The 70,838-nt window shown below is 49.2% G+C and overlaps 4 protein-coding genes across 4 annotated transcripts; 2 read left to right on the top strand and 2 right to left on the bottom strand.

The window, feature by feature from the left end:
* The first annotated feature begins 37,503 nt into the window (after window positions 1–37,503).
* On the top strand, window positions 37,504–38,946 carry LOC136542443 (LOB domain-containing protein 40-like). Its single transcript, XM_066534872.1, has one exon. It carries the CDS (start codon window positions 37,697–37,699, stop codon window positions 38,702–38,704), a length of 1,008 nt encoding a protein of 335 aa, XP_066390969.1. The 5' UTR covers window positions 37,504–37,696; the 3' UTR covers window positions 38,705–38,946.
* Window positions 38,947–44,865: 5,919 nt separating this feature from the next.
* LOC136542435 (monooxygenase 2-like) lies at window positions 44,866–47,347 on the top strand. The gene is made up of 4 exons (XM_066534866.1): window positions 44,866–45,293; window positions 45,450–45,596; window positions 46,165–46,233; window positions 46,367–47,347. The coding sequence occupies exons 1-4, from the start codon at window positions 45,217–45,219 to the stop codon at window positions 47,298–47,300; spliced, it is 1,227 nt and encodes a 408-aa protein (XP_066390963.1). The 5' UTR covers window positions 44,866–45,216; the 3' UTR covers window positions 47,301–47,347.
* Window positions 47,348–49,975: 2,628 nt separating this feature from the next.
* LOC136495625 (nuclear transcription factor Y subunit B-8-like) lies at window positions 49,976–52,019 on the bottom strand. The gene has a single exon (XM_066491508.1). It carries the CDS (start codon window positions 51,772–51,774, stop codon window positions 51,100–51,102), a length of 675 nt encoding a protein of 224 aa, XP_066347605.1. The 5' UTR covers window positions 51,775–52,019; the 3' UTR covers window positions 49,976–51,099.
* A 400-nt stretch (window positions 52,020–52,419) lies between these two features.
* LOC136495616 (DEK domain-containing chromatin-associated protein 4-like) lies at window positions 52,420–57,710 on the bottom strand. The gene is made up of 10 exons (XM_066491502.1): window positions 57,328–57,710; window positions 57,053–57,112; window positions 56,341–56,400; window positions 56,124–56,231; window positions 55,970–56,041; window positions 55,754–55,816; window positions 55,180–55,552; window positions 54,019–54,131; window positions 53,856–53,886; window positions 52,420–53,706 (listed from the first exon to the last, which is right to left on the bottom strand). The coding sequence occupies exons 2-10, from the start codon at window positions 57,092–57,094 to the stop codon at window positions 52,745–52,747; spliced, it is 1,824 nt and encodes a 607-aa protein (XP_066347599.1). The 5' UTR covers window positions 57,095–57,112; window positions 57,328–57,710; the 3' UTR covers window positions 52,420–52,744.
* Window positions 57,711–70,838: the final 13,128 nt, after the last annotated feature.

Here is a 70,838-nt window from a genome sequence, read left to right as displayed (position 1 = left end):
CACCAACAACTCACCGCCCACCAGGTGCTCGCCGTCAACGCCGACCAGATAACGCCATACGTCGCCGACCAGACTTTTGTCTAAAGCTAAGTCACGCTTTAATATTTTCCTAAATATTCTCCAATCTTCGTATATCGCCATGATGTTTCTCTGAACTATTTTCTCTATGTTTGCTCTCCAAACGATTTTCCGTACCCCCAAACAGTCCTGTTGATGCTCGGGCGCCTCCAGAGACGGCCCTGTCTCCGGCTCCTCCCTACACGTGCACGAGCGTCTACCCTCTGCGTTATGGGTGGTCGGCAGCGGCTCCTTAGCGACGCTTGTTCCTCCTACACGTGCACGGGCTCCGCGCTCCGCGTTATGGTTAACAGGCTAGTTAGGGCTGGAGACTCAGCTACACACTAACTGTTCGGATGGTTTATATTAAATACATCTTTGCTTCACCTGATCGCCAAGCTACATACGCTATTTTTTTCTCCTGAGTTCATATATTTTTACATCATGTACTACCCATTCTACATGTTTGTACTGCAGGATCATCGTCCAGGTGATCGGACCACCTGGTGCTCGGGCTTCTCCACCGATCAACTGGTCGGACCACTTGGTTCATGGACTCTGTCGCCGATCAGTTGATCGGACTGTTCGCCGGTCGCTTCTACTCAATGCTCAATTCGCCGCCGACCAGTTGACCAGACTGTTCGTCACTCGTGCTTCATCGCCAGCTACACCGAGGACTCCTCAGCGCTCGGTTTCTTCATGCTCGAGGACTAAGTGGGCACACTTCACCGCATGGACGTTGCCAGCTATGCCGGTGCTCGGACCTCGCCAGCTTCACCGGGACCTCCTCGGTGCTCGGACATCGCCAGCTACGCCGGGGACTCCTCGGTGCTCGGACATCGCCAGCGACGTTGGGGGCTCCTCGCTCCTCGATGCTCGGTCATCACCAGCGACGCCGGGGATTCCTCGCTCCTCGGTGCTTGGACATTGCTAGCGACGTCGGGAACTCCTCGCTCCTCGGTGCTCGGACATCGCCAGCAACGCCGGGGACTCCTCGCTCCTCGGTGCTCGGACATCACCAGCGACACCGGGGACTCCTCGCTCCTCGATGCTTGGACATCGCCAGCGACGTCGGGGACTCATCGCTCCTTGGTGCTCAGACATCGCCAGCGACGCCGGGGACTCATCGCTCCTCGGTGCTCAGACATCACCAACGACGCCGGGGACTCCACGCTCTTCGATGCTCGGACATCGCCAGCGACGCCGGGGACTCCTTGCTGCTTGGTCATCGCCAGCGATGCCGGGGACTCCTCGCTCCTCGGTGCTCGGTCATCGCTAGTGACGCCGAGGACTTCTCGCTCCTTGGTGCTCGTACATCACCAGCGACGCCGGGGACTCCTCGCTCCTCGGTGCTCGGTCATCGCAAGCAACGCCGAGGACTCCTCGCTCCTCGGTGCTCAGACATCGCCAGCGACGCCCGGGACTCCTTGCTCCTCGGTGCTTGGTCATCGCCAGTGACGCTGGGGACTCCTCGCTCCTCGGTGCTCGAACATCGCCAGCGACGTCGGGGACTCCTTGCTCCTCGGTGCTTGGACATCGCCAGCGACGCCGGGGACTCCTCGCTCCTCGGTGCTCAGATATCGCCAGCGACGCCGGGGACTCCTTGGTGCTCCCTTGGTGGTCGGATCTTGCTACGTCTCGTCGGTGTGCTATCAAGCTGCTCCATACTGTTTGAATCAGGGTGCTGATCTTGGGCAGCACGTCTGGGGTCTTGATATGCGCATGTCAGATGACGTCAGCAAGCTTTTAGACTTCTTTTTCTTTGACCCTGCTACAAGATTCATTCTTCATCTTTCAGCAGACTCGGGGACTAAGTGGGCACACTTGACCTTACGGTGAATGTGCTTGTTCTCATCTCGAGGCTATGCTCGGGGAGTGGCTGCCTACTCGGCTGGTCTTCTACTTTCTGACCCTGGCACCACGTGACTACGTCACCTACTGTCAGGCTCGGGGACTAGCTGTGGGGGTATGGCCCTCGGTATCCACAAGACAAGACATGGGCCGCACCATTAGAGGTGGCCCAGCCCACAAGATCAAGACGTGCACGGCGTGCACCGCAAGCTATTATATAGTACCAAATAGGATACTTTCTTTGTAACCCTGTTCCTCCAGACTAGATAAGGAGAGGCAGGGGTCCCCTAGTGGACACGATCCATACATCTCAATGCAATATATCAGAACACAGGATGTAGGTATTATATCATACTGACGGCCGAACTGTCTAAATCTTGTGTCTTGGTGCTTGTATTACCATCTTGCTTCTGATCTCACTCACCTCTATGACAAATCTACCATCGTGGGATACCCCTCGGTGGACTGCCGAGCATCTTTTGTCGACACTATTGGAGAGGAGCGGCATGGCTGAGTGCAAGCCATGCATGACTCCGATGGAGGAGCGACTGAAGCTGACGAAGGCCAGCACCGTGGCGAAGGTGGATGCGATACTCTACCGGAGCATCGTCAGTGGTCTGCGCTACCTAGTCCACACAAGGTCGGACATTGCGTTCACCGTGGGCTACGTCAGTCGCTTCATGGAGGATCCTAGATAGGATCACTGGGCTACGGTGAAGCGGCTACTGCGCTACGTCAAGGGGACGGTGGATCATGGGATCATCTTCTCAAAGACCGACGAGAGTAGGCTGCAGCTCACTGTGTTCAGCGATGCAGACATGACAGGGACATTGATGGAAGACGGAGCACCTCTGGCGTGCTCATCTTCCTCGGGACAGCCCCAATTTCATGGTTGTCGCTGAAACAGAAGGTGGTGGCGCTATCTACGTGCGAGACAGAGTATGTAGCGGCGGCCACAGCGGCGTGACAAGTTGTGTGGCTACACTGGCTGCTGGGCGAGCTGACCGGCATGAAAGCTCACCCACCAGCACTGATGGTGGACAACTAGCCCGCCATCGCCCTCGCGAAGAATCCGGTTCTGCACGATCGGAGTAAACACATCGACGTGAAGTTCCACTTCCTTAGGGACTGTGTCGATGGAGGGCAGATCATCATCGAGTTCGTCGAAACTGGTCGGCAACTCGCGGACGTCCTCACCAAGCCGCTCGGACGTCTTCGACTCACGGAGCTGAAGGAGATGATCGACATGGAGGGGTTACAAGGCTTAGCAGTAGGATTAGGGGAAGATTGTTAGATAATCTACTGCTGCCTTGTGTGAGCACAGCAAGGGGAAGGCGGCGCCGAAAAGGCCCTCTGCTGTGATACTGTAGCCGCTACAGGTGCAGGCGTCGAGCTGCTCACCTATAACACTGTAGGCACATGCAGTGGCCGGCGCAGAGTCGGCCCTGTATGTTATCTAGTTTACTGTTACAACATGTGCGCTGTACTAGAACTAGATGGATAGAGTTGTATAAATAGACCACCACGGCAACTCAGTAAAGAGAGTTCAGATTTGCCATCTCACAGACAGAGCTTCGGCCAACGCTGGTGTCTTGTATTGTGTGTGATTGCTCTGTTCTCCCTTCTTCTTCTAGCTCCAGCCATAGTGTATGGGGACGGACAACGCTTTTTCGTGGTCGGTACGGCTAGTGGGTGTTCGGCAACACTAGCGGATGCTCAACAAGACTGGTGAGTGGTTTACTCACCTGAGCCGGTGATCCTATGGACCAATATTTTTTGCCTAGAGAAAGACGGCTGACTAAGGAGGACCGCCTCCCGATGAGTCATGGACTGAAAAAGGTCCTGAGTCGTAATGGCTTTGATGATGTCGAACCAAAGATGGTGAGTAAAACTATGGAATGCTTTCTGCAATATAGCTTCCTTTCGTTTAGTGTTACGCTTCATGATCACTTCTGTGTGTTATTTTATTTTATTCATTTCGGTGAGCCAATGTTTTGGATCCAATATTTTGTTTCAAGTTGAAGTAAGCAATGCTATTTGTATCTAGGTCAACGAGCAGATTAGGCATGCGCGTTGTTTTAGTGTGACTACACTGAGAAGAAGTATGGTCTAGGCTTGTTCGTTCTTTCTCGCCGCATTAAAGATGTGTCTGGCATTGACACTGATGATTGGAACTCCTTGAAACTTGGAACTACTCTGAAGGTGATATTTTGCCCTGAAGAAGATGGTGATTATCACGAGGTAGGTACATCATACTTCTGTAAATGAGTTTTCCGCCATGGAGGCTTCTGTCATTGAGACTTTCGTCACTCATGTGCTGAACCGTTTCTTTCAGATGTTTTCAGAAGATGAGCGATCAAAGTTGGTGGATGATGCACATAAATATGCACGTGAGATGGGTAGGAACTCTGCCTTGAAGGCCTTCAAAGAAATGGTCTCTGCCTACGAAGTTAGGAACGAGAAAAAAATATTGTTGAGGAACTTGGTTAAGGAGGCTAAGGAGCGAATGAAGTTAAAGATAAGATAGCTGAAGAGAAGTCGCGGACCCTGGTAGCGTGTGATAATGGCTCAGAAACTTGGTGGCTGAAGAAGATGGATGTGCAGAGATAGCCCAAATTCTGTTGACTAAACTGATCGTTCAGGCGGAAAGTATCATTCGCTGATTTACTGTGGGAGAAAAACACTGTACCATGGCTAATAAGTTTAAGCGAACATGTGATCATTTGCAGACTGTATGTCTGTTTCTTTTATGTTTGTTTGGAACATTGCGGCTTTGTATTCGCAGTTTGTCTTGGAACATTGTGCGCTCAGAACATTGTGACTATCAATGCGCGAACTGATCGCCACTCATATTCATGGGAGAAAAAAAATTGGTCACCTACGCCAACTGCTGCTGCGAGACTATCACGACCAAGTGTTCTGAAGATGGCTTATACAGGATAGGCTAACTGGCTAAGTACATAGCCAGTTGGTTTGAGTAGATAACATGCACAAAAGAATATGTTTTTTTAAAGACAATCACTTTTGCTAAGCCAAAGTGATCGACAAGTAGCGGTCGTCCCTAGCAGAGGTAATGGTTTTAAATAATCTTCCTAACCAAGCACACCAAGCAAGCGAGAAACATTACCAGGTTCAGTTCTAGCCACATGATTAATTGAGCAAATTAAACATGGTGGAAGGAGTAAGGGTGTTATTCTTTATAGCTGAGGAAGCATATAATCAATCTAATCTAAGGCAATATTATAACTAAGATAAGAAAGATCAAATGGGCTTTGGGGTTGTTTGGATTCTTTCGAACCATGGAAGCGCCGGGCAGCAGCCAAGGGGGGATGTAACCGCGTGTCCGGACCCCGGCCCTGCCCATGGATTAAATTGGCCCCGGCAAGTGGCCGACTAGCTCAAAAGATTTCCATGGCTGGACCAGGGTCATCCGCGATCTAGTCATCCACCAACTACAGACAAATGATGAAATCAGGTGGCCAATCGTGGCTGGGTTTGGGTTTCACCGGATAAGTCCATTCCAAGTTGCAGGGAAGAAACCACGGAAATGGGAGCCGTTGGGAATAAAGGGCGCCGCCGGCCACGAGGTGTGCAGATGTGAGTGGCTGGCTGCCTCCTCACGCAAACTGCTGCGCTGCCCAGGTCACGCCCGTTGTTGGCAGCGGAAAGAGAGGACCGATCGACGCCGTCTGTCTCCCTCAGATCTCCTAGTTGGAGAGACACCTGCCGACGGTGCCAGTTACTCAGCTAGAGCAGGTATAATAGCAGGCTGTAAGCCAATTAAATACTGAGATGGAGAAAAGAGGAGAGGAGAGAAAGGAGAACTGGATTGTAAGTTTACAACTTAGGCTGTAAGCCAATTAATCGGTTGCAATACCGGTCCTTAGTATTTTTGGACCTAGAACAAAATTAAAATTTTAGACCTTTTTATATAACATGATAATATTACTCGCACTACTTATTTCTAGCCAAAGGTGAAGAGATATGTGGGGCAAACTGATCATATAAACAATTTGTATACATATTAAATTACCTTAAAAATTTCTTCTAACATTTCTCGATGCGAAGTCATCGACGATGGTATCAATATCAATCTCATCCAACAATCGTCAAAATCTTGATACTGTTAAAATTTAGAGAAACAAATACTAACTACAGCCCATCTGCTCTACTGGAAGTGGAATATGTCGTCGCGTAGCCACGCGGCTCTGCGGATGAGTGTTCGAGCGGATCACCTGAGATCAATGATCAGGGCCCTGTGAGATCTCGGTAGAGAATAGTGTGACTGTATTTGCGATTTGCGAACCTGTAGTCCTGGACGACGTGCAGCACTGCAGCGTTGGTGCGTTTGCGTCAGTCATCGAGCAGACGAGCACGCCGCCACGCCGCACGCGCAGGAAGGCCGCCGAAGACGTTGGCCGCGTTCGCGTGACTCGTCGTGAGGGAGTCGAACAGTCCAAGCCTCGAAGGAAGCGGAGAAGTTGCCTGACTCGTGCCGTCGTGCGGACGCGGATGCGGAATTGCGGCGCGTCACGCACTCACGCGTGATCACGGGGATTCATCTGGCGTATACTGGGCTGAGTAGCAGTGTATGCCAACCTGGGGAGGGGCCCATCGGCTGCCTGGGGACTGGAAACTGGAAACAACCCCCCCCCCCCCCCCCCCCACACACCCCACCCACCCACCCACCACCACCCCACCCCACCTCTGGATAGGCCATGATTGGTTGGTCAGGTTTCTTGTGATAGAATCTATCCACCAGCCTTAGAGTTCTCGACTTAACACGGATACTCGTATTTTTCTGGATTTATTTAAGGATTTAACGATGCTATGTTTTCAGTGGTACGTGACGTTCCCGTCGACAACGAAGCGCTTGTGGTGACTTCATGAATCTCGAGATTTGTCGGTCCAGTCCTTCGGAGGTGCTCATAGGGGGTGGTGTTTGTGTATATGTGTTCATAGGGGTGAGTGTACGTGCATGTTGCGGGTGTTTACGTTGTATTATGTAATTCTCAACAAGAAGAGATATGTGGGGCCTGGACGGCATTGTCGGGTTCATATGAGCTCAGCCAAGACAGGTAAAGGCCAGTCCAATGTGTAGTTTATTGTGTATATTCCCTTGCAGAGCCAGGTTAGATGGTGATTTTGTTTGTTTTGTCTGCACTGCGGTATGTAGGCACCTTGAACTAGCATTTGGTATAATTACGACCTAGCTCTTCCCCTTCTCTTGTTTGAGACATTTTTACAAACTGGTTGAACACACAAGCCATTCTATGGCTGCTCACGCCGCCATCCTCCACGGCAACCTTCATCTCCACTGCTCGGGTGCGGCTGGTTCGGTCTCGCTCCTTCTATCTGCCACCTCAGCCACCGTCGAGGCGAAACCCTAGCTCGCCTTGTTGGACAGCCACGGCCGCAAGTCGAAGCTGCCGGTACCCACCTCTCTTGACAACAACCACAACCACCACCACACCGCACCATCCTCCCCGGACCTCGCCGCCGCCGGCACGGCGTCAAACTCCCCGGACCTTGAGCCAATGTCATCCTCCCCAGCTTCCCGCTGCTGGGGCCACAAGTCCCGCCGCAACAGCAATGGCCCCATTCCGAGGTCAATGTCGCCCCCTCGCCCTCGCCTCTGCCATGACGGGGCAGGCCCAAGGGACACCCAACGATGGGGTGGCAGTTGCGGAGCCTTCTTGGTGGGATCTGGCGGTCAAGATGATGGAGGTGAAGGTGCGGGTGGTGGTGAGCGAGGGAAGAATTGGGAGGTAACAAGATTGAGACCTCGCGCCGCAAGCGAGCCAGGCCCAAATAAAACTAAGTCCATTTTCGTTTTCTGGGACCCTGGCTCCACAGTGCTTTAAGCACTGTGCAGCCAAGTTCGCGCGTGGTCCAGGCAAACAAACAAGCCCATTTGCACGCCATGGGTCTATCCCTGGCCGCGGTCTAAGTAAATAAATATGCTCGTGGTAAATCCTACACAGTGTGACTTGTGGTCCAACTTTTTAAAAAAAGCAAGTGCCCAGCTAGCAAAAAAAATATCAATTAATTAGTGCATGAAATTTAACAATAATTCAAGTGACTGGCTCGCCGTATTGCCCTTATATATCAAATCAATTCAAATTATTTTAGAGGACTCAAGCAAGGATGTACCACCTAAAAAGGAGAATAAGCATGTTTTTTCAACACACCAAACCATTTATGCAAAACCAAAGCGATCAACAAGAAAGCTATCGTCCCTAGTAGAACTAAAGGTTTTAAATCCTCCAAACCCCTCGAAGCCAACTCCTAAACATACGACAAAAGCGACACTTTTGTTACTACTAACTGTGTTTGGCTAAGTTACGTATTATTTTGGCCTGGAAGCCAACCCCTCGACGGCGGGCGGGGGCAGCTCAGAGCCAAAAAAACCATGGAGGACACGCGTGGCCACGTGGGGTCTCGTTTCAATGGTTGATTCTCCGGACTCCGGCAGCTGGACAACGGGCCGGGTGGGAAATGCAGGGGCCACATCCAGAAGCCGCCCATGGTATTGGCTCCCGCCGTCCCGCCCGCAGAGGCAGCGGAAACAGGGGCCGTCGCTGTACGATTTCCACAAAACCGGGCGCCCTCCAATCGCCTGGTCTGGTTCTCCGATACTTTTGGTGGGCGCGGCGGGGCTGCCCACGGGCCACGCCAGGGGCAGGAGGTGGAGGCCACGCGCTCGCCTGTGGGCGCCTCCTTCCCCCGCGCTTTTGGATTCTTGTGCCGCCCGCCATGCCGGACATTTTACATTTGTTCTTAATCTACTCTTTCTTACTTTAACCATAGATATATACTAATAGCGTGTTCCTACGAGATAACTAACAATTTATATTAAAAATACACGGATCACGATAAGATAACAATACTGTTAAATTAAATACCAACGTTAAAGTGATATTTAATTCAAAAGGTAAAGTTTATGAATTTAACACAGTCACGGAGTGTGCGACGTCGCAGGCTCACAAACTCTAGAGCTTCCAGAGATTGGGTCGAATCCAACCTAGAGCCTCGGAACCTTGTATCTTTTTCTGGACGGGCTTCACTTCGGATGCGCCGGTAGCAATATCAACGATCTCTAGTCGATGGACCAAGTCGTATGGATCCCCATATAATGACTTAGACATGTAGATTTTGTTCTCCTTATACTTGGATACACTTGTTCCACTGAAGCTTTTCATTGAAATGTTTAGACACGAACAGTGTCTGATCACCGATGACCCTCACCCTGGACCACTCCAGCGTACGGGCGTGGAGGTTGCACTTGTAGATCACGCTGCTGTAGGTGAAGCTCTGTGTCTCGTAGATAGGGATGAAAACGGTACGGATATTTTCCGACCGTATTCGAAACCGAATCCGTTTAGAGGGGTTGAGATCTGTCCGTATCCGAGTCCGGATATCCAACATCCGATATCGTATCCGTATCCGAATACTCAAATCGCATATTTATGATGTCGATATCCAATCGTATCCTATCCGACATAGTTGACACTATCCGTATTCGAATCCGAATCCGGACAGAAATATGAAAACAAATGTAATATCGGTGATATCCGTCCGTATCCGATCCGTTTTCATCCCTACTCGTAGAACGTGCTCACCATGGCACCCACAATGTGTAGCTCACCGTTTGATGTCAGGTAGCTGCGGTGGTAGAGCCCCGCAGGTGGCGACAGCGATGACAGCCGCGTCGCGGTTGGAATAGCGCCGGCGGCGTTGCTGCTGCAGACGAAGATTTCTCCAGTGCAATCGATCGCCAAGAACTTGTCTTGGTAGTAGACGATGGACCCCACGGAGAACTTCAGTTTGGTGTTGAGTAGCATCCATGCGCTGTCCACTCAAATCCGGCAGAACGCGACCTCCGTGGAGCACCCAAGCATGGCCATGGCCACGCACTCACGGCCGGTGGCGTCAGGCGACTCCGAGAGCATGATCTCATGGAAGAACACGTCACTCATGTCTTCTAGCTTGATGGCTCTGCCTGCGACATCCGCATCTCCATAGTCGTTGGAAGGATGGAGGACCCACCGGCCGTGGACCCTAGACACGCGTTCCGATGAGGACGCCGCCGCGACATGTTCGCCTGCTGGCGGGAGCTCAACGCGGGGGGCACGGGCACCGACAAATGGATTCAGCAGCGTCACGGACGCCGCCTCATCCATGAGCGCCAGCCACCCACACGAGGAGCCGCACGCCACGTTGCCACGCACATCGGGCAGCGTCTTGGACAAGACCTTCTTCTTTGGGACGCAGTAGAAGCCGACGCGGTCCGAGTCGAGGTCAAACGAGAGCAGCAGGAGCGGCCTAAAGGTCGTGAACGGGACGGCGGAGCGCCATGGGGAGCAAGTGGATCGGAAAGGACGCCGCATCGTGGCCTGATGCGAGACGCTGCTCGATGGACTCGAGGAGATCCTCTAACAGGTCGGATCTCCAGTCAGGGAGAGGTAGGGACCTTCTCTTGGGATTGAGAGGCTGAGCCATGGAAGACATATGACATCAACTATGGTTCACACAAGAAACAGCAAGCGAGGGCGATGAAACACGTGAGCGTGAAACCAAATGAAAGGAGGAAAAAGCTGTCCCTTTTGCAAATGCAAAGAGGAGAAGTAATTAAATGTAGGTAGATTTGACAAGTGTCGGTGTTTTGGACTGGCGGACCCTCAACCAACTAGTGAAAATATACTGCGTGCCCCTAATCCCGGATGGTGATGCAAAGAGACACAAGGTTTATACTGGTTCAGGCAATAGGTGCCCTACGTCTAGTCTGAGAGACCGATCTTGTATTCCTTGCACCGAAGTGCTTGTAGTAGGGGGTTACAAGCTGGGCGAGAGAGAGAGCTAGTCCTAGGTCTCTACGTGGAGCGACGTGGGCTGCTCGAGATGTTGATCTCAGGCAGCGAGGAAGCGTGCGTATTATAGAGTGTTGCACGTTGCTTGCGCGCGTGTGTGTTTGAATCTTCGTCTGTCTGTGCGTGCGTCTATGCGTGAGTTCGTGAACCCATGAGCTCATGTCCAGAAACGGCCCCGGTCACTCCCTTTTATAGTTGAAGGGGGACAGGGGCGATACATGCATTCGCTATGCGGCATCTTATGAGCGGAGGTGGCGTGTCTGAGCCCTGTAGCTTGCCACTGTGGCGGCATGGTCGACGGAGCGGTCTTGTCCTTGATGCACTGGAGCGACGCGCCGGTCATGCCCGATCCTATGTGACGTGGGAGCTACAGTGATAGCTTGACGTAGGGCATGGCAGACGACGCGCCGATCGCTGTATGTCGACATCGTATAGAGCCGAGGCTCAGTCGGTGTAGAGGCCGAACCATCGTGGGGGCTCGGTGGGCGTGAATCTCGAGGCTACCGAGACCCCAAAGCGGATGGCCGAGGCTCGGAGGGAGCAGTTGGTCATGTACACTGATTCTGAGGCTACAGGTACCCGGACTTGACTCCCCACGCCGCACTATCCATAGAGTAGTTGGGGGTTAGGCAGCATAGTGCAGCACGGGCGTCGGTTGTGGGCACATCACCGAGCACAGCGACTGGTAACCCCCGCCCTGTCTTGTCCCGGACGGTATGGCATTGATGTGACTCCCATCTCGTCGACCACTCTGCTGTACCGGACCGTCGTTCGGCTGATGTCGCGGGAGTGGCTGGCCGTGTTAGTTAGGCGTGATGTCCCGGTCGAGCGAGGCAGAGAATCGGTACCTTGTCCGAGGCCTTACGTGTGGGGCCTCGAGCGAGACGGAGAATCGGTACCCCGCCCAAGGCCTTACGTGTGGGGCCTCGAGCGAGACGGAGAATCGATACCCCATCCGAGGCCTGGCCGGAGGGGCCTCAGGCGAGTCGGAGAATCGGTACCCTGTCCGAGGCCTTACGTGCGGGGCCTCGAGCGAGATGGAGAATCGGTACCCCGTCTGAGGCCTTACGGTTTCATTTTGGGCCGAGCCCGCTTCGGGTAGGTCCAGATTTGTTCGAGGTGGGTCGGGCGGCCCAGCTGAGCTTCGGATAAGGTGGGGGTTTACCGGTAGTTGTCTCTTGGCTTCGATTTTTATAGGGTCTAAGCGAGTTTTTCGGTTTTTGCTTAGGGGACCCCTTTTTATGGTACCCGACAGTAGCCCCCGAGCCTCGGGGAGAGTGTGAGCGCTCTCCCTGAGGTTTTGATGAGACTTGGCTCGTGGTAGCTCCTGGCGGGATGGTGTTTCGTACTCGAGGCCTCGGTGGGTGCGCGCGAGCGCACCCGCCGGGTGTAGCCCCCGAGGCCCTGGAGGAGTGGATTTATTCCTTCAGGGGGCTTTTCTCATGTTGAGCGAGGGGTTTTATCGCGTTTACCGAGCCCACGAGTGCGAGTTCAGGTCGCTGGGTCTCGGCTTGGTTGCAGGAAGAGCCTCCGAGCCTCTGCGCAGAGCAAGAGGGCGGTCAGGAGTTTCCCTGTCTTTTTTGTGCGGCCCTCACGCATCCTTTTCGTTTGGAAGGAGGGGTGGAGTATGCCAGGCTACCCTCGATGGCGCGCGAGCAGTGACACCTCCGGTGAGCTATTATCGGGTAAGTCCGAGTGGAGGCCCGTGCTCCATTCGATAGGGGTCGGCTAGTGGTCTAGAGACGCACTCCAAAAGTACCAAAGGGCAAGGCTAATGTGGTTGCCGATGCCCTGAGTCGCAAGCGTCATTGTCATTGTCTGATTGTAGAACCAATGCAGCGAACATTGTGTCAAGAGATGAAGCATCGGAATTTACAAATCATAGAACAAGGTTCCCTGTCCAATATTGTAGTTGAGTCCACTATCAAAGATCAGATCATTGCTGCTCAACAGAAAAGTAAGGGCATAGCCCATATTAAGGATAAAGTCAAATCTAGAAAACCAACATGTTTCAAGATTGATGAATCAAATGTCGTATGGTTCAAGGATAGATTAGTAGTACCCAAAATCCGGAGCTACGAAAGCAGATTCTTGATGAAGCTCATTCTACAAGATACTCCATTCATCCGGGTAGCAACAAAATGTATCATGATTTGAGAAAGAGATATTGGTGGACCAAAATGAAAATAGAAATAGCTCAATATGTGGCCAAGTGTGATGTTTGTTAGAGAGTCAAAGTGGTTCATATGAAGACTGCAGGTCCATTACATTCATTGCCAGTTCCATCTTGGAAGTGGGAAGATATCTGTATGGACTTCATAGTAGGGTTGCCTAGGACATCTGTAGGCTACAATTCAATATGGGTTATTGTTGATCGTCTAACCAAGATAGCTCATTTCCTACCAGTCAGAGATAAATATCGAGCGGAGCAGTATGCAAAGATTTATCTTGATAGAATCTTCAGTCTGCATGGGGCACCCAAGACCATTGTCTCTGACAGAGGGTCATTGTTCACATCCAAGTTTTGGAAAAGTCTACATGAGTCTTTAGGAACTAAACTTATCCGTAGTTCTGCTTATCATCCGCAAACAGACAGACTGACTGAAAGGGTAAATCAAATCCTTGAAGATATGTTAAGGGCATATGTCCTTTCCTTTGGTGCTAAATGGGATGAATGCCTTCCCTTAGTTGAATTCTCGTATAACAATAGCCATCAAGAGAGCATTAAAATGGCACCATTCGAAGCACTGTATGGTCGTAGGTGCCAAACCCCTTTAAATTAGTCAGAAGCTGGAGAACGTTGGTTCTTTGGACCGGATGTGGTCAAGGAAGCTGAAGAGAAAGTTAAACTCATACAAGCTAATATGAAGATAGCTCAATCTCGACAGAAAAGCTATGCTGATAAGAGGAGACGACCGCTAGAATTCAAAGTGGGAGATTATGTCTACCTCAAGGTATCACCGATGAAAGGAGTTCATCGTTTTGGGATTCAGGGAAAGTTGGCACCCCGTTATGTAGGTCCTTTTCAAATCCAACAACGATGTGGACCAATCGCCTATCGCGTCAAGCTACCAGATCACATGTCAGCGGTGCATGATATCTTTCATGTATCTCAGTTAAAGAAGTGTCTTCAAGTACCTGACCAGGAGATCGACTTTGGTGATGTAGAACTAGAACCTGATTTGACTTATGCCGAGTACCCCATTAGAGTCTTAGATCAGAAAGATCGAGTCACTCGCAGACGTACAATCAAGTTCTACAAAGTACAATGGAATCAACACACGAAAGATGAAGCTACTTGGGAGTCCGAGGTTTACTTAGAAGAGAACTTTCTTGACTTCTTCGCTTCTATTTAGTTGCAATACCTTGTCTATATTGTAACTTGTCTTGTTGTTAACCGAATGGAAAACCCCCTCACTAGCCTTTTGAATAAAGTTATGATGTGTTAGCTTGACACATTTCCTTTTCCATTACTTAGCCTTAAGTTTTAAATCTCGGGACGAGATTTCTTTAAGGGGAAGGGCTGTAACACCTCTGGTGTTTTGACCTAACACTAAAATTTGACATGTCATCATATGCATTGCAAAGCATTCATAAAGTAGAAAATTTTGAATGCATTCACTAAATAAGGTTTATTTCATAATGTTATTATTTCATGTGATGTGATTCAAAACCCTAAATAAAGATCATGACCACAAGGGTCAAATTTCATGTGATCATGTGATACCATGTGTCATTTGACTCAAATAACCCTAATGGGTCATGTTACTGGTCAAAAATCAAAGTTAAAGCAAAAGGTAAACAAATCAAATTTGAATTCAAATTCAAATCATAAAAGTCATTTTTGCCCCTTTTATCTAACTCAAAATCCATGTGGAATTTGGGGTTGAGGTAAAAAGCAAAGTTGAAGATTATTTTATAAGGATCAACTTTGGTATTCAAAGTTTTTCAAGTTTACATATAAAATTTGGAGTAATTTTGAAATGATTCAAATACTCAAATGCATTCCAAATTCAAATTTCAAAATGGAGGTAGAATTTGAAAATGTTCCTAGAAGCAAAGTTGTAGAGTTTGAAAATTTGAGCAACTTTCATTTTTGGAGATTTTCAACTTCTTTAGAAAATTTGGGAGTAATTTGAAAAATAGACGCAGTGGCAAATCTGTAAATACTTCAAAAATCCAGATAACTACAGGCCGTCACCGCCTCACCGCCGGCGTCCTTCTTCGGCCTTCCAGGCGCGCCTACGACCGCCCTTAGCTTCACGCTGGCGCGGGGAGCACACTGCGTGTCGATTCCGCGCGCTCCTTGCCGCGCTATAAAGCCCAGAAGTCACCGTTCGTTTTTCTCCCTTCTCTCTGTTTTCCCGACGCCGCCGTCTCAACTCCGGCGAGCTTCTCTCGTCTCCTCAGCGCAAGCAAGCCCCGTCTAAGCCATGTTCTAGTTCCGCCTGCTCCTTGCGCATTCGACCGAGCTATTGCTACCACCTAATTGCACCGAGAGCTCGCAGTACACGTTCATCTTCCTCGTGGCCGACGACATCAACGGAAGCTCCGATTCACCGTGGCTAGCCTCGTCCGTCGCTGAAACGCTGTCGTCGACGAGGTCCGCTCCGCCGTGATCCCGGTCACCGTCGAAACGCATCACCGTAGCTTCTCTGGTCTCGCCTATTGCTTCAACACGATCGGGAACCCGAGAGTGAAACGATTCTAGTTGAGCAAGTTCTGGAAGAATCCCCGGTTGTCATGGGATTCGATAATTGTGGTACGGATCCGAAACCTGAGATCATCAACGAAGGCAAGCCCCGGTTTATGCATTAAGCCATTACCTTGTTTACTTTGAAAAGTTTATCACCTATGTTATTTATTGCATTAAGTTGTTTAATTCAAATGTTACCTATTTGATGTATTGCCTACCTTGATAATTGTTTACCATCCTTGAAGATGTTTTCATTTACAAAGGCGTAGAATGCTTAGTATGCTTTATGATAGGCTTTCAAAGTAAAAGTTTCTATACAATCAAAGATGGCATACTGGCCAAAGAAAGAAAGAAGGTAGAATGAACTAAAGACTAGTCGGGTGACTTATCTTGAATGTTGGGTAATGTCGCCGGCTATGTCGCTTAAAGGCCACTCATTGTGGATCTTCTGAACGAGACACTTTGTAGTACTGGTCACATACTCCGGTAAGCCTACTTCGGCTAATCCGATACTAAGACGAATGCCCACGCACTGGGAGTGGAGAGATGGCGGGAGTAGCGTGTACCCTCGTGGCTGGAATGTGGCCGGATTTGAGGTGTGCTGTGCTCTCGGGTGGCGTGGAGATGGCTTAGTATAGGAGGATCCAGTAGCGAGGTTGATGTATGCAAGATTAAGTTCTACATATGTCGTGTGATAAGGAATCCCTAGCTGGGAATTGAATCAATTTGAATTGCCGGTGCTCCACGGATATGGAGACTCGATTCATTATAGAAGCAATGCAGGACTGGTGAATTACTAAAATATGAGAAGAGAATGGAATGAGAAGGAATGGAATATGGGAAATGTACATTTAGTTGAGGTAATGAACTAAAAGAACTTAAGGGTAAAACTTGAAAATAGAATGGAGAATAGTAAGCTTTTGGCAAAGAACTTTTGAATCCTGCTACATCCTTACCTTGCCCCAAACCCCTGCATCTCTAAAGTCTTACATCCCGTTATGTTGGGTTAGTCTTGTTGAGTACCTTTGTACTCAGGGTTTGTTAACCCTTGCTGCAGGTGAGTCGCATACGCAGGCTTGTTTTGGTCCCTGCTGCATGTCTGTGTTTGAAGTCAATGACGATGAGGAGTGATGAATGGCCTTTGGACAAGGCACTAGTTTGTTTGATAAATAAAGTTAATGTAATATTATCCTGCTACTATGGTTGTATGACACTTATGGTATTGTAAGTTTGAAAACAACTGGTTTGTAACTGTTATCTTAAGACTTCCGTTATCTTTTACTCTGGTATATATATTTGAATAAACTGTTGTAATCTGCAATGTCTGTGATTGGGATCCTGTTTGAAAAGAGAATCGTGGATGATTCGGGTTTCCCGAGGACACCCGATAGACCTGTTGAGTTGTTGGGAACTCGTGTTCGCTATCCGAGGTCTGTCAAGACAACGATAGGTACACGTGGGCCCGATTTCTTAGGAGGTTCTGCCACAGCTGGTATCAGAGCAGTTCCCATCTAAGATCATTGTAGGTTACTTTGGAAAACCTTCAAAATGATTTGGATCAAAGAAAGTAAACTTGATATTTTAAAGTTCAAATTTCTTTCTTCTTACCTTTGATCTAGCCTCAATCCTATCTTATTTGAAAGTTTGTGGCGGATAATATGATTAGGTTTGTCCTATGTATTAAAAATCTAGTACTTATGATTATATAAATCTTTTGTACTTAGATTCGTAAGATCGATTCATGCATCATGCTTGAGCACATTGCATAATAATTCCCCTTAATAGTGGTTGGGTAAGTAATGTCAATCCCATTCTTGTTAACCTCCATTATCCTCAAGCTATTCTTATAGTCCTACCTTAAATCCTATAGGCTATGGCAAAGACCAAGAAAACCGCACGCAAGTCCACCAGACCTCATGGAGTCCCTCGTCACCAATTGGCACCAAGAAATCACGAGCTTGGTGAAGGAAGTTCCAAGAACCTAGGAGAGGAAGGATCTTCAAGCAACCCTGCCAACATCGAGAACCTTAATAAGGAGCTCAACACTCTTCATCGAGCTCATGCCAAAGACCAAGAAGAGCTGACGGAAATGCAAAGGGGCATCACCATGACCATGGAGCTACGGAATGAAGCCTGGACATGAGAGGATGCGGCCAATGAACGTGTCAATGAGTTGGAGTTCTACGTAGAGGACCTGGAGATGGACAATGCTATTCTTCATAAGAATGTCCACATGTTGTACGCTCAACTTCATCCACCTCATGGGGATGGTGAAGTTACCGATGAAGAAATGATTGTAGCTCCAGGAGAAGTCGAGAATGAAGAAGAGGAGGAGGATCCTGAGGAGTTGGTGTACTTCTCAGATGAAGATGAGGTTTCGTCTGATATGGGCACGGATGCCGAAGACTGAGAGCTTGGAGTAGAAGTAGTTCCTTTACTGCTTTCCTAGAAAACCAGGGTTGTCTTGTGGGATACAAGACATGTAATATAAATAAGGACCCTTTGTAGCATGAAACCTTTTAAATGCTTTCAATAAAGAATAATGTAAGTAAATGTGTTTCTCTAACAGATGCCTCGTCCTATCACCCGAACTGGTGCTAGTGGCTCGCATGACGATGATGAGTGCCCAAATCCTCCACCAATGCCTTCGACTATGGCAGATGCCATAGTCGCACTTATCAATGCAACGACAGAGAATGCTAGGCTGTTAAGGGAGTTGGCGCAGAACCAGCAGGCACCATACCCTAATCGTGGTCGTCGTAATGGAAATGACGAGTCAACTTATGTGGATTTTACGGACACACGTCCGCCTATGTTCTCTAAGGCAGACGAACCTTTAGAAGCAGATGATTAGCTTAGGACAATAGAGCAAAAGTTCGAGCTGATTTACTGTACCGAGGTTCAGAAACCAAGGTTTGCGGCACAGCAACTTCGAGGAGCTGCTGGTGCCTGGTGGGCAAATTTGGTAGCAGTACAGCCCGCTGGTCACCAAATCAACTGGAGGGAGTTCAAGGATGCCTTTAGGGCACACTATATTCTAGACGGTGTGATGACCATGAAGTTAGAAGAGTTCTTGGCTCTTAAGCAAGGGGAGCACCCAGTGATGCATTATGTTGGGCATTTTAACCACCTATCGTAGTATGCTATTGAGTATGTGAATACTAACAGGAAGAAAAAGAATCATTTTCTTAGAGTCCTGAACACTAAACTTCAGACCATGATGGCAACTTGTGGTAACGCAACTTACCACGAGACAATCAACATTGCTATCGCTTCAGAGGAGAATTACCGCCGACACAAGGAGGCGAAGAAGAAGAAAATATTTGCTTCCGGATCGTCGAGTGGAAAGCGTCAGAAGATCGTATACCATCCTCAGAATCATGGCCGTGCACCATTCCGCCCACAACAAGGCCAAAGCAGGCAGCAGATCTTTATTCGCCCTGCAACTAATACGCCTTATACTCATCAAGCACCGCAGCAGCAAAATAATACAAATAATGCAAACCGCAATGCTACTCCCCAGAATCACAATTTTCCATGCTATAATTGTGGTAAACCCAGACATTTTTCCCGAGAATGTCCATATCCTAGGAAGAACAATCCTGATTCACCCAAAGCCCCTGTTAATCAAGCTCAGAATCAGTACAAGGGCAATGCTCAGAACAATCAGAAGGGTCAGGCTGAGAAGAAAACTGGAAGGGTATTCTATACTCAAGTGGAATCTATTCCAGAAGGAGAACCAGTTATGATGGGCATGTTTCCCATTGCTAAGCATCCTGCAATTACCTTATTTGATTCTGGTGCATCCCATACATTCATCAATTGTACATTTGTTGTGAAGCATGGGATAGCTATTGGGGAAACAAAAGAACCCTATCATATACAGTCGCCTAGGGGACGAATCTGTACAAGGGAGGTAGTTCAGCATGTACCTATTGATTTGGGAGGATATGAGTTCCCTACCAATATGCTGATATTAAAGGATCAAGATATAGATGTGATCCTTGGTATGAATTGGTTAACTCAACATGGGGCTATCATAGATGTCCTGCGTAGAACCATAAGGGTAAATGTACCCGACAGCAAAACCCAACTTCTCATCCAACTTCCTTTTCCTAAGAGTACAGTGGAAACAGTCTGTGCAACTAGTGTTGGAGGAGTCGAGAAAATTTTAGTGGTATGTGAGTTTATGGATGTCTTTCCCGATGATCTGCCTGGTCTGCCACCAGACCGAGACGTAGAGTTCAGAATTGATCTAAAACCAGGGACAGCACCAGTGTCCAGAAGAGCATATAGGATGCCACTGAAAGAACTAGCAGAATTAAAAATGCAACTGCAAGAGTTGTTAGACAAGGGTTTCATTCAACCCAGTTCATCACCTTGGGGATGCCCTGCAATCTTCGTGAAGAAGAAGGACCAAACCTTAAGGTTATGTGTTGACTATCGGCCATTAAATGAAGTCACCATCAAGAACAAATACCCCTTACCCCGAATTGATTTGCTTTTTGATCAACTTGCTGGAGCTAAGGTATTCTCGAAGATAGACTTGAGATCGGGCTATCACCAGATTAAGATCAGACGTGAAGATGTGCCGAAGATAGCATTTACTACCCGATATGGTCTATATGAGTATTTAGTCATGTCTTTTGGGCTGACCAATGCCCCGGCTCATTTCATGTACCTGATGAACTCAGTTTTCATGCCTGAGTTAGATAAGTTTGTCGTGGTGTTCATAGACGACATTCTTATCTATTCTAAGAGCAAAGAGGAACATGCGGAACATCTCCGTATTATTCTACAAAGGTTAAGAGACCACCAATTATATGCCAAATTCAGCAAATGTGCATTTTGGTTAGAGGAAGTACAATTTCTGGGTCATGTACTATCTGCTGAAGGTATAGCTGTTGATCCGAGCAAGGTAGAAGAAGTCCTTAATTGGAAAGCACCTACAACTGTTCATCAAGTTCGTAGTTTCCTAGGGTTGGCAGGGTATTACCGTCGGTTTATCCCTGACTTCTCCAGAATTGCGAAGCCAATTACTGGATTGCTGAAAACTCAAACAAAGTTTGTATGGTCAACAGAATGTGAAGAGGCCTTTCAGACATTGAAGAAGTTGCTGACAACTGCACCAGTGTTAGTACAACCGGATATCGAGAGGCCATTTGATATCTATTGTGATGCATCTGGAATTGGTATTGGCTGTGTTCTTATGCAAGAAGGCAGAGTCATAGCATACGCTTCCAGACAACTCAAGAAGCATGAGGAACATTATCCCACCCATGATCTTGAATTAGCTGCTGTTGTCCATTCACTTAAGATTTGGCGACATTATTTATTGGGCAATATCTGTCATATCTATACGGATCACAAAAGTTTGAAATACATCTTCACTCAGTCAGAGTTGAATATGAGGCAAAGAAGATGGTTAGAACTTATCAAAGATTATGATTTAGAAGTGTATTATCATCCAGGCAAGGCTAATGTGGTTGCTGATGCCCTGAGTCGCAAGCGTCATTGTCATTGTCTGATTGTAGAACCGATGCAGCGAACATTGTGTCAAGAGATGAAGCATCAGAATTTACAAATCATAGAACAAGGTTCCCTGTCCAATATTGTAGTTGAGTCCACTATCAAAGATTAGATCATTGCTGCTCAACAGAAAAGTAAGGGCATAGCCCATATTAAGGATAAAGTCAAATCTGGAAAACCAACATGTTTCAAGATTGATGAATCAGATGTCGTATGGTTCAAGGATAGATTGGTAGTACCCAAAAATCCAGAGCTACGAAAGCAGATTCTTGATGAAGCTCATTCTACAAGATACTCCATTCATCCATGTAGCAACAAAATGTATCATGATTTGAGAAAGAGATATTGGTGGACCAAAATGAAAATAGAAATAGCTCAATATGTGGCCAAGTGTGATGTTTGTCAGAGAGTCAAAGCGGTTCATATGAAGACTGCAGGTCCATTACATTCATTGCCAGTTCCATCTTGGAAGTGGGAAGATATCTGTATGGACTTCATAGTAGGGTTGCCTAGGACATCTGTAGGCTACAATTCAATATGGGTTATTGTTGATCGTCTAACCAAGATAGCTCATTTCCTACTAGTCAGAGATAAATATCGAGCGGAGCAGTATGCAAAGATTTATCTTGATAGAATCTTCGGTCAGCATGGGGCACCCAAGACCATTGTCTCTGACAGAGGGTCATTGTTCATATCCAAGTTTTGGAAAAGTCTACATGAGTCTTTAGGAACTAAACTTATCCGTAGTTCTGCTTATCATCCGCAAATAGATGGACAGACTGAAAGGGTAAATCAAATTCTTGAAGATATGTTAAGGGCATGTGTCCTTTCCTTTGGTGCTAAATGGGATGAATGCCTTCCCTTAGCTGAATTCTCGTATAACAATAGCCATCAAGAGAGCATTAAAATGGCACCATTCGAAGCACTGTATGGCCGTAGGTGCCAAACCCCTTTAATTTGGTCAGAAGCTGGAGAACATTGGTTCTTTGGACCGGATGTAGTCAAGGAAGCTGAAGAGAAAGTTAAACTCATACAAGCTAATATGAAGATAGCTCAATCTCGACAGAAAAGCTATGCTGATAAGAGGAGACGACCGCTAGAATTCAAAGTGGGAGATTATGTCTACCTCAAGGTATCACCGATGAAAGGAGTTCATCGTTTTGGGATTCAAGGAAAGTTGGCACCCCGTTATGTAGGTCCTTTTCAAATCCAACAACGATGTGGACCAGTCGCCTATCGTGTCAAGCTACCAGATCACATGTCAGCGGTGCATGATATCTTTCATGTATCTCAGTTAAAGAAGTGTCTTCAAGTACCTGACCAGGAGATCGACTTTGGTGATGTAGAACTAGAACCTGATTTGACTTATGCCAAGTACCCCATTAGAGTCTTAGATCAGAAAGATCGAGTCACTCGCAGACGTACAATCAAGTTCTACAAAGTACAATGGAATCAACACACGGAAGATGAAGCTACTTGGGAGTCCGATGTTTACTTAGAAGAGAACTTTCCTGACATCTTTGCTTCCATTTAGTTGCAATACCTTGTCTATATTGTAACTTGTCTTGTTGTTAACCGAATGGAAAACCCCCTCACTAGCCTTTTGAATAAAGTTATGATGTGTTAGCTTGACACATTTCCTTTTCCATTACTTAGCCTTAAGTTTTAAATCTTGGGACGAGATTTCTTTAAGGGGGAAGGGTTGTAACACCTCTGGTGTTTTGACCTAACACTAAAATTTGACATGTCATCATATGCATTGCAAATCATTCATAAAGTAGAAAATTTTGAATGCATTCACTAAATAAGGTTTATTTCATAATGTTATTATTTCATGTGATGTGATTCAAAACCCTAAATAAAGATCATGACCACAAGGGTCAAATTTCATGTGATCATGTGAGACCATGTGTCATTTGACTCAAATAACCCTAATGGGTCATGTTACTGGTCAAAAATCAAAGTTAAAGCAAAAGGTAAACAAATCAAATTTGAATTCAAATTCAAATCATAAAAGTCATTTTTGCCCCTTTTGTCTAACTCAAAATCCATGTGGAATTTGGGGTTGAGGTAAAAAGCAAAGTTGAAGATTATTTTATAAGGATCAACTTTGGTATTCAAAGTTTTTCAAGTTTACATATAAAATTTGGAGTAATTTTGAAATGATTCAAATACTCAAATGCATTCCAAATTCAAATTTCAAAATGGAGGCAGAATTTGAAAATGTTCCTAGAAGCAAAGTTGTAGAGTTTGAAAATTTGAGCAACTTTCATTTTTGGAGATTTTCAACTTCTTTAGAAAATTTTGGAGTAATTTGAAAAATAGACGTAGTGGCAAATCTATAAATACTTCAAAAATCCAGATAACTACAGGCCGTCACCGCCTCACCGCCAGCGTCCTTCTCCAGCCTTCTAGGCGCGCCTGCGACTGCCCTTAGCTTCATGCTGGCACGGGGAGCACGCTGTGTGTCGATTCCGCGCGCTCCTTGCCGCGCTATAAAGCCCAGAAGTCGCCGTTCGTTTTTCTCCCTTCTCTCTGTTTTCCCGACGCCGCCGTCTCAACTCCGGTGAGCTTCTCTCGTCTCCTCAGCGCAAGCAAGCCCCGTCTAAGGCATGTTCTAGTTCCGTCTACTCCTTGCGCATTCGACCGAGCTATTGCTACCACCTAATTTCGCCGAGAGCTCGCAGTACACGTCCATCTTCCTCGTGGCCGGCGACATCGACGGAAGCTCCGATTCACCGTGGCTAGCCTCGTCCATCGCCGGAACGCTGTCATCGACGAGGTCCGCTTCGCCGTGATCCCGGTCACCATCGAAATGCGTCACCGTAGCTTCTCCGGTCTCGCCTGTTGCTTCAATACGATCGGGAACCCGAGAGTGAAACGATTCTAGTTGAGCAAGTTCTGGAAGAATCCCCGGTTGTCACGGGATTCGATAATTGTGGTACGGATCCGGAACCTAAGATCATCAACGAAGGCAAGCCCCGGTTTATGCATTAAGCCATTACCTTGTTTACTTTGAAAAGTTTATCACCTATGTTATTTATTGCATTAAGTTGTTTAATTCAAATGTTACCTATTTGATGCATTGCCTACCTTGTAATTGTTTACCATCCTTGAAGATGTTTTCATTTACAAAGGCATAGAATGCTTAGTATGCTTTATGATAGGCTTTCAAAGTAAAAGTTTCGTTACAATCAAAGATGGCATACTGGCCAAAGAAAGAAAGAAGGTAGAATGAACTAAAGACTAGTCGGGTGACTTATCTTGAATGTTGGGTAATGTTGCCGGCTATGTCGCTTAAAGGCCACTCATTGTGGATCTTCTAAACGAGACACTTTGTAGTACTGGTCACATACTCCGGTAAGCCTACTTCGGCTAATCCGATACTAAGACGAATGCCCACGCACTGGGAGTGGAGAGATGGCGGGAGTAGCGTGTACCCTCGTGGCTGGAATGTGGCCGGATTTGAGGTGTGCTGTGCTCTCGGGTGGCGTGGAGACGGCTTAGTATAGGAGGATCCGGTAGCGAGGTTGATGTATGCAAGATTAAGTTCTACATATGTCGTGTGATAAGGAATCCCCAGCTGGGAATTGAATCAATTCGAATTGCCGGTGCTCCACGGATATGGAGACTCGATTCATTACAGAAGCAATGCAGGACTGGTGAATTACTAAAATATGAGAAGAGAATGGAATGAGAAGGAATGGAATATGGGAAATGTACATTTAGTTGAGGTAATGAACTAAAAGAACTTAAGGGTAAAACTTGAAAATAGAATAGAGAATAGTAAGCTTTTGGCAAAGAACTTTTGAATCCTGCTACATCCTTACCTTGCCCCAAACCCCTGCATCTCTAAAGTCTTACATCCTGTTATGTCAGGTTAGTCTTGTTGAGTACCTTTGTACTCAGGGTTTGTTAACCCTTGTTGCAGGTGAGTCGCATGCGCAGGCTTGTTTTGGTCCCTGCTGCATGTCTATGTTTGAAGTCAATGACGATGAGGAGTGATGAATGGCCTTTGGACAAGGCACTAGTTTGTTTGATAAATAAAGTTAATGTAATATTATCCCGCTACTATGGTTGTATGACACTTATGGTATTGTAAGTTTGAAAACAACTGGTTTGTAACTATGTTATCTTAAGACTTCCGCTATCTTTTACTCTGGTATATATATTTGAATAAACTGTTGTAATCTGCAATGTCTGTGATTGGGATCCTGTTTGAAAAGAGAATCGTGGATGATTCGGGTTTCCCGAGGACACCCGACAGACCTATTGAGTTGTTGGGAACTCGTGTTCGCTATCCGAGGTCTGTCAAGACAACGATAGGTACACGTGGGCCCGATTTCTTAGAAGGTTCTGCCACAGGTTGCTGGTCTTTGACTTGGTTGCAGGAAGAGCCCCCGAGCCTCTGCATAGAGCGAGAGGGCGGTCAGGAGCTTCCCTGGCTTTTTTGTGCGACCCTCGCGCATCCTTTTTGTTTAGAAGGAGGGGTTGTTTGCCGAGCCCTCGAGTGCGAGTTTGGGTCGCTAGGTCTCAGCTCGGTTGTAGGAAGAGCCCCCGAGCCTCTACACGGAGTGAGAGGGCGATCAAGAGTTTCCCTGTCTTTTTTGTGCGACCCTCGTGCATCCTTTTTGTTCGGAAGGAGGGGTTGTTTGCCGAGCCCTCGAGTGCGATTTTGGGTCGCTGGGTCTTGGCTTGGTTGCAGGAAGAGCCCCCGAGCCTCTGCACGGAGCGAGAGGGCGATCAGAGGTTTCCCTGTCTTTTTTGTGTGACCCTCGCGCATCCTTTTTGTTCAGAAGGAGGGTGGAGTATGCCAGGCTACCCTCGGTGGGCGCGAGCAGTGACACCTCCGGTGAGCTATTATCAGGAAAGTCCAAGTGGAGGCCCATGCCCCATTTGATAAGGGTCGGCTGGTGGTACAGAGACGCACTCCAAAAGTACCATAGGGCTTCTCTAGTGGGTCCCAGGGCCATTCGATGGGCCCCGGGGGCTCGGTGCCTCCCTGCGGTGGGATCCCATTCAGAGACCTCCCTGCTGGTCTCGGACACGACTTAGGGCATCCCGAGCGATCGCTTGCTCAGGCCTCGGCCATGTACGGGCTCACCCATAGTCATCCCTGACTCTGTTGTCCTGGGGCGGCTGTCGAGACCCTCGGGGGCCCAGCCTTCGAACCCCTAGACCGTAACGGGCTCGGTGCCCAGTTCCTTCATCTGAAAGGAATCGGATGGGGGATATTCCTCTCCCATCGGCTGACAATGGCAGGTGTGCCTTTTGAGGTGGTTTCTCAGGGAGATGGAACAGCGCCTGCCATAGCTGCGGTCAGATGCGACGCGATGTCAGTGGATGGGACGTTACTATGCGTGCGTGATTAATAAGGGAAAGGTGGGCACATGGGCAGTTTAATCGGATCCGGATTAACTGCGCCAGATCTGAGGGAAACTTCCCCGGTTTCGTCACCTATCCATTTTGCCCCCTTCCTGCATAAATACATGATGAGCCTCACCCCTCTCCTTCTTACCTTGCCTGCATTCGCCTTTTCTACCCTCGAGCAGTTGCTAAGAACAGAGGAAGAGAGCGCCGGGGAGAAGAAGGGAGAAGGGAGAAGAAAGGCGCGAGAAAGAGAGAGGGATAGAGAGAGCTCGCCTTACCACCATAGCCGCATTCTCCACCGCATCCATGGCTGGTGGTGCTGTTGTCATTCAGGCGAACCCTTGGGGTCCATCCGATGTGTCCGCAGCGGAGCTGCAGTCGCTTGTCGACGGCGGCCTCCTCCGCCTAGTTACTGATCCCACCAGACTGGAGTGGATTGCTCTAGGGGCCGAGCCAGAGCCGAGGCCACGCAACGGGTACATCGTGAGCTTCATGGCTTTCCACGAGCGTGGTCTCGGCCTACCGGCGGACCGGTTCATGCGGGCGCTCCCGCACTACTACGGCGTGGAGCTCCACAACTTCAACCCCAACTCCATAGCATAGGTGGCCATCTTCGTCGCCGTCTGCGAGGGGTACCTAGGCATTGCCCCCCACTGGGAGCTGTGGCTCCACCTCTTTCGGGCGGGGCTCACCACCAAGCCGACGGGCACGACGGGCATGCGGAAGGCGATGAGGGCTGGCGGCTGCACTCTCTAAGTGCGCCAAGACCGGCAGCTCCTCTACATCTTGGCCCAGCTCGCATCGTCCAACCATAGCTGGTACAACAGATGGTTCTACCTCCGCAACGACGACGGTGGACTTTCCCCCTACACCCGGCAGGTCGTGGAGAGCCAACCAGAGAAGTGGAGGTACGGCGTCCTGGTGGTTGATCAGCCCAAGCTGTGGCTGCTCCTGGAGGGGCTGGAGAGGCTGCGCAGCCGCGGCCTTACGGCGGCAGTGGTAGTGGCGGCCTTCCACCGTCGGAGGGTGCTGCCGCTGATGGCTTGGCGACAGCGCCTGTTCGACATGACACCGGATGAGCCGATCAAGGGCATCTGGATGTCCACCATCGCCCTCTCTGACGAGGAGATTCTACGTCGGGTGAGAGAGACGCTGGAGGGGCGGCTGAGGAGCGGTGGTCTGACCCCGTTCGCGATGCGCCCGTCGTGGGGGTACCTCTCTCTAGTAAGTCACGCGCCGCTACGGCCCCTGAGGCCTCCTTGCTCCTCACATTTTCCTGTTCCCTTATTTGTGTTCGTCGTTCCTGTAGGGGATGAGGGATGTGTGAGCCTCCCCGTAGCCTGTTCCCGAGGACGTAGAGCGGCGGGCGGTGAACTGGGCGCACGCCGAGGCATAGAAGAAGCGGAAGAACACCGAGGAGGCTAGGCACAAGAGGAAGAACCTTGAGCGCGAAGAGCTGGAGAAACATCATCGACATCAGAGGCATAAGGGTCTCCCGATGGAGCCGTCTCCGTCACCATCGTTGTCGGATTCCTCGAGCGATGACGACGAGAGCGAGGTGGGGCGGGGTATCCTGGACCATCTCCCTAACATCAGGGGGGCGGCATTCGGGGCATTGGCGAGCAACCCAGCGTTTCCAGGGGGGAGGAGAGGATGTCTCGGGGCCAGCGATCGCCCGCCCCGGGGCCGAGGCCGATGCGCCCGAGGCACGGGCGTTAGGGAAGCGCGCCATCAGCCTGATGGGCTCGACAGCGGAGGTGGAGCAGGCGACGGCGGGGGCGACATAACCACCTCTGTAGAGGGTCGAGGGGGCATCGGAGTCCGACGAAGGCCGGCCAGCACCAGTGGACATGGAGGCCGTGCCACCGCCGCCGCCACCGCCATTGCAGAGGAGGAGGGACGCAGTGCCAAAGCGGTTGTGTCCCCGTTCGAGGTGAATGTTTTTTCGGCGGAGTTGGCAGCATATCCCATTCGTTCCTTGGGCATATGCTGACCTTGTGAGTGCTTTGCCTTCAGCCGGAAGCGTCAGGCGGAAGCGCCCGCCCTGGTGCCATGTAAGGCGCTCAAGGTGAGCACCGGCTCCACCGCTCAATGGGTGGTGGAGGCGCAGGCTGCCATACAGCGTGGCGCGGCGTCGACGAGGGCCGACCCGAAGGAGCCGGTCGCCCAGGGAGAGGCTACCGAGGCAGCCATGAAGCAAGCGGAGGAGGAGGAGCCTACGCCCCACGAGGCCGAGGCCCACGAGTTAGATGAAGCTGAGGCGCCCTCAGTCGTTGAGGCCACCGAGGCCAAAGCCGAGGCCCTTAGGACTTCCGAGGCCGAGGCGACGGAGGCCGAGGCCCTTAGGGCTTCGGAGGCCAAAGTGGCGGGCGTCGGGGCTCCCCGGGCTATCGAGGTCGAGGCGGCGGAGGCCAGTTTGGGCATGGTGGAGCCGGTGGGCCAGGATGCGGAGATGGGGGTGGGGTAAGCTTCATTACCACCCCCGGTCCAAGACCTACTGCCATCATAGGAGAGCACCCAGGAAGCGGAGGTCAATTCGATCTCCTCCCGATGATACTTCCTGGGGGAAGGAGGTGGCAGATGTCGAGGTGGCCAGCACCGCAGAGCAGCTAGCTCCGACTTCTGGCGAGGGAAGCTCGGCCCTCGTGTGGGTACAACCCGAGCCCCACGGGTGGGATCACCCGCGTGTATTGTGGTAGAGCCGGGATGACCCTAAGGGGGAGCCTCTGTTCACCCTCAAGGACACGGCCAAGGGGGGGCACTAGGGCTCCTTCGAGCAATTCTGCCAGCTGGCGGAGCGGTCGCTGTGAACAGCGCTGTCCGTCATGGCCGACGATCTACCCGGCATTGCCCAGGTATGCGCCTTCTTTTCTCGTGCGGTGTCGTCTTTTTCCTGAGTTTTCTCGTAGCGCTTGACGTCCATTCTGCCTATCCAGGAGCTCGAGGCCCGGTCCCTTCGGAAGTCGTTGTTCCTCCAGTGGGAGAGGGACATCTGGGACCAGCTCTGGTAGCAGAAGGACTTGCTCACCAATGCAAACGAGCTTCTGTCGGCGCGGAGCGTGGAGGTGGAGGACCTCCACCTTCGCTGTGCTGATATGAAGGCCGAGGCGGCCATGGCTCGGGAGCAGGCCGCCCCTTTGGCGGCGCGGATCAAGGAGCTGGAGGAAGAGCTGACCCGGGTGGCCGGTGAGCGGGACACCTTCAGGTCCCAGGCTGAAGAAGTGATGGCTTCTGCCAAGGCCATCGCTGGGCAGCTAGGGGCGGAGCAGGGCGCGCACCTACTGACGAAAGGCGCCCTGGCGGAGGCCCTCAAGGTGGCCGAGGCCTCCCGGGCCGAGGCTTTAGTTTGGAAGGGAAAGGCCGAGGGTGAGTCCTGTTCCCCTTGTTTTATTTGTTTTTCTTGCGTTCGACCCCTAACTCCCCGATGTGATGCAGAGCTAGAGAAGAAAGCTTCTAGGGCGGCCGAGGCCTCTCGGGTCGAGGTCCAGCGCTAGAAAGAGAAAGCTGAGGGTGAGTCCCATAGGCCTTTGCTCCTGTTTGGCTTATTTTCTTTTGCGCCTAACCCTGTCCTGCTTGCCTTGGCGTAGGGTTGGAGAAGGAGGTCTCCCAGGCAGTTGAGGCCTCTGTTGAAGTGCAGGCGATGCTCGAGGCCGAGATTGGGGAGCACAACGTGCTGCAGAGCACCACCCATACCGCCTGCGAGGCCCTAGAGGTTGAGGGGGTCAAGTCGGGCAGCTCCCTTGGGAGCCGCCTGATCGCGTTGAGCGGCCAAGTGCGTGAGCGACTCCCGGGGGCGTTGTACATGGGCGTCAAGCGCGCCCTGGCCGTCGTCTCCTCGCACTATGCCGGCATCGACCTCGAGGCCGTCTACGATGGTTACGTCTTGGCCAAGGATGATGAGGAGGCCGATGAGGAGGTCACGAAGCAGGTGGAGGTGGCTGAGGGCCCCGGCACGGTGCTAGCCAAGCTGTTTGAAGAGGAGGTGGTCCATCCCACGCCGTCCGCCGACGCTGGCGACCCTGAGCCTTGACCTAGGCCAAAGGGGCCATGTAAACAGATTAGGATTATTATCGTACCGTAACGCTTGTGGCTGTCGAGGCCTTTTTTAAAGTACTTATGCGTGTACACTTTTTAATCATTTTTTATTGTATTTCCGAGCCTCTGCCATCTATCTCGTTCCTGAACATATCATTTGCAAAAAACATCCTCGGAACCTAAGCTGACCCTCGGGGAAAAGGTGGTGAGGGAGTGCCATATCCCGGAGGCGTAGGCCGTCTCGTGGCTCGGCCAGCCTTTTGTCCCTGAGACAGACTTTTGGTCCTTAGTTTTTTTACAATCGATTTGTCAGAGCACGCTAGAGAGTTTGGTGTAGAAATTTATTTGAAGGACGATTAAAAAATGATGCCTGGGACTTAGGGGGGTTCCCCCCTTCTAGCCCCCGAGGGAGGCTCGGTTCTACAGAGGCAGAGCTAAGTCTTGTTCGAGCCTGCGGTGGGCACCTCTGCAGAGGCAGAGCCAAGTCTCCCTTGTAGCATTATCATAACGCTGATCCCCCATCGATAGGTTCAGGGGGGTTTCTCAAAAAAATAGAATAACTAAAGAACGCTTCTTTATTGTATTTCGAGAAAACAATGTATACAATGCTTGGAAATTTAAGGGTAGAAGCGACATAGCTGTTCTATGTTCCAAGTGTTGGTGAGGATTTTGCCCTTCTCGTTGGCTAGCTTGTAGGTCTTGGGCTTTAGCACTTGGGCGACGATGTACGGCCCTTCCCATGGCGGGGTCAGCTTGTGGCGGCCCCTATTGCTCTGCCTCAATCTCAGCACTAGGTCACCCACCTTTAGGTCTCGGCTTCGAATGCGCCGGGCTTGATAGCGTCGTAGGGCTTGTGGTACTTGGCTGAATGTAGCAGCGCAACATCTCGGGCTTTCTCCAGTTGGTCGAGGGCGTCCTCGCGGGCAGTGCAGTTGCTTTGCTCGTTGTAGGCCTGTAGCCTTAGGGAACCGTACTCCAAGTCAGTGGGGAGGATGGCCTCGGCTCCATAGACCAGGAAGAACGATGTGAACCCCGTGACTCAGCTCGAAGTGTTCCTCAGGCTCCAGATGACCGACGGGAGTTCGGCAAGCCATTTCTTGCCAAATTTCTTCAATCGGTTGTATATTCTCGGCTTGAGGCCCTATAGGATCATGCTGTTGGCATGTTCTACTTGGTCGTTTGTCCTAGGGTGTCCTATGGCTGACCAGGCCACACGGATGTGGTGGTCATCGCAGAACGTCAGGAACTTATGGCCGGTGAATTGTGTCCCATTGTTAGTGATGATGGTGTTTGGAACCCTGAACCTGTGGATGATATCAGTGAAGAACAGCACCGCCGAGGTTGGCACGTTCCGGCCTAACTCTCGGACTAGGTCTTGGCAGGTGGTGCCGGAGAGGAAAGCCTAGACAATTTCTGAGTCACCGACGCTGGGCAACTCGGTGCACTGCTTGGAGAAGCGTCGGATGAAGTCTCGGAGAGACTCGTCCGGCCCCTAGCGACAACTCTTGAGGTCCTAGGAGTTCCCGAGGCGCACGTATGTGCCCTATAAATTCCCAACGAAGACCTTTACCAAGTCGCACCAGTTGTGGATCTACGAGGGAGGGAGGTGTTCGAGCCAGGCTCGTGCCAAGTCTGACAGGAACAATGGGAGGTTGCGGATGATGAGCAGGTCATCGTCCGCACCGCCTAGCTGACAAGCCAGGCGGTAATCGGCCAGCCAAAGCTCGGGGTTAGTCTCACCGCTGTACTTTGTGAGGTTGGCTAGTTGCCGAAACTGGGCCAGGAAGTGAGCACTGTGGATGGACCTGCTAAAGACTCGAGGGCCAGGTGGCCTAGGAGAAGGACTATGGTTCTCCCCACTGTCGTAGCGACCACCTTAGTGCGGGTGGTAGCCTCGGGCGGGCCCCTCGTTGTCGTGGTGCCGTCGCCTGCTGACCACGTCGTGGTCGCCTTGCGCCTCGCGACGGTCGCCGAGGCGGTCGTGCACCGAGGGGGCCCTGTTGGTCGTCGATGCCCGAGCGGGCTCGGGACGAACCGAGGCCTCCCTATCCTACCGAGGCAGTGCCATGGGAAGTTCCGAGGTGCCTCCGCATCATCGAGAGGCGGAACTCTCAGCCTGCTGCACCGCGACAGTCTCGAGGAGGTCCCGGAGCTCGCTGCGGGCCCGTCGCCCCTCCGAGGTAGAGGGCTCGGGCATCATTCGGAGTAGCATCGCCGCTGCCACGATGTTCTAGCTAGCGCGATGGAAGATAGGGGGGTTGATCGTCCCCTTTGTCGTTGTTGATGTGGCGGTTGACATCGCGAGCCCTCCGTCGGGCTGCTCCGCCATCACCGCACCCCCGCTGCTCTTGCTCGAGAGTGTCTCGGAGCTGCTGCAGAAGGAGTTGGTCTTGTTCGACCTTGGCCTAAAGCTCACGAAGCTACTCTAGGTCAAGGCATCGAAGTTCCTTGTGGGCGGGGTTCTCATTCCGTGCTGCCGGAGGCTCGATGCGTGGAGGTGTGGCGTCGCCTACCCCTTAGCAAGCGGGGAGCGGTTGCCTGCCCCTTCGTCCTCATCACTCGCTCTCGGCATCCCAAGCCCGATGTGGAAGCACTCTCGAGTGGGATCGTAAGTGCCTTCATCGTCGGAGTCGGAGTAGTCGAAGTAGTAGTCGCTCGTGGCCAGGAAGCGGCGCATGGCTTCAGGGTCATGAAGCCCGGAGAAGTCCACTCCGACCCACGCCTCGTCCTCCTCCAAGGAGTCAGCGCGGGTGTGGGTCGAGGTAGTGGCATCGAGGTCGAGGGTGAAGCGTTGGTGGCATCCTGAGGGCTCCGCGTGAGCAGAAGTTTAGGCGGAAGCGTAGGCGGCGGCGGCATTAGTCAACCCGAAGGGGTACAGGGATGGTGCCATTGCCAGGCTTTGCTCCACCGGAGTCGACCCCTCAGGAGGTGGCGGGGCAGGGCTTGATGACGGGGCATCGCTGCATGCCACCAGCGTCTTTCCCTTACCCAGGCTTAAGCTGGACAGGTCCCCAACCAGGGACTCTGTACCAACATCCAGGCATGGGGTACCGACGGAGCGCAGTGTGTCGCCCTGAGCTTGCGCGATGTCCGGGTGGTCCCGCCCGTGTCATGCATAGCGAGCATGACGAGAGCGGCGGCCCGAGCGCTGCCTGCGCCTGGGCTGCTAGTGCGTGGTATCGTCGTCGGTCGGTGGGGCTCTAGGTGTGAGGAGTACCATATCGTACTCACATCCTAGAGACATGAACTCTAGGCTCCCGAACCAGATCACCGTGCCAAGACGCAGTGGTCATATGGGGTCTGCCATCTAGAACTCGTTGGGATGACGAAGCTGACAGGCAGCAGGCCCCTACCTGGCATGCCAACTGTCGGTGTTTTGGACCGGCGGGCCCTCAACCAACTAGTGAAAATGTACTGCATGCCCCTAATCCCGAATGGTGATGCAAAAAGACACAAGGTTTATACTGGTTCAGGCAATAGGTGCCCTACGTCCAGTCTGAGAGATCGATCTTGTATTCCTTACACCGAAGTGCTTGTAGTAGGGGGTTACAAGCTGGGCGAGAGAGGGAGCTAGTCCTAGGTCTCTGCGTGGAGTGGCGTGGGCTGCTCGAGATGTTGATCTCAGGCAGCGAGGAAGCGTGTGTATTACAGAGTGTTGCACATTGCTTGCGCGTGTGTGTGTTTGAATCTCTGTCTGTCTGTGCGTGCGTCTATGCGTGAGTTCATGAACCCGTGAGCTCGTGTCTAGAAACGGCCCCGGTCACTCCCTTTTATAGTTGAAGGGGGGACAGGGGCGATACATGCATTCGCTACGCGGCATCTTGTGAGCGGAGGTGGCGTGTCTGAGCCATGTAGCTTGCCACTGTGGCGGCATGGTCGACGGAGCGGTCTTGTCCTTGATGCACTGGAGCGACGCGCCGGTCACGCCCGATCCTATGCGACGTGGGAGCTCCAGTGATAGCTTGACGTAGGGCATGGCGGACAACGTGCTGGTCGCTGTATGTCGACAGCGTATAGAGCCGAGGCTCAGTCGGTGCAGAGGCCAAACCATCGTGGGGGCTCAGCGGGCGCGAATCCCGAGGCTGCCGAGACCCCAAAGTGGATGGCCGAGGCTCGGAGGGAGCAGTTGGTCCTGTACACTGATTCCGAGGCTACAGGTACCCGGACTTGACTCTCCACGCCGCACTGTCCTTGGAGTAGTTGGGGTTAGGCAACACAGTGCAGCACGGGCGTCGGTCGTGGGCACAGCGCCAAGCACAGCGACCGGTAACCCCCGCCCCGTCTTGTCCCGGACAGCGTGGCGTTGATGTGACTCCCATCTCGTCGACCACTCCGCTGTACCGGGCCGTCGTTCGGCTGATGTCGCGGGAGTGGTTGGCCGCGTTAGTTAGGCATGACGTCCCGGTCAAGGCGGCAATGACGGGGTGGCTGCCGAGCCGGCCTCGAGCGAGGCGGAGAATCGGTACCTCATCCGAGGCCTTACGTGTGGGGCCTCGAGCGAGATGGAGAATCGGTACCCCGTCTGAGGCCTTACGTGTGGGGCCTCGAGCGAGACGGAGAATCGATACCCCGTTCGAGGCCTGGCGGGAGGGGCCTCGGGCGAGTTGGAGAATCGGTACCCCGTTCGAGGCCTTACGTGCAGGGCCTCGAGCGAGACGGAGAATCGGTACCCCGTCCGAGGCCTTACGGTTTCATTTTGGGCCGAGCCCGCTTCGGGTAGGTCCGAATTTGTTCGAGGTGGGCCGGGCGGCCCAGCTGAGCCTCGGATAAGGTGGGGGTTTGCCGGTAGTTGTCTCTTGGCTTCGATTTTTACAGGGTCTAAGCGATTTTTTCGGTTTTTGCTTAGGGGACCTCTTTTTATGGTACCCGACAACAAGGTTCTCAGAAATGTAGAGGTTCCTTTTGTCTTAATTCTCTTTCCTTCTATGTTAATTCTCTTTCCTTTTGCTCGTTGACATGTATGCTGGTGCATACAAACATGCAATGTGTATATGGATAGCACAATAATTTTCTACTTCCTATTTTACCATGATTCCTCTATCACATGACAAACAATATTCAATCAAGGAGAATGGCACGATCAATCAGTAATTAAGATGTCATGGGATCGTAGGCGTGGGCAGACGGATGAACCAAAATAAATGTCGCACCAAAAAATATCGCATCAAGCATCAGTGTATCAATGCCAACCATTGACTCATCCTCTAGAGTTTACAAATGTAACCCATGGCAATAAATAGCAACAATTCAGGGCAAGTTCAGTGAGAAATCCCTCTTTTTCAAGGTTTAACTTCAGTGAGAAATCATCATTCTTTTTCTTGCCTGCCTACATCAGATTGTTCAAAAATAAACAAAGATCAATCCACAGATATTTTGCAGTGCAGAGATAACTTTGTGACCTGGCTTGGTGTTGCTGTTACGGGAACACCAATTCAGCGAGCGAGATCTAGAGGTGCAAAGGCCTGATGCCAAATATCTGAATACCATCCAGTATAATAAAAAAAATTAGCAAGCCAAAAATTTAGTGGCCATAAAAAAAGTTGACAAGAGAAAAGTACCTAACATTGGTACACCAAGCTCATGAATTGAGACTATCAGTAAATAAATAAGGCTCAAGCTACTTGAAACGAGATTGGTACAGACAAAGGGCTAACTATGCTAAAAAACAATGGCATCAAATGTGCAGGCACACAATATCGAAAAAATAGATGATTAACTATATAACAAGAACATCTGCAGCATCATGAACTATGGTTGTGTAACATCATGAATGGCGAGCGATGGAGGATGAGCGACATCAATCGGTCTACATATGCGAAGACGACGGCTCGGGTGCACGACTCAGGTGGCGTCGAGGTAGCGGCGCGGTAGCCGAGGACGACGGCTCGGGTGCATGGCGTAGACGAACGGCGAGGACTACGGCGCGGACGTCGTGGAGGCGGCGGTGTTTCTAGGTGCACGATGCGAGTGAACGGCGAGGACGACGGCGCGACGTCGTCCTCGCAGCAGTGTATGTGGCACACGGGGAGGATGACGGCGCGGGCGCATAGACCAGACGATGGAGCAGGTCGTGGAGGGGAGATCGCACGGGGAAGAGAGATCGCACGGGGAGGTAATCTTGCGGTGACCTTGCGGCGATCGATGATGTAGCCACAGGTGCATCCACTGGTAGGCAGACGGTGGATGATCCATTGTTGTTGCTTCTCCACTACACGACGAGGAAGAAGTAGGGGCGGCTCGATCGTGCAGGGGCTTGAGGAATGGGGGGCGTGACGATCGTCTCCGTGCAGCGACCAGTGACGCGCTTGAGTCCTACCAAGAAGACGTGTTCGATTGTGCAGCGACGAGCGACGATGGTCTTTCGTGTTTGTAGCGCATGCAAATCAGGATCAAGAATTTCATATTTGTGACACGAGAGCGGTATGATCGAGCGTGAGACGTGGGTGATCGCTTTCCTTGTTTGAGGCAATTAGGGTCAAGACTTTTCGTGTTTGTAGCGCATGCAAATCAGGGTCAAGATTTTCCGTATTTGTAGCGCATGGAAATCAGGGTCAAGACTTTCCGTGTTTTCTTCGTACCAAAGGACGCAGCATGCGGGATATGTCGTGGGATCGCAGGCGTGGGCAGACGGGCGAACCAAAACAAATATCGCACAAAAAAAAATGTCCACACTTTATTCTTTTTAGTTGTAGGAGATATTAATTAATTCATTTGCTTATTATATGATATAAGTATATTTTAATTAAGTTTGCTAGTCAAAGTTGAAAGTTTTAACTTTCCAAATCTATACTAGGTGCACATGTATACCAGAAGAATAAGTAGCAGTACAAGTATGGTAGTATACCGGAATAAGTATCTCCCCGGAGTAAACCCCCCGGCCGCCTACAGTTTACATTAGGGACCCCCACCCCACCCCCTAGTAGAATCCATGTGAACCTCGGACGCGGCTTCTTGTCAACTGGAGAGAGAGCACGCGGCGGGGCCCGCGATGACGCTAGCTCCCTAGCAGTCCATCCATCCAAATCCACTTCGTCCCGCGGCGCCGAATCCGCCTTCTCCCCTACCTTTCCGAAACCGCAGGCGCCCGAGCCAGCCCACTGGCTACTGCTCTCCTCCAGTCTCCGCGCCGCGCTGTGCCTATAAAACAGCCCGCCGTCTCCCCCTCCGCCGCGCTCCATCACGGCACCATTCCATCTCCGACCAACCACCTCGATCACCTACGTCCTCACCTCCAAGTCCCAACCAAGCTCATCATCATCAGCCCGACGATCACAACAAGACGAGAGACATGCGGATGAGCTGCAACGGCTGCCGCGTCCTGCGCAAGGGCTGCAGCGACGCGTGCACCATCCGGCCCTGCCTGGGGTGGATCAAGTCCCCCGAGGCGCAGGCCAACGCCACCGTCTTCCTCGCCAAGTTCTACGGCCGGGCGGGGCTGCTCAACCTGCTGGCCGCGCCGCCCGCGGGCCAGGACCACCTCCGCCCCGCCGTGTTCCGCTCCCTGCTCTACGAGGCGTGCGGGCGCATCGTCAACCCGGTCTACGGCTCCGTCGGCCTGCTCTGGTCGGGCCAGTGGCAGGCGTGCCAGGCCGCCGTCGAGGCCGTGCTCAAGGGGGACCCCGTCGTGCAGGTCGACGCCGCGTCCGAGGCCGCCGCGGCACCGCCGCTGCTGCTCGGCGGCCGCAGGTACGACATCCGCCACGTCGCCAGGGATCCCGACGCCGCCGCCGCGGCCGATCTCCTCCGCGTCGCGCGCGGCGGCCGCGGACGCAACCGCAAGCGCGCCTCTTCGTCCTCCACCTCCTCCGAGCCCAGCAGCAACAAGCGCGTGTCGCCCGGCAATAACAACGATCCTTCCAGGCAAAGGCCAGGAGAAGAGGCGGAGGAGGAACCAGTGCCGGTGCCGATGGTCGTTGAGCACGACCACGGGCACGACGAGGAGTCCGCCGGCAGCCACGACGACGACCACCACCACCTGCAAGCGCAGCAGGGGTCGGAGGACACCGACGTGGAGGCGGCGTCCCACTCCCACTCCCACTCCCACTCCGACTCCCACTCCCACTCCCACGTGAGCCAAGCCGAGCCGGAGCCGCAGAGCCATGCGCCGCCAGTCAGCAGCAGCCAGCAGGCTGATCAGGACGACGTCGAGGAGGAAGAGGAGGTTGGGCTGGAGCTCACGCTCGGGCTGGAGCCGCTCGTCAGGCAGAGGCAGCAGCCCAAGTCTTGGCGCTGCGACCACAGCGGGTTGAGCGCCGCATCGAGCCTCATCTGCCTGCGCCTGCAGCTGCCGGCCTGAGCTCGCCGCATCTCACACCTGAGACTGAGAGACCTGACAACAGTTTTGGGACCCTGCCGTGTCAGGAGACAAACAGCGAAAACATAGGTTTCTTTTTTTCTTTATTTGTAAAGGCTGCTGGACTGCACAGCATCGTCCTAGGATTTTGTTGTTTCTTGCGTCCTGTACCTACTACATGTGATGGTGATGGTGCATGTCTTTAATTTGTTCAAACTTTTTATGTTTGGCTCCGGCTGTCACAAATTTTAATCCGTGTGACACCAATCAAAAACACTGAGATCGTGACTACACACACTGCACTAATTCATTTAATTTAGATACAAAAAAAATCAGTTGGGCCATGCACTATCTCATAATATAAAATAACTTTTTTTAATCATAAACGATACTCCAGTTCAGGACATAGTAGTAGAAATTGATATGTCGGAGCAACCATCACATCTTTTTACATCTTCATAGGAATTCCCCTGTAAGTGGGTCAACCAAACCATGCATTCAGGCATACGAAAAGAGATTACAGATTAGGCATCCAATGGATTGCACAGATTGGATGACAGCCCTGTTGAAATACCGTGGGCCTGCTTTTGTTGGAGCCCTTGGAAAGTTGCCTGCCAGATAGCTCTATCCGACCGTTTTTCTTTTATCAAAGGCATTTCACCCGGCTTTATTGAAAGCTTAACGAAAGCCTAAGATCCCGCGGGGATACCAACTTACAGTTTGAGCACTAAACCGTTCATAGAACTCTACTAACTGCATGACAAAGGTTCTAAAACCAGACCTCTAAACCAAAGCATCAAGTTTAAACCAAACAACACTCGGATGAACAGTAGAAGGTAAACTAGACAAACACGCCCAGAATTACATTGCCACATTGCATTAGCAGCAACTAGATTTATCATTTCATTCGCCACAGGCTTTAGTTTAGGCTTCAAAAGCGGACGCCAGGATTTCACCAACATCAATGTCATGTAGATGATTGCCACTGGAGAAGTCATCGTCTTCTTGTTAAACATCACATCATTATGTGCCTTCCAGATAGTCCATAACACACCTACACATAGGAACAACATTACCTGCTGTCTTTTTTCTCTATACTTGGTCAAGATCTCTAAAAATAGCGAGGAACAACTTGTTGGCGACAGTGGCCAACTGAGATATTCACGAAAGAAGGACCACAAGAAATACTGCAATGGGGCATTAGAACAATATATGGTCTGACGTTTCAAGTTTATCGCAGCTGAAACATGCTTCCGGTCCAGGCCACTTCTTCTTTTTCAATTGGACACCACAATGGATTCTATCGTGTGTGGCCATCCATAAGAAAATTTTAGCCTTCAAAGGAATATTTCATTTCCATATGAGCATCATCTGTACATCTTGAACCCCCTCCAGAAGTCATCAGATTATAAAATGAATTCGCCGAATATTTATGAGATCTCTCTAAAGCCCAAAACACCTCATCCCTACCATCTGACAAAGAAACTTTATCTAACAACATCATAAGATTTTTCCATTCCTCCCACAAGATTCCATTCAACTGCCTTCTAAACTCTAAAGACCACTGTCCTTCCACACATGCCTCTACCACCTCTAAATATTGGCGAACAGCAATGTGGAAAAGATTAGGGAAAGTTACTTTCAATGCACGGTCTCCTAGCCAACAGTCATGCCAGAACCTTGTTTGCAACCCTGATTTTATCTTAATGCACCTTCCCATTTGAAACCAATTTCGTACTCCCTCCATCCGTCAAAGAAAGCAATTCTACGTTATCGAGGCCAGATTAGTGACTGAGCAAGATTACCTGCATGCCCCTACTTTGTTCCGCTGGCAAACGCTCGCAGGCGCACTATCGGTACACGAGCATCGATGTCAATAAAATTGCAGGTGAGAAGGTGGGCGGAGAGGAGGTGTGTGTGGCTGAGAAGAGGCATGCAGTTGTGGACGTACGTGAAAGCCGGACCCACTGCCTGGCTACCCTATGCACCTACAAGTATAGATTGCATTCTTTGTTGGACAAGGCCAAGGAGCTAGAATTGCATCCTTAACCGGACAGAGGGAGTACATCTAACAAAGATTTCCATAATTGTGAGCCCTTCCTATTTCTGACTTGAAAAATGCTTTTGTGACCCAGGTATTTGTTTCTCAATATGTTACAACATAAACTGTTATCCCCTCTTTCAAGCTTGTCAATCCATTTGCCAAGTAGACAAGTGTTCATAACTCTAACGTCCATAAATCCAAGGCCTCCAAACTATTTCGGCCTATTTAGAGCTTCCCACTTAATCATATGGTACTTCCTTTTCTTGCTTGTACCTTCCTAGAAAAATCTAGATCTAATAGAGTTCAACCGTTGAAAATTGCCTTTGTATAATTGATACACGCCCATCATGTACATAGGTATTCTAGACAGACAAGAATCAATCAACGTGGATTTTCCCCCTGATGATAAATACTCACATTGCCAAGTTCCCGGCCTTTTCTCTGTCTTCTCACAGATATAACTCAATTGCGCTTTTGATATCTTGTGACAACTAACCGGCATTCCTAGGTATTTCATCGGAAGAACACCAATTTTGCATCCCAACATCTCTGATGCAACATTCTTCTCCACAATAGATAGTCCCACTGAGAAAATCTCACTTTTCTCGAAATTGATCTTCATTCCTGACATAGCCTGGTAGCAAGAAAGAATCACTCTAACATTTCGCAAAGTTTGCAAATCAAATTATAGGAGTAGAACAGTATCGTCAGCATATTGTAAGTGTGTTAACCCTCCTTTAAATAAGTGTGGTACAAGCCCCTTAATCATCCCATGAGAACAAGCTCTCGATAACATAGCAGAAAGGGCATCAGCTACAAGGTCAAACAACAGTGGAGACAGGAGATCACCTTATCTGAGACCTTTGAAGCTTCTAAAATAATCTCCTCTTTCACCATTCAGATCAATGCACACCCTCCTCCTCTAACAACTTTATTCATCCATTGAATCCATTTTATATCAAACCCTTTTCTATGTAATACTTCCTCTAAAAAAACTCTATCCGACCGTAAGCAATCAAAATCGGACGTCAGAGATTGTTGCTTGAGCCAGGCAACTTTCTCAGGGTCTGAACCAAACATTGCTCTGTGTTACCTTCTCGTCCAATTCCATCCATGTAGCATGGCAAGATCTGAATGCGGGAGAGGAGTATAGCAACTGAGTTTTAATACTCCCTCCGTCCAGGAAGGAATGCAACTATGAGATTCGTGCTGATCAAACTAGTTCAAATTAGTATTAACGTTTATGTCTCCAAATAAATTTATTATGAAAATATATCCTATAACGAATTCAATGATACTTATTTTGTATTATGAATGCTAGTATTTTTTTAATATAAATTTAGTCAAAGTTCAAACCGTTTGACTTCTCGAAAAGCGAGAATTACATTCTTTTGTGGACGGGGGAAGTACGTGCCATTCTGAGAGAGAAAAAACTGTATGTACCCACCCAACACTAAATTGTTTGTGGCTCCATTAGATATATCATGTTGAAATAGAAAATGCATCCATCAAATGGGAACCATATGTTTCAAAGATAGACGAATGCAAATAATTGTACGGCATTCCGTTTCAGAAATGCAAAATAGTGGAGTCGTATTCCTACAAAACAAATAAACCACCATATAAGGCTGCAGGACAATGCACGGCACATAACTCTTCCTAGAGACCAACATATATCTGGAATCTTGATATGTTAATTACCTAATAAATACCAACATGTGCTCTGCAAATTTATCATAAAAAGGATATAACAACCACTATATATCCAGAATCTGGACATTGCCATATTTCATATAGATAACATGATTTTAAAATTCTGAAACAAACAGATAGTGTACAATGTACTTTTAGGGATTTAACTGAACAGACACCAAGATTGTCTACCCAGATTGTTTATCAATTACATACTTCTAATTTCCTAACTCTAATAGGTCCTAGTCAAGGCAAAGATTATGTAAAGCTATAAAAAATTCCTAACTCCGTAGTCTGTACACTCATATTCATTAAAGGAGCAACATTTATTCTTATTGCAAACACTGAAGATTAAGATTAAAATAATTTGGTGAACTTTTTTTTTTGAGATTCTGCCTGAGCATAACCAAATTATGAACCCAGGATGAACCAAATGTATTACAATCTGCTAATCCAAGATAGGAAGCCATCATGACTAATAAATGCTATATCAAATTGGTGTTTCCATCTTGGGTATAAACACTTCCTTGCGGGATTCTGGGAATATATAAACCAAAGTATAAACCCGTGGTGACCGGTGAATCAAATGTATTTCAATCTATATACTAACCCAGGCTAGGAAGACACCAAGTACTAATAATCTGACATTTATACAGATTTTAGCAGAAAATATGTGATTAATGTTTGATTTTGATGTGCTATCAATTCAATCAATTGTCCAACTATTTTGTAACTTCTGAGGTGGTAATATACTAAGGCAGGTACATCTAGAGCTAGATCTCTAGCATGCTACAGTGCAGGTATTGAAGGGTGTGTGCGTGTAACTTCTGAGGTACTACCTCCGTCCCCAAAAGAATATAATTCTACCACAGTGTCATATTTTAGTACATTAAGTTTAACCAATTATAGATAAAAAATTATCTATGTTTGTGATACTAAATAAATATCATCAGATTAATTACGAAATATATTTTCATAATAAATAAATAAATAAATTATTCACTAAAAACCTGGTCAAACGTGAACCACTTTTCATGTCACGCAACCCATAGTTGCATTTTTTTTAGGACGGAGGTAGTAGTAAACACTAAGAGCAAGCTTAATAATAGCGCCAAGTGCTTGACTATAAGTTAAGTTATAAGAGACAAGCTATACAATGGTTAGTCTTATATTTGTCTACAAAATTTCTTTATTATTAAATGTTTTTATTCTCTTTGCTATTCCTTCTCACACACATATCTATTAGGACCTACTATTGCCTATACTTCCGTGTCCAACTTGTTGCTTGCATGAGAGTCAAGCTCTCTTCTCTCTTTTACCTTCTTTCTTTCACAACAGCAAAAATATTGATTAGCTTGGCTATAAGCCAATTGTTGTACTCGCTCTAAGGCAGCTACTTACACGGGGAATAGTTTATGTACTTTATGCAAAACGACCTTTAGGCTTTCTTTTTTCTGAATGGCCGTGCACATCAACCAAAGTGAAATTCTACTACACTCGGTGATCGAGATAGCAACCCAGAAGAGCTGGATTACACAAACTTGTAATGAAAAAGATGTTCCGTAAAGCATGACATGCAAACAACTGAATAAAAAGTAATGAATAAAAAGAAGAAATAGATAAAAAAAAATTATGCAGTAATACTGAGAAAAGATAGCTGATAACAAGCCATAAACAGTTGACTAATTATAAGAACGAAGAATATATATTGCTTAACCCTGAAAGTGGAGCCGCCCACTGCACGGAGCGAAACTTGAGGAGTTGCTACAGGCGGCCCATGCGGCCCAGCCCATCTGCTCGATGAGACACGGCGCTGAAAGTAAAAAAAACAGCCTGCAATGTTCAAAACATGGTGTCTGAATGTCAAAAACGTCACTTTTTTTTAGAGAGAGTAGACTACAGAAGATAATAGAGCCATCAATGTTCACGGCCTGCTGGTGCTCTGTAGCCTGTTGCAGGACCTTGGCTCTCTCTCTCTCGTAATCTACGATGCTCTTTGCCAGCTTTACCGTCTCTTCTGCAAGCTGCTCTGTATGTCTCAAAATAAAAGACGTTCTCGTTTTTCTGAGAAGTTAATTTTTTTTAACTTTGACCAATTATATATAGATAGTTGAATATACCTTCGTAATAAACTTATTTAGAAATATAAATGTTTTACGTATTTTTTACAAACCTAGTTAAAGTTAAGAAAGTTTGGCGTGGTAAAGAAAACCAGAGAAGCATCTCCGAACTAGCAACGAGCGATGGTGACTCAAATATGTCTTGTGGTGCACGGTGAAAGCCAGAAGCTGTCTTGTCGTGGACATAATCGGCAGACAAGTCACACAAGCAGCGGCCTTGTGGTGGTTAAAGCCTAGATTAAAGCAAATCACTACGGCCGACGGCCTCGTATGCTTCTTCCGGCACGTGCAGTTTGACGTAACGGAAGCTCTCGCCTTCGCCGAACCAAATTCCAACTTTTCCTTGCAGATTTTGGTCATACATACACCCTCCCAAGAAACCGATCCGAAGCGTTGAACCGTTGATGCATCGGCGAAGTTGCGCGTGCGGCGTGCCCATACCGGCAGATTTCGCCACCCTCATCTAGATAGCACACATCGTCTTGCTATAAAATGAGGTATCAGAGAAAGCTCCTGCAGCTCCACCAGAATTCAGAACCTAATTAACCTGTGTGTGAGTCCTCTGAACTTTTTCGCGGTCCTCCTGTTGCCTTCTTCAGTTCTTCCTTCGTCCTACTCCGAATTACCAAGCAGAAACCACGTCACAGCGCTCGCAACCAATGGAGGAGGCCGTGGAGGACATCGTCATCGCCGGCGCGGGCCTCGCCGGCCTCGCCACGGCGCTCGGGTTACACAGGCAAGCACGCTAGCTACTCCGATTCCCTGCACAATTCAACAATCTGACCGACCGGTCTTGTAAGCGGCCGTTGCTGTCCAATGGCCAGTCTAGAAGCATGCATGTATATGCCGAGCTGACGGACGGGCTGGTGGTCTCGTCTCTCGTGTCGTGCAGGAAGGGGGTGAGGTGCCTGGTGCTGGAATCGTCGCCGGCGCTGCGCGCGTCGGGGTTCGCGTTCACGACGTGGACCAACGCCTTCCGCGCCCTCGACGCCCTCGGCGTTGGGGACAAGATCCGGGAGCACCATCTGCTCCACGAGCGGTGAGCAAACAATCATATTCATATTCATATCTTCCTTCGTTGCCGCTTCTAGCCTTCCTAGTTCTTTTTTTTTATTGATTTTCAGCCTTCCTAGTTCCTAGTAGTATTGGTAGTGGTACTCTACTCTAGGTCCAGTAGCAGCCGTAGGTCGTCGTCACTTGTCAGTAAGGTTTAAAATTTTCGGCTATAGCTATTTGAGGTTGATCAAGCTATTTGCGTTTACGTAGAACTTAGCGGCTAAAGCCTGCTATTGCACCATTTAACCTCCGCTATAGCTGTTTTAAAGGTCACCCGCTAAATACCTTTGGTCGTCGATGGATGTGGCAAAATGGCAACGAACCTGTGCTTGTTCCTTTGTGGGCTCTCCTGGGCTACACAACCTTGGGCTTTATTGAGACGGACATAACCTTGGGCTTTATTGAGCCGGGCTACATAACATTACTACGAGTACAAGTCGAGCCCCATTTTCTTGGCAGCTCATTAACTAGCCCATTCCTGAAACTATAAATGGCAAGACCACCTGCCCACTTCACTTGTCTTACTTTTTTTTTGTTTTTGACGATGACAGGATGATTGCCTTCTCTGCAGCTACTGGTGAAGCTGCTACAGAAGTAAGCTTAAAGATTCAGGGCAAAAGGTAGTTAAAACTTTCAATCTGAGTATGCTTCACTCGGTTCTGTACTTCTGTGTGTGCATAATCTTACAACTACTACGAGCAGATAACTGACCAATTTCTGTACAATTTTACTGTGACATTCGCATCACACCAGCGGGCCACAGGAAATCCGGTGCGTGAAGCGGGACTTCCTGCTGCAGACGCTCGCGAACGAGCTGCCCGAGGGCACCATCAGGTACTCGTCCAAGGTTGCGGCCATGGAGGAAGACGGCAGCGTGAAGACCCTGCACTTGGCAGATGGTTCCATCATAAAGGCCAAGGTCGTGATAGGGTGCGACGGCGTGAACTCGGTGGTGGCGAAATGGCTGGGCCTGCCGAAGCCGGTCCTCTCGGGCCGCTGGGCCACCAGGGGCCTCGCCGAGTACCCGGCGGGCCACGGCTTCGGCCCCGAGATCCTGCAGTTCATCGGCCACGGCTTCCGCTTCGGCGTAGTGCCCTGCTCCGACACCTCCGTCTACTGGGGCTACACCTGGTGCCCTTCCCCGGCAGACGGGGACGCCGAGGAGAGCGTGGCCAAGATGCGGAGCCACGTGGTGGCCAAGCTGCGGGGCGCCAAGATCCCGGCGGAGGCGCTGGAGGTGATCGAGCGGAGCGAGATGAACGACGTGGCGTCGTCGCCGCTGCGGTTCCGGTCCCCGCTGGCGCTGGTCCGCGGCAGCATCAGCCGGGGCGGCGTGTGCGTGGCGGGCGACGCGCTGCACCCGATGACGCCGGAGCTCGGGCAGGGCGGGTGCGCCGCGCTCGAGGACGGCGTCGTCCTGGCCCGGTGCCTGGGCGAGGCCTTCGCCGTCGCCCGCTTCGGCAGCCACGACCAGGATCAGGAGGGGCGGGTCGTCAAGGCGGCGCTGGAGAAGTACGCGGAGGCGAGGCGGTGGCGCAGCATCCAGCTGATCACTGCCGCCTACGTCGTCGGCTTCATCCAGCAGAGCAACAACGCCGTGGTCAGGTTCGTCAGGGACAGGTTCCTGGCTGGACTGCTGGCCAAGACGCTAGTCGCCATGGCGGACTACGACTGTGGCACGCTATGATTCTGCCCGCCTCCATGAAATAAAATAAAAACGGTGAAGAATCACAAGCAGTTTGCCCTTTGCCGTGCCAAGTGTGAAGAACCCTTGGTCTTTATCGTTAGCCGACAAAGAACATATGCATGCGTGCATCATGCATGGCGCCATGGCCTCGTCAGCGTGGATCCAACAATGGCTCTGCTGGCCTCTATGGGCCTCTGAGTCTCTGACCCAGGGAAAAAATGGTTGCAAAAACCAGCTTGTATGTACATTTCAACTTCACTTGACCGTACCGCAAAACTTGTAGCACGATTCATCATAGGCACAATGTGTCCCCGACAGAGAAGAGGTGACCTGGACATTCACGGTAGAGCTAGACACGCTCAAGCAGATATTACTGTTAGAATTTAATAAACCAGTCTGTAATTGCCCCGGCCAGTAGTTTCAAGAAAGATAGAGTTCATGGATAAATCTATTAATCTGGGATCACGTACCTAATAGAAATTGCTTGCTCTTGCTCTTTCTAATCTGTTCAAATTCTAGATATTTTTATCTATCCACTTGTGAGTTGTAATACACTTGTGAGAAAAAAAAAGGTAATGTACTCCCTAAGAACGTTTTATGGATAGCCCCTAAACTATTTTTTTTTCTGCTCAATCTACCACTCTGGAACTTTCAGTTAGTCCAATGTAATCTTTACTAATTAAGATTTGTCCCTCTGTTTCTCCATGCGCAGTTGATTTTTTAAGTTCAAAATTTGTAGGGGGGCAGAGAACATTGTAATTTATCTTAAAACGCATTATGAAATTTCATCATTATTTTTTATAGCTTAGATATCTAATAATGGCAAAATTATATGAAAAATAATAATGAAAATTCATCATAAGTTATGATATTCTCTATCACTATAAAAAATTTAAACTTGGAGCTCAACTTTGTACATGGAGAATTAAAAAAAAGACAAAATCTTATTAAGTGGTAGAATTGAACATTTAAAAGAACTGGAGGTGTAAATGCAACACAAGATTAGTCCGGAGGGTTATCTGGACATTTTTCTGTGGTGTGTGTAGGGGGGTAATTTTTCTCTCCCAATACTTCTTTAGTTACCCAATTATTCTATATATTTTTTCCATCCCTAATATAGTTTTTCGCTTTTGCATCACACCTGCATATGTGTTTAAAATGCTTTTGCATCCCCAATACTTCTTTAGTTACCAAATGAGCCGGTCACATTGCACACGCCCTAAAGCGTATTGTCTTTATTATTTTTACTTAATTCTTTCAACAAAGAATCTATTATTTGTTTACTGGTCACTAAATTAAACGAGGATAATTTAGGGGACAAGGTTTCATTAGCTAGTAAGAGCATCTTCAGTATGGACCCTGTTTGACCTTACTCTATTCTTTCGTGCCAAACAAAAATATATATAAATCCAATATGGTCCCGACTTAAGTCCCTACTTTATGGAGCCCCAAATCTTCCCCCTCAGCCGCCCCATCTGATCTAAGGGGTGCGCAGGGAGCTCCCTACTTCTTCATGAGATATTTTTCCCTACACCAACTCACCCCTGCGTCTATTTTTTCATCTCGACTATCACCCGCGCTGGCGCTCTATTCCCCTCCCCTGGTGCAGCTCCCCCCAGCGAAGCGCCTTGACCCAGCGCACAGTCCCGTCTTTATCGGCGAGACCCATTCAATGTGTGCTCTTATCCTGCCGACGAGTGCTCGACACCCCCTCCCCCGGCAACTCCCCTCCTCGTGCCTCAATGCTACTCGCATGGCCGAATGACGAATATGTTTCATATGAGAGTTTCGATTGGAATGATCCGAGGGCCCTGATTTAAGGGGGAGTAGATGCAAATAAAACAGAACCTCAAGAGTAAGGGAACCCTCAAATCAAAAGTTGGGGGCTTGATTTGAGAGTTCCTGATGGAGTTGCTCTAAGAAGCACTAAATTACTTAGGTCTTGTTTGCATCCATGGGACTAATAACTAGCTGACTAATTTTTTGCCCCTAAAGGATCCAAACAGATGGTCTAATCTTCACAGGTATTCAATCTACAATACTTCTGTGCAAGAACATTTTCAGGAAGGAGAGTTTGCTCAAGTTACGCTAAGAGCAAAGTTAAAACATAAACCCTTCATTAGTCAATGGCTAGAAGCATATGTGTAATCTTGTTTATTTCCTTTTGTAGCTTTCTTTGTTTCTTGAACTGGTTTTGGATGTATCCTCTTGTGTTTTAATAAATCTTCAGTAGGGGGCAATCCCTCCTGTTCTATAAAAAAACTGGCATAGAAGCCTATGAAGTGATGGTGCCAGATAGCAAGTGAATATGAGAAAAATACGAAGTACAATGGGAGAAAAGTAGTACCATATAATAATAATGAAAAACTTTGGTAGCGGTTGCAACTTGAAGCTATAGTGAACATGTACATAGTCTTTCTTCCCCTATATATTTTACTCTATATGTTCTAAATTATAGGTCATTCTGGCTTATCTAAACACATAGAGTTTACCGTATATGTACGAATTATAATTTGAAATGAAAGGAGTACCATGAATACGCACTATCAGGTAAAAACTGCAAACAATGTTTTTCTCTCACATATTCGGCTTGTTCGACTTCTTTTTTCAGCCGGAACAGTATTTTTCTCTCACAATAATTCAGCCGGAACAGTGTTTTTCAGCCAGTTTCAGCCAAATTACGGACCAGCAATGGGCCAAAAGGAGTACAACACACCCTTTTCAAAGTACAAAAGTAGAGCCTGATTTGCAACCTGCGAGAGCGAGGGCCCTAAATGCTCTGTCGATCAACTTGCATAGCTCAATAGCTGCATGTGGTAAACGCGCTGTGGACCTCTTAATCCCAATCCCAGCAGTCATCTCATCTCTCGTCAGACACACATGCAACACACTGTTGGTTGATGAATACGCTACGTCTGGTGCTCAAACACAGCACTCCTTTTGGTGTTTTCAAGGACCATGTCCGTGACAAGGAGGTGACACAAATATCCTGTTGTAGTTTGACGTGTCACAGTTCACATCTATGCCTGAATTCTGAAAACACTTGGCGGCTGCCTCGAACTCTCAAGATATCAAACTGAATTACTGAAAGGAAGTTCAATTCTCGTATGAAACGGGAAGAGTTCACCGTTTCGAAATGGAGCCTCAGATTTACAGCAATTAGTAAAGGAAAAAGTCCATATTACTTCCTCCAAGTTTGGCCTATGTCCAAATAACCCCTGAACTAACCTTTGATTCAATTTACTCCCTCCAACTATTTAAGTCGGTGCAACCAACACCTTAAAGAGATTTTTCTTTTTTGTTTCTCTTTGTACAAATTATATTTTAGTTTCAAATTTTGTGAGGTGATAAAGGACATTATGTTTTGTGTTAGAAAAATGCACTATGATTTTTCATCATTATGTTTTATACGATATTGTATCTCTAGTGTTAATTTTATTATTAAATTTCCTAAGCTATCAAAATAGTGGCAAAAGGTTAAGATATATTTTTCTAACATAACTTATGACGTTCTCTATCATATCACAAAAGTTGATATTAAGACTCAACTAATACGTGGAAAAGCAAAAATAACCAATCATGTTAAGGGGTAAACTAGACAGACTGAAATAGTTAGAGGGAATAAATTGAACCAAATATAAGTTATGGACTTATGCCAAATCTGAGGGGAGTAATTTGGACTTTTTTTCATTAGTAAACAATACATCGACAGGTAGAACGAGGTAGGGTGTCATCAATTAGGTGATATATGGACTGACGACTCTATGTATCAGCGATTCTGAACACGTATCATCGCAACTCACGCCCTGTCTTGCCGGCCAAGCCCTGACGACGACGAGGAGCCACCGCCGCCACCGCCAGTGCCACCGCCTTGATGGCCGAAACCCCCTCTGCCTCCCATTGCCATGTGATGCTGCTGATGTTGCTGCTGCTGTGGCGGCGGCGGCGGCGTCTGCTGCTGCTGTTGCGGCGAGCCGTACATGGGCTGCCCCATCATCATCATCATGCCGGCAGCGCCGGGCGCGCCGTACCCGGCGTACCCGCCGGCATTGGCGGCGCCTCTGGGCACCTCGCCCTGCTGCTGCGGGGCGGCGGAGCCCGAGGCGCCGGCGGACGCGGCGGCCCTCTCGCCCTCGATCTCGCGGAACTTGTGGAGGTAGTGCTTGAGCGGCTCGACGTAGTCCTCGAAGCCGAGCGTGGTCATGGCCCAGAGCAGGTCGTCGCCGTTGATGGTCTTGCGCTTCTCGCGCTGGCACTTGTCGGAGGCCTCCCCCGTGATGAAGGAGATGAACTCGGAGACGCACTCTTGCACCGTCTCCTTGGCGTCCTTGCTGATCTTGGCGTTGGCCGGCAGCGCCTTCTTCATGATCCGGCTCACGTTGGCGATCGGCAGGAACCGGTCCTGCTCCCGCGGCGACGACAGCTCGCCGCCCGCGTTGCTCGGCCCGCCGGAGTCGTTGTCCGAGTCCGGCATCGCTGGCTGGCCGAGCCTGCCGTCCCTCCCTGGATGCTGGAGCTCCCTCCTCCTCTAGTCCTCTGCCTCAGCTCAAGGCCACCGAGGAAGCTGATGATGCTGATGGATGACACCACCTGGGATGGATGCGAGAGGAGAACAGGAGCGACGAAAAGGAGGGAGGGAAATTTGGCGAGAGTGTGTTGACAAAGAGATTTGGATTTGAAGCTGGAGGAGAAGAGAAGAGCGAGCAAGAGCAATGGAGGGTTGTGGGGAATAGGCGGGTCCGTCGGATCGCGCGGATAAGAACGCATCCAGCTGTGAAGGTGGTGCGCCTCTTGCCGTTCGTTTGCTGATAAGTGTGTGCCACCTGGCGATTCCGCCTCCGTGGATGCGCGCCACGTAGGATCCATCCAGGCCGTCGCAGTGGGCCCGGGAACACGTGGGACGGCGCCTGGTCCGTGAGGTGCGCAAGTGGCCCGGTTTGCCACCTAGGACACTGCACTAAGTGCAGGTGAGACTGAGAGCGCCCACCACCACCACCAGAAGATGAATCGAGGAAACAGGAAAGCACCCAAAAAAAAACCATTCGGGTTTCTGATGCAGATTGAATTATAAAGCTCAATTTACTACACAAGGTAATGTTTGTTGTTTGGAAACACGTCCTGCTCTGAATTTCTTGGTTCCAACATACAACAGGGTAACTGGATACACTATTCCAGTTTCCAGTAGTCTAGCGCTATACACATCAAGCTAGACCCGGCATAATTTACAACAAACAATCTGGCCATCTCTAGGTTCTAGCTGACTAACCTAACCATTCCTTCAGGCCAGACCTTACACTTCCCATGACTCTGCATAATAAGCTACAGTATCATACAAGAGTTAGGGCATCAGTGACAATCTCTCACGTGGGACCCTACATCAACTCTCTTACAATCTACATAAGCGGGATCCTATTCGAACTCTCTTACAATCTACATCCATCTCATCACGCTGGGCTTCCTTCAGCTGTGCCATCGCTGTTGCCTTTCACATCAACATCAGTCTTTCCATTCTCGGCAGTACCATTCTTGCTTGAATTGGCATCATCAACTTTGGTGTTTTCATTGTGCTCAGCATCTTCAGCCTTATTATTGCTGCCACCGTCTGCTTGACTTTGTTCCGCATTTATATCGCTTTCTTTTGCTTCGCCGTCTCCATCACCATGGATTTCTACATTTGCACTGTTCTCATTATGGTTACCTTCATGAGCTTTGTCATCTTCTGTGTGTTCTACACGTTCATTATTTCCATGATTGACAGACTCTTCAGCTTCACAACAGTTGACAGCTTCTGCATTGCTACCAACATTCCCAATCTTAATTTTTTCATTTCTACCATCTTCAGTGTCGTCTTCTCCATTGCTAGCGCCTTTCACATTGCCATCTTTTGACCCTTCTAGGGTTTCAACATCGTTGTTCTTCATCATCTCAGCCTCAACATTGTTTGAATCTTGTAGTTGTGAGGTACAATCACTGTTTGCAATGGGTGAAAGTGCAACCTTTTCACCATTGCCATCCTTAGTTATGTTTGTATTCTTTGCATCAGTGTCAGCTTTGTGGCCTTCTGAACCTTCAGCAGCATAACAGCTGTTTCTCTTGAAAGCAGACTCCACAGAAGCCCCACCACCAATACATGTTTTGTTAGTACTGTCATTTGCATTCTTTAGACTGCCTTTAGTGTTGCTATCTCGACCAGCTTGAAGTACATTTTGCCTGTTGATACCCGATTCAACTGTTTGAACTTGTGCCATCTCCTTGGCAGCTTGCTCAGCTCTAGCCTTTGCCTCTGCTGCTTCCGACTCTTCCAATTCCTTCTTCTCTGCCTCGTCTGCTAGCCTAAAGAGCTCCTCTTCTATAAGGCACCTTATTAATGGCTTTCTCTCAAACAGATCCTTGCCAAAGTATTTGTCTGAAGATATGAAAGCAAGTCAGAAAGCTCAACCAGCTAAAAAGCAATGAACGTTCAGGCTTCATAGATGCCTTCACATCAAAACACGACCAAACATATCTGCAAGGATCAGATATAGAAGGCCTCTGGAAAGGTAAGCAATGACATACCGACTTCTTTTACAACATCTCCAAAGGTCATCTGAAAAAGGCGAACAGAAAAGAAACAGACAAATGTTAACTATAGGATGAATATCACAAAACAATTATTGTATCTTATAACTCAACAACACAACATGCAAGTTAAAGATAAATGATGTACAATGTATCTCACCGTGGCAAAGTCCGCGGTATCCAAGATAAGAAAGACAGCTTCCCTCAGCTCATCCTTACTTGGTTTGATTGCCTGTTTTCGAGGTTTTGTGTCTCCTTTAGACTCCTGTTTACCTTCAATGGAAAAAGAATACAGCGTTTTCACAATGAGGAACTAGTGGTCATCCAACCTGTTAGAAGATCATTAAGCTTTCATAATCATGTAAGAAAAAAGATATCGTAGGAACACCTAAGCAACCAGTTGATCACAAGAGGCAGTGGTGGGTGGTGTTGAAGAATGGTTTCAAGTTTCATTCTCCTTCAAACAAAAAATACACAGTTTTTCCTTCTACCTCAGCAAAACTAGCTATTACTTGAAAGTTTAAACCGGTCTATAGTTAAAACCAATTCTGTTGAAGTTCTGTAGTCAATATAATATAAGTACTATCAACTACACAATCCTTTGTTAGGCAAGCACACAGATTACTGTATTTATGTTGCTCATGTGTATCTTTCTCTAAAAAAGTACTTTCCAGGCCATGCACTTGAATTATTTCATACATTTGAATGTTCTTGATTTGTACAAGCTCTTTTACTCTAACCTAATAATTCATATCCATAAACATTTGATTATGAACCCCTGTATCAAATGAAGCACTTAAACTCCACTCTACATGAATGATCCTTTCTGGAATAAGTATACACCATATAAATCTCTTTGTAGTTATAGTAGTAGTTTAGTAAAGAACTTTTGCAGATTCTTCTGGGCTCTAAACATTGTTGTCTGACTTTGAAGGATGCTGTGGAACATGTTCTAGTTTCTTTGTTACCAATTCAGAAATAAAAAGATTAATTTACTACAGGTCTCTTAATAAAAAAATTGATCAAGAAGAGAGAAATTCCCTTGATCACCACACCATTAGTGCCTCTGCTATAGGTCCCTCGGTGGATGGATAAAGTATAGGTGGTCAGTTACACCACCACATTATAAAGTTATCTAGGGTACCTTTTCCAGCCACAATAGCAATAAATCAATAAAAACCAGTCCAAGCAAATATTATTCAATGCGCATTCCTGAATATTAAACATAGCTTTCTTTGTTTTAAGTGTTTTATCCACATGTAGATAAACAGCACATGCAGGCACAGGTGCATAAGTAGCAGCAAGTCATCCAGAAGCATACCACACAATTTGACTTTGCAATCTTCCTTAGGAGTTGCTTTTTTCTTGGTTATATAAGACATTTTCCTTTTTAAAGCCTTCACGTCAGTACTGTCACCCGCAGCAGCTGTAACAAACTTTGTAGGTGGTGTGATTATTATTACTTGTTCATCTGTAGGAATTGGCGCTTCGCTGAGTGATGCTCCATCTAAATTCTCTGACACAGAGTCATTTATCCTCTCAGAAGGCTCAAAGTTGGTCTGTTCATTTGGGAATCCATTCTTACTATCAGCACATGAATATTTGTTGTCCATCAAATCACAGTCAGAATGTTTTCCTCTATCCTCCACACCCTTCCTCTCGTCTGCTTCCTCTTCACCTTCTCGTTTCTTTTTCTGGGTAGTCCAAAATAAATAATTATATAAAGTAAAAGTAATTTATGCTAAGGAAAAGGCTGGAAGATTTTGCAGACCATGCTATATATAAAACCCTAATAATCATAATATCTTCAAATAAATTAGGAACTTTTGTGATGCTAAGGAAAAGGCTGGAAGCATACAAACATAATTCTAAACGAATGTGTAAAGACAGTTTACCTTTGAAGGTTTACCAGTAGACAAATTTTCATCTTCTTTTACACGCCTTCTTTTCTTGAATTTCTACAATAGACAAGACACATGAAAAAGAATTACAGCACCAATGATGATAGGGCAGTAGCTTAAGTTACGAAGTTAAAACAACAACATCTGCTATCATTTCTAGATAAGTGTTCTAAAAAATTGTTATGGCCAAAGTAAGCTGCAGTTTAGGACCTTATCAGAGTTTATGCCATCACCAGAACAGTGATCCTTAATGAATTCCATCAGATACAATACCAGTTCCTCCTGAAAAAGAAACAAAATTGTTTTGTAATGTGCACCATCAGGCAGGTGAGAATAGAAAATTCAAGTTTTAAGCTGGACCAACCTTCCTATTAGCTCTTGAGCCAATGACATCAAATGAACGACACAGTTCGATTAGCGTATCTCTTTTACAGCTCTTGAGCTTCTCCAGTAGCTCTGCCCGTGATTTTTCCTGTTATCAAGTCAATACCATTTCCAGTATCAAAGATGCTGTAACACAATAATAGACAAGAAAACACACTGATTCAGTACCACCAAGCTGTTACCAAATCACAACATACCTCTTGATCGTGACAATCATGCTCAATGAGTTGGAGAATTTGCTCTCTTAAGTCAGTTACCTGGTACGGTTAACCAAACTAGGAGTTATTCCATAGGATTGAAGACAATCTACAACCATCTAACTCGATCCACATTTAGCAAACAAATATACTGCATGCTCAATTCCTAGATTTGGTTCAGTGCTACAATAAAGAAGCATATCCATCTAATTCACAGCTTCAGCATCTGTTTATACCATGCCAGTGAGAATCATTAAGACAGTGATTAGTTTTTACATGCTGAGGGAACAATTAGGTGCTTCCAGTGATGGCCCAAGCATCACTAATCTATCAATGCTTAAATAAGTGCAGAAAGTTGCATCAATACAGCTATCAGTTAGCATGTCATGGGCACCTACTCAATGAATGAGCCAGACCGTGTTTCAGTGGCTGGTAAAGTTTCCTTCGCCTAAAAGACCAAACAATTAGCATGCATACATGAGGAACAAGCTAATGCGCCTTGTGGGAGTTGCTAGTCTATCTTTAACTTCTTAATGTTTTTCATGCAATTACGCAAATGCAGTACATTAACGAGATGTGAACGCCAAGGCCCTCCAAGGCCATGGAACTGAGCAGTCCATATAAATGGTTGAATCTGATTCAAATAAAGACAAACCACAGCTCACAAGTAAGGAAATTCAGCTTGACATCTCTGTACCAGCAAAAAACCCACCGATTCTTTCTCAACGAAGACCCAATTAGGCTGCTTCATCATCTTAGTCTCTGAAGCAACCTACAAAATGGCAAAGAAAACATAGCAACCATCAGGGGCGGACCAGTAAAGGACATGAGTGTACACATGTACACACTATAATTTCTGCAAGGCAATCGAAGTTAGTAGCTATAATGCATGCATATACACCTGTAATTAGGTCAGATCCGAACACAAATAGTAAGATAGGGTTTGGGTGCACGGTTTCGCACAACTGGCAGGGAAGGAGGGCGTACCTGGTGGTGCTCGACGCCGGCGAAGGGGCCGAAGAAGACCTGGGCACCTGGCGGAGGCGGCAGCGACGGCCCCTCAGGCGTCCCCACGACAGAGAGAGAGAGCGCACGCTGTGGTGGTGATTGGAAGAAGAGAAGGCAGGTTGCGGGTCCGGGTAGGGCCTGCCTGAGTCGCCGTCGATCTGACTTGTCGCGCTGCCTGTCGTCTGCTCCGCCCGGCGAAGCTCACCGTGCCGTCAATCCCGGATAAGGCTCGCCTAGGCCAGCTGCTCCAGCCTCCAGGCGCCGTCGGAGCTCGGCCTTGCGCGGGCAAGGTCGGCCAGCGGCACGCTCGAGAGTCGAGACAGTGCGGAGGGGAGCGGACTGCGGGAGGAGACACCGGGGAAGGGGAGGGATAGTATTTAACTATTTACCGTTGGCACTCCACTTACGACTCGACCTTGTAGAATTGCCACGTAAACCGTTTTTTTTTCGAAAACCCGCCACGTAAACCGTTAACATTGTACTACCTGGCTCTGAGTGAGAAAATGGAATTTTGACCTCTTGGCAAGTGGCTTTCGCTAAAATACCATCGAGTCTGTGGCCTTTGCTGGAATGCTTCCACGAAACGGGTGCACAACACTATTCTGCCATTTCACGATTTTAAATAACTTTAAAAAAATTTCAGCCCAATTTTTTTTACATGCTCTGACCGTTTGACCCCTACCTCCATTACCTTATCCCCTCGTCCCCTTTCTCCCCACTAGGAACTGAAGTCTCTCCGTCTCTGTCTCACCTGGCGGGGAGATCTCTCGGCCGGGAGCACGACGCCGGCGGCCGCCGCCCCCGGGCCGCTGCTCCCCAGGCGCGTCCTCTACCCAAGCGCCCACGCCCCCATGGCTCCCTGCCCGTGCCGGCCCCAGGGGAGCAGCAGCACGTGGCATAGTGCGTCGAGGAGGCGTCGCGTCCATCACCTTGCTCACCACGTCGTCCTCTAGCGGGTCAACCGACACTGCTGGCGGTTCCGTATCTCCTTGACCATCCTCCTTCGTGGTGCCTCTTCCTTGGCCTCATCCTCCACTGCGGTGATCTCCGAGGCTAACCCGTACGACGACGTGGACGTCGGGGACGAGTAGAACGAGTTTGATGTGCTCACGGCCATCACCGTCACGCGCCTTGCAGTGGTCCTCACGGACTTGGCGGCCGCCGGAGGCATAGCGCACAGCACGGCCTGCCGCGCCACCTCAACGGACGGTGGCGCAGATGCCGTCGTGCTGATGGCCGCCTTGAGCGTGGAGTTAGGGATGAGGGTGTCCGCGTCCCCTACCTCGACGCCCGAGGTCAGAAACGCGAGCTCTGCGCAGAGCTCGGTGGCGCGCTTGGGGCGTGCTCCCGACCGGTGAGAGAAGAGAGACGGGAAATATGAGACGGAGGTACCGTCCGTGACAAGAGAGAGAACGAGAAGATAAGGTTGATGGAGGTAAGGGTAAAACGGTCAAAGCAAGTGTAAATTTGGGCTGAAAAGATTTCCAAAATTTTTAAAAGCGTGAAATGGCAAAATAGCGTTGAGTACATGTTTCATAAAGGCATTCTAGCGAAGCCCACGAACTCGATGGCATTTTAGCAAAATCCACTTGGGATGAGGACAAAATCCCCATTTTCTCCCTCTGAGTCCTTAAAAAGATGCACCCGCACTCTCGGGTTATTCAAAGTTTTACTAAATATATATAGATAAAATATTAATGCTTTTAACACTAATAAGTACACTATGAGATTATATCTCAGGGCAGATCTAAACAATGGCGAATCCAGCTCGAGAAATGACCTAGGGCGGACTCATACTCTAAAATTTTAGCTACCAACGACAATTTTCATGTTTTGGGCAAAAAATTAGAACAATCAACAAGAATCAAGATGCTACCTTATAATAATGGAATTATCAATGATAGATGTTAGACAAATGAAGTAAGGAACCAGTCATTTCCAACTTCGGCCCTGTTTGCTTGAACTTATCAGCCATGGTACAGTGTTTTTCTCTCACAACAAATCAGTGGACATTACTTTTCAGCCTAGCTTTTCAGCGAAACGAACAGGCCCCCTTCTTTAACTCCACCACCCACAACGGCTTCATCTGCTCCCCCATCCATCACCAAAATTACCAAATCACCAAAACCAAATGACCAAAATCCAAAATCCCAGCAGTAGCAGCCCTACAGGCAGAGGCAGGAGCCTGACTATTTAAGGGTCGGCCAGCTGGGGCTAGCCTCCTAGTTGGTGGCCAAGCGCCAGCGGCTGCCGACTGGGGACTGGGGAAGAGGCGGCACCACAGCAACCACCTGGGTCATGGGAGCTTTAGCTGCTCGCTATTGGCTGGCGACGAGCGGCAGCGGCTTGGGTGGCTGGGTGGGGCGCGCAGCGAGGCGCCGTAGTGGAGGTGGCCGGCGGTGAGTGGCGAGCGGCGAGGAAGGTAGAGCTGCGGAGGCAACGAGTAGAGCGGGGAGTCTCGCAGTCGAGTGAGCGACGTACGGCCTACCCTAACTGCACACGGGCCACCTGAACTACTGTCGGGCCTGGGCTAGGCCAATGTGTGTGTGACCGTGGCCCATGATGCATGACGCCGCCCTCTGCCCTCTGCCTCTCCCTCGTAGAAAGAAAAAGCACCGCGCTGCGCGCCATGATTCCGCCATCTTCTGTTCAGACTCCGGTGGCCTCCAGGGGTGGGTATATGGTGCCTGGCCCAGGGGACCTAGGGCGGATGCTCTAGCTCACCCTAGTGGTGGCTCCACCTCTAGATCTAATAATACCTATTTGATGTTCTAAATATTTATGTTTTTGGTAATGCTCCTATCAGGGTGTCAGTTCGGACCCGCCTCGCGCCGTGCGCCCCTACGCCTTGCGCCTCGCATGATCACACATGACCCACTTCACGCTGCGTGCCGCACACCACGCCCGTGACTGCGAAGTTCGCACCTTGCACCGCGCGTTGCCTGCGCCGCATCAACTAGCTTCCATTGGGTGACAGCAAATAAATGAGCACATGGTGCAACCGTATGTTTCATGTGTTTTAGATGTGTGTTGCATATGTTTCATCAGAATGTTGCAAAAGTAGATCTGGTGTTGCATATGTTGCAATGGTTATACGCGTATGTTTTAAATGTTTTAGTTGTTTAAAACGTATGTTGCAAGTGTTTTATCTAGATATTGCATATATTGTAGTGGCTATACATGCATGTTGCAAGTGTTTATTCCAAAGTTTCACCTATTTCATACCAATGTTACAAAAGTGTTTTATCTGTATGTTGCATATTGTTGGTGTTTTATAAACCGGACTAGTAAATTTATACGATTGTCGTGCTGCTCTAGAAAGACGATGGTTGCATCCAAAAGATAGGAGGATTTATACTGGTTTAGGCCAGAGCCCTACGTCTAGTCTCAAAGATAATCGAGTGCGTGTTTCTCACTTGAATGCTCTGAAGTTCTTACAATGGGGAGTGCAAGAATGGTGAAAGAGATAGGAGACATGGAGCTAGGAGACGGGCTATCCAAAGGAAAGCTTCAGGAGCCCTTCTATGGTGTAAGAATGACTAAATAAAAGATGGATCCCTAGAGTGGTGCCCTAGCTGCCCTTATATAGAGTTCGGGGCCAGGACGCATACAAGGAAGAAGGATCTCCTGACTAAAGGGTCGTGTGCCTAAGGGAGGTCCTAGCTAACTTGGCTTACAAGCTACACCGTCTTGTGGAGTACATCTGGGCGTGGTTGTCGTCATGGTTTTGTTGCCACATTGTGACATGGTGTGATGTGGTGCTACTATGCCGGCCATTGCGGCAGTGTAGGCATGGTGGTGGTTCGCCAGCCGTCCTATGCGACGTGGTCCTTGTCATGGTCTTCATCATCACCTCCTGGTTTCTGGGGCATCGTACAGGAGTTGGTAGCCACCCCTGGGTCATCAATTGCCTTGTTAGTTTGAGGGGCTGAGGGCCACGATCCCAATTGTTGGGGTCATGGCTCCTGCCAGGTTGGATGGCTTCTAAGTTAAGGCCTTCATCGTGGATCCCATCCCATGGTGGGTAGAATCGTACATGCATCCTGTCGACCGTATTTGGATGGTGGATCGCCGTACCGATTGTCATCGCCATACGATGTTGTCTTGTCTGCACCAAGTGGCACAGGGATGGCGTCTGATCGGACCGAGGTGATCGCTATCCCTTCAGTCCTTGTGGGTCAGAGTGGTGTGCCTGTCCTTGTTAGAGCGAGCGTGCCTGGCTGTGCATGACCTCTCCCCATTCCTCCTAGGGGTCAAGACGGTGGAGAGGTCGTGTGTCTTCTTGTGTGTTGTGCGGCTAAGTCTGATGAAGGGGTCGAGGCTAGCCTCCGCCTTAGCGCTTGGCCTAGTTTTCTTGGATCGACTAGGCCTTAGTCGTTTGGGCCTTTGCTAGCTGATATATTGTGGGCCACGTGGCCCACTGACTAATTGGTGCCTTAAGACACCCTGGGGTTATAACCCTGGCAGTAGCCCCTGAGTGTTTTGTGTTCATATAGTGATCACAAAAGCGTTGAGATGTCTATTGCTATCGAATGCGGGTTCGTAGTTCGTGGCTTGTTCGAGCTTCGTTGCTCGACCCCTTGTGGGCTGGTGCATTCAATGTGGTAGGTGGCTGTTGTGCTCGGCCCCGTCAGGATGCCCTAGCGATATGGTACATGACCGCTAAGCCTTGCCATGTCAGTGTGCTGCGTACCGAGGTTCATGACCTAGGCGGGTCCTAGAGGTCTCGTCGATGTCGTACCGGGCCTGCCTTTGAGAAGGTCTCAATTTTTCTAGCCTTATGCGGGCATCTGACATGGGCTATGGCCTCCCGTGGCTCACCACATGGTGCGGGGGTTTTTGGCTATTCGGTCTGCCCTTGGGCCTATAAATATAGGCCTTCCTTCTATTTGAACCACTCATGGCCATAACTGCAAGTCCTCCTAGATTTCCCTGAAAGGCTAGATGTTGAGGGTGAAGGAACGAGAGAGAGGGAAGTTTGAGGAGAACTATGCGGCTCCTGTTATGCGTCCCACTAGGGGTTGCCTGTGATGGCGAGAGCCAATGTCTCCCCTTCCAATAGCTGGTGCTAGAGGGGGGTTTGAGAGCAGGAGAGGGCCGGGGAGGTGCTCAGACCTTTTTCTAGGCTCAGTGGTTTCAGCAGCCCACAGACCCATTAGGTCTTGGGTCGCTGAAACACTAGTCCTAGTGGCCACGATCAGCTTCTCCAGAAAACCGTGGGTGCCTCGTTGTTTCCCTCTTGTTTTTTGGGGAGCTATGGTGGCAGTCTCTGAGACTTCTGACCCTACCCTCTTCTGCGTGTTCTAGACTAGAGGTGCGGCGTGGAGGCCTCTTGTCACCCTTTTTCATTTGTAGTGCTCACCTCTGGTCATTTTTGTGGTATCACCTTTGAGGTGATACCTACTCTTGATACCTTGCGGGCGGCGCGTCCGCTCTTTGTATTCGAAGGTGCCAATCTAGGAGAGGTTTCCCCCAAGTTTTAGGCTTCCCCTGTGGTGTTGGCGAGCCCCTAAGCCTTGAGGCTAGGGTCATGCTTTGATTTGGGGTTGCTGAAAGGGCCGGTTTGGCCTAATAATGTGAGGAATTTTCTCCCCGACCTTTGTTTGCACGATCACGAGGTTTTCTGCGACTGTGCATTGGCTCATAGGTCTTGGACCTTTTGTTTCTCCCACATGACTGAGTCATGATCATGCTTTGGGCTCCATGTTGTGCGTCACCCCAACCATTTGCTTCATCAATCTCTCATGGAGAGGTTGCAGACTTGTAATGGTTTATGAGTCTCTGGAGCTAACCTTAGGTCCGAGACCTAGGACACGGGGAGGAGTTAGTCGGGGCTTGGCCCTTTCTCTTTTTGAGATCATGGGGGTCCCCAACTCCATTTTCCCTAACATCCTTGCCGACCTCGAGAGGTCATGCTGCCTTATTAAAGGCAGGTTTGGTTTCGCCCCATGCGGGGAGAGGCATGTCCACCGTAACCACATAGTCAAAGCGATGTGCCTCGTCAAGGTCGATGGGTAATTCGAGTGGGACCCGATATCGTCCCCAATGGACGTGGAGTTTGGTTGTGCCTCATCGAGAGACATCCCATAAATCATTGGTCATCAATCCCATCGGTCCCCAACTGCCTCCGCAGTGGCTAGAGGGCAAGATGCCTCTCCCCTGAGGGGGTCAACCTGGAAGACTTCGAAGCGGACGACTCGAACACAAGGAGAGATGGTCATGTGGCTCTGCACCAATGATTAGAGCCATGGGGGCCCATCTCCTCCCTATCCCTTTTGTGGCCTCAAGTCCTCCTAAGGATAGGTGTCACAGGGTTGAAACCGCGGCAAGCATGTTGTTTGAGTCGGTGTCAGAGTATGGGGTCTCCGGTGGCTTGGGTGGACTCAGGAACACAACAATCATGCAGAGAAGACGTAACAGTTTATTCTGGTTCAGGCCAATTCGGTCCCTATGTCTAGCAGCTGATGATCCTTATACCCAAGACCATCCAAAATCTGGGGGGTTACAACAGAGTGTAAAGGAAGAAAGTTTGGTAGGGAGGTTAGCTCGATGCTAATCCTAAGGTTGCCTCGCCTCTAGTGGAGTCTCCCCCTCATCAGAGAGGAAGGAGACGATGGGATGCAGTGGAGGAGGGGCTCTCGGTGCCCCTCTCTGCATTGCCTTGCTCTCGGTGTAGAGCGAAGGCAGATGGAAAGGAATAGAGTGTCTGGTGATTGAACTAGGATCCTCTCCCCTCCTAGGTCTGACCTTATCCCTTATATAACGAGATAGGTCGGATACATGGTGGTTTGGGGGTTTCAGTCTATGGTCTATGTGCGCCGAAGTCTAGGAGGGCCTTGCAGTGGTACGCCATGGACTGTCAAGGTGTCTTAGAGCCGAAGAAGCCTGGGCGTCATCCGGCTGCTCTGTTCTGACACTCTACATGTCATACGATGTTTGCTTGGACCAGCCTCCCCTAGGTGAGACCTTGTTGAGTCTTCTTGGTGGCGAAGGAGGTCGGCTCTAGGGGCTGACGCGTGGGCCCGGAAGCCCCCGGAGGCCATGGGAAGCTTTGTCTTCTTGTGTCACACCCCAGACATGACTTGATATATTTTAACGCACACAGATTAATCCGCAAGCACACGGATATCGCTGTAGCTTTCACCTGGAGGTATTCCAAGTATCGTATCCACAGGGAAACGTGTGAGACTAACTACGGTCTAACTTAACTAGGGGTAGCAACAAGGCTTAAGATAATAGGAGTATAGAGGAGATCACAACGGTCTTCTAGTTCTAACTTCAGTAAACTATGTCTTCTATTGTTCAACTGGGGATATTACTAAGGGAAGCACAAGCAGAGTATGTTTCCTATAGTAACTAAATCCTGCTAGGCCTACAAATGGGAGGTGGACTATATAGGATTCAATGAGGCTATAAGAGTAACCCACGCGAGCTACCACCGATCCAGAATGTCAGGCACATCCACAAGTAACCTAGTCTAAGCACCACGCTTACACCTACAATTACTACTTTAACCTAGAGCGTCCTATAGATTAAAGCACTCAAAGAGTTGTGAACCTGATGAGCAATATAAACATAATGCTTACTTGAATTAAAAGTTGATTACCAGAGAATCCTCAGAAACAAGCTCAAGTAGAACTTGGATCCACCAAGGTACAAGCCGTAGAGGGAGCACTGACAGACCGGCACCTCCTCCAAACTCTTCTCTCGCTCTCTATCTCACTATTCTATTTATAATACTAGATTCTATGGAGGACTAATCTTCTCTTGATTGCTAGCTCTGATCCTGAAGATATGAGGTAGGGTTTCAGTGATCTACTGAGGGAGGGGGACAGGGGCTGATATATATAGGCCAAAGAGTCTATCATGAGCCCTTAGATCAAACCGACTTAAAGACCGGCGTAGATGCAACCTACGAGGTGGTGGAGAACTGACATTGTGATACGGAGGCTAACAGGTGCGTCTAGGGGCCGGATGGCCTGTAGGGGGGCTGGCTGACCCCACATGGTAGCCCCTTGGCTCTTGCTTCGGTGTGGTGTCCTCTAGAGTCCTCTAGAAACTTCTGGTGCCTGTTTTGCGATAGATAAGCATGATTAATTCTGACATGTACATCCGACTTGATGATTTTATGGATAAACCCCGCAGAAAATACAGATTCACCAAAACTCATGGAATTTGTTAGTTTAAACCCCTAGACCTTTGTTGGTGATCACAATTGTGCCCTTATACATGTTTTATTGATAGTTTACAATGGTAGCTAACTACCATCAATAGTGACCCTCTCGGAGGAGCAGTTGGTAGGGCCACGCCTAGGGAGCAACATCATGGAGCCCTCGGGCATCGATAGCCTAGGGCTTGTCTTCTTGTGCCTGGCCCTTGGCTACCATTGTTAGCCGAGTAGGAGCCAAGGCCTAGGCCCGAAGGTGCCGTAGATCGGGAGCCCAAGGCTCGGGGAAGCCCTTGAGCCCCTAGTGGAAGCTATGGTCGAGTCAGGCTTAGCCGAATCTCTTTGCTAGAGGGTGTGCGCGTGCATGCCCGATGAGCATAGCCCTCGAGCACCAAGGCAATCCTAAAGGTGGTGGTCATGGGGTCTTCTTCATTCGGGAACCATTGGACTTGAGGCTTAACATACCTATATGTTAGGATCTCGTCAACCAGCATAAGAGAAGGTTTCCTAAACACGACGTGGGGTCGTGGATGTGGTGGGTTGCTCGGCATGTGAATCTGGGGTGCTGTTGGCCTCCCCTAGCCACATCGTGTCCTAGCGAAGCCTACTCATGAGCAGTTGTGCGCCATAAAATGACAGCGCATGAATCGACAAGTATGGGGAACAAAAAAATACAATGCTTACTTGGGATTTGTTTCCTCGTCGGCATCTGTCGCTCAGCCTTTCATTCGGCTACCTCTCCTGCACCGTGGGGTCATAGGAATAGTTAGTAAATGCTAAGGAAAACATACACGCCTCATATACCTCCATGATTGTTCTTGGGCCTCATGACATCTGGGAGACTGGACCGCTGCATCTTTCGTTGCTTGGGTTGCGAGTACGTCTTGGTGTCCGCACCCATCTTGAATGCCAACCATCATCTTCTTTGCCTTCATCTTCACACCATCTATTTATGTCTAGGGGGAGGAGGGTAGCGAGTCTCGCCCCCCTCCTTCTTCCTAGCTTTCGAGTTTCTTAGGCATTCAATTTGAGAGAGTGGCTGCTTTCCCTAGGTCTCATGGCTCGTGGCTTGTCCCGGTGACTTCACCATCACTGGCAAGGGTCTTTCAAGATCGAGTTCTGCTAGGTCCCACTGGTGTTCATCCTCCTTGGGTGTTAGTAAAGATGGCAACGGGGACCCGCAACCCGATACCCGACGGGTATTTACTCCATTAGGGTCTAAATATAGACTAAACACACTACCCATGGGTACGTAAATGGACCAAACCCTTCACCCATCGGGTACGTGGGTATGGATATGTTCTAGCAGTCCACATAACCGTTTACCCATGGGTGAAAAATACCCGGCCATCTGAAAGAGATCAATGCTCCGTGGTTAGACTACAGATTTTGAAAAGTAATGCAGGTAGCGAGAAACAAATATGCTTGCCAGTAACCTTGGTCATATTTGGTGCAAAAACCATAGCAATGTTGCGAGCACTCATCTTGTTGTAGCTTTCATTTTCCACCACATCTGTCATGAGATTGATGGTCCATTCAAGCAATGCTGCTTCAACAGGAGGTAGGGTACTTGCAAGATGGCTACACTCTTCTTCAGTGTTGCAGTGCATCACTTGTTCTGGAGTCGACGAGTCCAATACTCCACTTGAAAGTTTCCGAAACCATGTCTATAATCAGTAACTTCTACATTAATCATGACAAATGTAGAGGAGAAACTAAATGGAAAGGAATCTTAATTTGCAGAAGATATTATTATATGCTATTATTTGTCTAATTTTATGTGCTCTGGTTAGTGGTGGTTGCTGTTGAATTGTTAATTTTTATGTGCGTGAATAAATTGTTGGCGGATACGGGTGACCCGATGGGTATGATTTACCCGGCCGGGTATGGGTCTAGGGAAAATTCCCCACCCATGATGGGTATAGGTATTCTAGCGGTACCAAATTTTTATGGCGGGGATGGGTCTGGGGTGGCCATACCCGATGGGGATTTACCCATTGCCATCCTTAGGTGTTAGAGGAACTTCCATGAAGATAATGAGGAACAATATCATGGGTGGCCTAGGCTACTCGGCTCCCCCATGGTTGGCGTGCACGTGGCTCCTTGGTTCAAACATCTATGGGGGACCCTAAAGGGTGGAAAGGCATTCTGCAATTTGCTATTGTGGGGAGACCTTTCACCCTATAGATCTCAACCTAGGAGCACTCGAGCATCGACTCAGCAGCTCATGATCATTGGCGATGAGATCCTAACATACATGTATGTTAAGCCTCAGGTCCTATGGTTCTCGAATGAAGAAGAACCCCTAACCGACCCCTTCAGGATCACCTAGGGGCTCAGGGGCTATGCCCATTAGGCCCGCTCTCATGCACCCTATGGCAAAGAGATCCATCTGGGCCTAACTCGACCATAGCTTCTGCTTGGGGCTTTGAGGCTTCCTCGAGCCTTGGGTTCCCGATCTACTGCACGACCAAGCCTGGTCCTTGGCTCCTGCCTAGCTCATGATGCCAGCCAAGGCCTGGGCACAAGAAGACATGCCTCAAGCTACCAATGCTCGGGGGACCCTCGGTGTCGCTCCCTAGGTCCAGCCCTGCCAACTGCTCCTCTAACAGGGTCACGTTCGGGGCGTGACATAAGAAGACAAAGCTTCCCACGGCCTCTGGGGGCTCATGGGCTTCTGGGCCCACATGTTAGCCCCTTTAGCCAACCTCCTCCACCACCAAGAAGACTCTAGAAGATCTCACCCGGGGGAGTCTGGTCCAAGCTAACACCGCCTGACACGCAGAGTGTCAGAATAGAGCAGCCAGACGACACCCAAGGCTTCTTCGACTCCATGAAACCATGAGGGTCCATGGCGCATTGCTGCAAGACCCTCCTAGACTTCGGAGCACATAGACCATAGACTAAACCCCCAAACCATCATGTACCCAATCTATCTTGTTATATAAGGGATAAGATTGGACCTAGAGGGGGGAGGATCCCATTTTGATCACCAGACACTCCATTCGACCAGCCTTCGCTCTGCACATAGGGCAAGGCAACCTGGAGAGGGGCACTGAGAGCCTCTCCTCCACCGCATCTAGTCATCTTCCTCCTCTCCAATGAGGAGGAAGGCACCACCGATGCCGAGGCAACCTTAGGATTAGCACCGAGCTAACCCCGCACCAAATCTTCTACCTTTACACTCTGTTGTAACCCCCCAATTTTGTGTGCTCTTGAGTATAAGGATTATAAGCTGCTGGATGTAGTGACCAAATTGGTCCAAACTAGGATAAACCGTTGCATCTCCTCTATGTGATTCTTGTGTTCCTAAGTCCACTCGAGCCACCAAAGCCCCATTCTCTAACACTGACTTGAAGAACATGATTGTCGTGGTTTTGACCCTGCAATAGTGGTGTGCCAGGTAGGGGGCAGCATCAAGTGTGATTCTGGCTCTACGGTGGTTGGAGCCACCCACCTCGTCACCAGAGCAGGCGTCACCACCCAAACGGTGGTGTGCGCTTCCCCAGTGAGCTCTTCGTCACAGTCGACGCCTTTGCTCTGGGCCAGGTCCTCAACTTTGGGACCCTAGCCTACATTGCTGACTACTATGGCGAGCTTCATTGACTCCATGGGACTGCGCCGGCGGGCAACAAGTCCCCGGCGCCGCCTCCTCCACCAAGACCCTTGGGAGCAGATCTCGAGGTTCTGGCTCGCCAGATCTGGTGTGGTCTGGGCTCGAACCCCACCGTGTTGAACCATCACCAGATGTTCTACATGCTGGCCAACGTCCACCACCAGATCACTATCGGTGAGGTGCTCCCACTGCTTGACCGCTTCTGGTATTACCTCCCAGACCTGCCTTTTGGGATACAAAACGCAGCGACATCCTTCTAGCTAGAGCTAGAGCACCTCATCAGTCGTGAGGCACCGTTAAGCGCCATCCTTTCTGGCGTGACGGAGGCTGATGTCCCCTCGCTCCACACCTTCCTCAAGATCCTCTTAGGGAATGGCCTAGAGTACGACTCCGATGACATCGACTACAACACCCCTCCACTCATGTGTTACCACATCGATGGTGAGGTTCTACCTGAGGAGGCGCCTAGGCTCATGCCACCGGACTAGAGTCCCCGCAACCACATGGCCTACCTTTAGGAGAAGGTAGGACCTTACGTGATAGCAAGCCGTGCACCCTCTCGGTGACAATGACGATGCCCATACAGGGGCTCCTAGTGGCCATTGCTTCCCCCGTGCGGTGTACAACATGGCAGCCACCGCCTGGAAGACATCTCTGACACATCGAACCCAAAGACCAACGAGCGGATGAATGAGGTGAAGCGGCTCCTCCGCGTCGCTCTCAAGTAGTAGGCAAAGAGTTTGGCCTCCCGACACCGCGTTGTGTTCTCCTGGCCATCCTAGACGATGGCCACCGCTAACGGGTACCACTTCGACGCTCACACCTCACCAGCGAGGGGGGGAGGAGAGCAGCAGTGACACCTCCGGCAACAGCTTCGACCAGCCGTGGACTCAGGGCACCAAGCCTCGGCATTAGCGAAGGTGCCACCTTTCTCCTCGGTGTCCCCCCACACGCCACTGAATCGGCGACGACCGCGATGTCCGTGACACCATTGAGGCTAGTCGCCATGCTCAGGCACAATCCCGTACCCCTGAGCGATGGGGCAGGGGTCTTGCCCCAAATCACTTTGGCCCCCTTGAAAGGTCCTAAAGGCTAGAGGGGGTGAATAGCCTATTAAAAAATCTACAACAACACTTAACAAATTGGTTAGACAAATATGAGGCGAAGCAAGCGTTGCGCTAGCCTACTAAAATAGCAAGCCACCTACCACAATTCTAGTTTATATAGTTTCTATCCACACAATAGCTATGTTACTACACTAAATTAGTGTGCTCTCAAAGGCTAACTAAAGAGCCACACTAACCAAACTAACAAGCTCTCACAACTAGCTACACTAGTCCTCGTTGTGGTGATTCACTCACTTGGAGGTTTACAAGCTAATTGACATCACACGCCAAACCCTCAATAGAGTGCCGCATAACCAACACAAGATGAGGATCACACAAGCCACGAGCAATCCACTAGAGTACCTTTTGGCTCTCCGCCGGGGAAAGGTCAAGAACCCCTCACAATCACCATGATCGGAGCCGAAGACAATCACCACTCTTCGCTCGACGATCCTCACTGCTCCAAGCCATCTAGGTGGCAGCCACCACCAAGAGTAACAAGCGAATCTCGCAGCGAAACATGAACACCAAGTGCCTCTAGATGCAAACACTCAAGCAATGCACTTGGATTCTCTCCCAATCTCACAAAGATGATGAATCA

Source organism: Miscanthus floridulus, chromosome 1 (genome assembly GCF_019320115.1).
Source record: "Miscanthus floridulus cultivar M001 chromosome 1, ASM1932011v1, whole genome shotgun sequence".
Taxonomy (NCBI): Eukaryota; Viridiplantae; Streptophyta; class Magnoliopsida; order Poales; family Poaceae; genus Miscanthus; species Miscanthus floridulus.
This window is presented reverse-complemented; position numbering and strand designations above follow the sequence as displayed.

Coding starts and splice junctions, on each gene's coding strand:
- LOC136542443 (XM_066534872.1), top strand. CDS start 37,697: ATGCGGATGAGCTGCAACGGCTGCCGCGTCCTGCGCAAGGGCTGCAGC.
- LOC136542435 (XM_066534866.1), top strand. CDS start 45,217: ATGGAGGAGGCCGTGGAGGACATCGTCATCGCCGGCGCGGGCCTCGCC. Junction 45,294..45,449: donor ACGGCGCTCGGGTTACACAG/GCAAGCACGCTA, acceptor CGTGTCGTGCAG/GAAGGGGGTGAGGTGCCTGG. Junction 45,597..46,164: donor CACCATCTGCTCCACGAGCG/GTGAGCAAACAA, acceptor TGACGATGACAG/GATGATTGCCTTCTCTGCAG.
- LOC136495625 (XM_066491508.1), bottom strand. CDS start 51,774: ATGCCGGACTCGGACAACGACTCCGGCGGGCCGAGCAACGCGGGCGGC.
- LOC136495616 (XM_066491502.1), bottom strand. CDS start 57,094: ATGATGAAGCAGCCTAATTGGGTCTTCGTTGAGAAAGAATCG. Junction 55,553..55,753: donor CTACTGGTAAACCTTCAAAG/GTAAACTGTCTT, acceptor TGGACTACCCAG/AAAAAGAAACGAGAAGGTGA. Junction 53,707..53,855: donor AGATGTTGTAAAAGAAGTCG/GTATGTCATTGC, acceptor TCATATCTTCAG/ACAAATACTTTGGCAAGGAT.